The sequence below is a fragment of the Zingiber officinale genome, chromosome 2A (assembly GCF_018446385.1).
Source record: "Zingiber officinale cultivar Zhangliang chromosome 2A, Zo_v1.1, whole genome shotgun sequence".
NCBI lineage: Eukaryota > Viridiplantae > Streptophyta > Magnoliopsida > Zingiberales > Zingiberaceae > Zingiber > Zingiber officinale.
This window is the reverse complement of record NC_055988.1, coordinates 129,611,663-129,682,779: the sequence shown is the minus strand read 5'-3', so window position 1 is coordinate 129,682,779 and position 71,117 is coordinate 129,611,663. Positions and strand designations below refer to the sequence as shown.

The 71,117-nt window shown below is 39.1% G+C and overlaps 3 protein-coding genes across 4 annotated transcripts; 2 read left to right on the top strand and 1 right to left on the bottom strand.

Annotated features, from left to right (window-relative positions):
* Positions 1-15,067: 15,067 nt before the first annotated feature.
* On the bottom strand, positions 15,068-16,002 carry LOC122040016 (acetyltransferase At1g77540-like). Its single transcript, XM_042599403.1, has 2 exons — positions 15,643-16,002; positions 15,068-15,281 (listed from the first exon to the last, which is right to left on the bottom strand). Exons 1-2 carry the CDS (start codon positions 15,937-15,939, stop codon positions 15,210-15,212), a joined length of 369 nt encoding a protein of 122 aa, XP_042455337.1. The 5' UTR covers positions 15,940-16,002; the 3' UTR covers positions 15,068-15,209.
* Positions 16,003-41,228: 25,226 nt separating this feature from the next.
* On the top strand, positions 41,229-42,440 carry LOC122043992 (uncharacterized mitochondrial protein AtMg00810-like). Its single transcript, XM_042604543.1, has one exon. It carries the CDS (start codon positions 41,229-41,231, stop codon positions 42,438-42,440), a length of 1,212 nt encoding a protein of 403 aa, XP_042460477.1.
* Positions 42,441-57,556: 15,116 nt separating this feature from the next.
* On the top strand, positions 57,557-60,369 carry LOC122042314 (serine/threonine-protein kinase SAPK7-like). Of its 2 annotated transcripts, XM_042602352.1 has the most exons (9): positions 57,563-58,024; positions 58,129-58,203; positions 58,304-58,405; positions 58,521-58,574; positions 58,656-58,748; positions 58,859-58,951; positions 59,481-59,585; positions 59,673-59,771; positions 59,843-60,369. In XM_042602352.1, exons 1-9 carry the CDS (start codon positions 57,905-57,907, stop codon positions 60,191-60,193), a joined length of 1,092 nt encoding a protein of 363 aa, XP_042458286.1. In that variant the 5' UTR covers positions 57,563-57,904; the 3' UTR covers positions 60,194-60,369. The 2 variants fall into 2 exon arrangements, with proteins under 2 accessions (XP_042458287.1, XP_042458286.1); XM_042602353.1 differs by lacking the exon at positions 58,859-58,951 and having other exon boundaries at positions 57,557-58,024.
* Positions 60,370-71,117: the final 10,748 nt, after the last annotated feature.

Sequence of the window (71,117 nt, the reverse complement as noted above, 5' to 3'; positions counted from 1 at the left end):
GGTCGGCCAGGCCGAGGCATTGCCTCACACGGCCGACTAGGGCCAGGCACTTCCTTGCACGGTCGGCCTGGGCCAGCCACTCACTCCCACATCTAGCCAGTGCCAGGCGCGGGCTCCCGCGGCCTGCCAGTGCCAACCATGGGCTCGAGCAGCGGCCCAGCGCCACCTGCCACCGGCTGAGTGCCGGTAGACTCATCAGAGTTGGAAGAGAGGGGTGACGGCCTTACTTGGACGGAAATTGCTGCACTAAAATCTCCTCCTCACGCTACCACCGCCAACCAAAATTAGGGCAAAGGATGAAAGCGATCGGATCGGGCGGATTAAATACTTAGGTTTCTTTTGCGACAAAAATAAACTTGTTGCCAAATTCATCGCAGATTCTACAACGAATTTCAAAGTTTGTCGCAGATTATAAATATTTTTTATATATAAATTTAAACATTTTAAGGTCGGTTGAGGTACCTAGATAGCTCGAAATGAAATGAAACCAGTTCATATGGGTTCCTATAAATCCCTTAATTTTATAAATATTCTCAACCAATAATTTTACCCAACCGGTGATTTTTTTACCATAAAGGTGTTCGAAAAACGTTAATCATCTACATAAAATTTATGATTATAATATATTGGATAAAATTGATATTTGAGAACATCTATATGATCAGGGGATTTATATGAACTCATAGAAATTGGTTTTATGTTATTCCAAGTTCTCTGGGTACCTCAATCGGTTTGAGAGAGTTTATTTTTAAAAAAAAAAAATATTTATATTCTACGATAAATTTTGAAATTCGTTGTAGAATGTGCGACGAATTTCAAAATTCGTTGCAGATATGCGATGAATTTTGAAATTCATTGCAGATTCTGTGATGAATTTCAAAATTCATCACAGATTTGAGATTTTTTATATATATAAATTTAAACTTTCTAAGATTGATTGAGGTACCTAGAGAGCTCGAAATGAGATAAAACCAGTTCCTATGAGTTCCTATAAATCTCCTAATTTTACAAATATCCTCAACCACTAATTTTACCCCATTGGTGATTTTTTTTACCTTGAAGGTCTCCGAAAAATGTTAATCACCTTCATAAATCAATAATCTTAATATATTAGGTAAAATTGATATTTGAGGGTATCTATATTATTAGGGGATTTATATGAACTCATAGAAACTAATTTCATGTCATTTCGAGTTCTCTGGGTACACCAACCGATTTTGGAGAGTTTATTTTTAAAAAAATATTTATAATCTGCGATGAATTTTAAAATTCGTCGCAGACTTTGCAACGAATTTCAAAATTTGTCACAGATTTAAGATTATATATATATATTTGAACTTTTCAAGACCGGTTAGGTACCTACAAAGCTCAGAATGAAATGAAACAAGTTCTTATGGGTTTTTATAAATCCCCTGATTTTATAAATGTCCTCAACCACTAATTTTATCCCATCGGTGAACTTTTTACCTCGAAGATGTCCGAAAAATGTTAACCGTCTTCATAAAATCAATAATCTCAATATATTATGTAAAATTAATATTTGAAGACATCTATATTATTAGAGAATTTATAGGAACAAAATGAAACTTGTTTCATGTCATTTCGAACTCTCTGGGTACCTCAACCATCTTATGATATTTTAAAATAAGTGTGACTTGTTAAACTACAACTTCCTATAGAAATTTAGCTAAGTATTGCATGCACATAATTGATTTAGCAAATTAAGAAAAAATATAATGGGTCAAATTATTTTTTATGGGCATTTTTATGATTAGGGGATTTATGAAACCCATAGGAATTAGTTTCATGTCATTCTGAGATTTCTAGGTACCTCAATCGGTTTTAGAAAGTTTTTTAAAAAATAATAATAATATTTATAATCTGCGACGAATTTCAAAATTCGTCGTAGATTTGAGATTTTTTTTTATATATAAATTTGAACTTTCTGAGGCCAGTTGAGGTACCTAGAGAGTTTGAAATGAGATAAAACTAGTTCCTATGAATTCATATAAATCCCCTAATTTTATAAATATCTTCAACCATTAATTTTACTCAACCGATGATTTTTTTTACTATAAAGATGTCTGAAAAATATTAATCCCCTTTGTAAAATCAATAATTTTAATATATTGGATAAAATTGATATTTGAGGGCATCTATATGATCAGGGGATTTATAAGAACTGGTTTCTTTCATTACGAGTTCTTTGGGTACTTCAACCGATTTTGAAAAGTTTATTTTAAAAAAAAAACTACACTATGCGATGAATTTTACAATTCATTACAGCATCTGCAACGAATTTCAAAATTCATCGCAGATTGTAATTTTTTTTATATAAATTTGAACGTTCCGAGCTCGGTTGAGGTACCTAGAGAGCGCGGAATGAGATGAAATTAGTTTCTGTGGGTTCCTATAAATCCTCTGATTATATAAATGTCCTTAACCACTAATTTTACTCAACCAGTGATTGTTTGACCATGAAGGTATCCGAAAAATATTAATCTCCTTTATAAAATCAATTATCTCAATATATTGGGTAAAATTGATATTTGAGGGCATATATATGATCAGGGGATTTATAAGAACCCATAAGAACTAATTTCATATCATTCCGAACTCTCTGGGCACCTCAACTTACTTTGGAAAGTTTATTTTTAAAAAAAATACAATATACAACGAATTTTAGAATTCGGCGCAGAATTTGCAACGAATTTCAAAGTTCATTGTAGAATTTGCTACGAATTTCAAAGTTCATCGCAGATTTAACATTTTTTTTATATAAATTTGAAATTTCCGAGGTTGGTTGAGCTAGAAAAAAATGATTTTTGCAAAGAATACTGATGTGCGTAGATTGTATACTTTTGATTAGCATGTTTTAACGCACATTTACATATTTTACGCATGTTTTATCTATACATTTTCATACTCTTTGACTTACTTTCAGCATAAATACTTTTCTTTATTCGAAGATCTGCTCTTATGTATTTTCTGTCTTCAGGAGTCGAATTTAGAGAAGAAATGATGTTCGTGGCTGATCTAGACAACAAGCAAAGGAAGACAACATTGATCATGTGAGCCACATGGTCGTGTCAAAGGAGCAGGAAGAAAATGACCTTGGCTGTGCGGAGCAGACATGCCGTGTAGCTTCACCAGAGGAGGAGAATGACACGGCCGTGTGGATTGGCACGGCCGTGTCATCCCAGCAAGCACAACCAGAACTTGGTCGTGTAGATCTACACGGCCCAAGCAACTTCTCCACATGGTCGTGCAGCATTCCAAAGAAGAGACGAGCCCAAGCTGTGTGTGCCATACGTCCGTGTGAGGTGTCTAGAGGCAAAGATTGGCACGACCGTGTGTGCCACACGGCCGTGTGAGCCAACCAGAGAAAGAACAGTACATGGCCGTGTGACCTTGGCCGAGGGCAGAGCAGCAAGGGTTGTGTGTGCCACACGGCCGTGGCACGGGTCGTGTGGTGCCCGTGCCCTGCACTATATAAAAGCTTCTTCCTCTTTTCAAAGGGAGGAGACTCTCCCTTTTTGGGGAGATCAAGTTTGGGGTCAAACTCCAGTCGTGATCCGGTGTTCCTAAGTCATTTCCATCTCAGATTCCACTCCAGAAGCGAGGGAAGCATTTCTATTCCCTTCTCTCGATTTGGGTTGAAATGTTTGTGATCTCTTCATCTTCGAATCTCTATCTTTACATTATGGAGTAGATTCATTGTTCTAGGACCAAGGGAGTATTTGTGGTATAATTTGATATAAGAATCTCATGGATGTGCCAATTTCATATATCAATGATGTTGTTATGTTTTGTATCTATTTGATCTTGTGTGGAATGATTGCGTTTGGATTTGATTTCCATGTTGGATTGGATGTTTGTGCCACTTGTGGATCTCGTAGAGGGATTCCCTAGATCGTATGACCGAGGGGCACTAGTGGCAAGCTGCCCTGCTAACAGACATCTAAGGAATCACTTTGAAAGGTGAAGCTGGTCTTACAATGAGGTGGATTGATTGAGTGCATTTATTCCTTATGCCTTTATGTGGATTGAATGGTGATGTGCTTCTATGTTGTATGACCGAGGGGTGTTGGTGACAGGTTGCCCCGCTAACGGACTTCATGGAGATCATAACTATCAAACTACTAGAGGTATAGATAAAAGTTTTTTGCCGGTTGACTTCTGCAGGAGGAAAACAACAACTTCCTATAAATTCATGACAACTGAGGATAGGAATTGGTAGATCACCTTACATTGATAAATATCACAAAGAAACCGGACTCCTAGAACTCTTACAAAACCAAGTTCTTACATTTACTTTTCCATTTTTATTTCTAGTTGCTACTCAGTACGTTCATTACCTTTGTCGATCGTTTAGCTAATTCGTTGTGAGACATCTCTAGTGCTTATAACCAGCCCCTGTGGATTCGATATCTTTTTATTACTTACGACAAAATCGTGCACTTCAAGTTGAGTTAACAAGTTTTTGGCGCTATTGTCGGGGACTGCGTCTATAACATTAGAAATAATCATTTGAGTTAGACTAGATCTTTCTTTTCTTTTCTATTACATAGTTGTAACTAGTCTTAGAAACTCTGTTTTTCCTTTTATTTTTGTTTACTTTTTCTTGCAATTTAACTTACTGCAATTCAAATTCTACATTTTATATTTTCAACATTTTGATGTAGTTTGTTTTTCGAGTAAAAAAAATTCTAAAAACAAACTTGAGATCTTACTCTTGTATGCGTATATCTAACTTTGCAGGAAATCTATTACCTCTTGATCCAGAGATTGATAGAACTTTTCATAGAAGGAAGATTTTGCAAAGAAATCAAGAAGAACAAGAACGCTCTACTATGGTAAACAAACCATTAAAAGATTATGCAACACCTTATGCCAGAGGGCTCTGTTCTAGTATCACAAGACCATCTATTGAAGCCAACAATTTTGAGATCAAGCCTGCAATAATCACTATGGTGCAACAAAATCAGTTTGAAGGCAGACCACATGAAGATCCTAATCAACATCTTGAAATTTTCTACAAAATCTGCAGCACAATGAAGATGAACGGTGTTCCATCTGAAGCAGTGAGATTACTATTATTTGGGGGTTCTTTAAGAGATAGAGCAAAACAATGGTTGAATTCCTTACCCACAAACAGTATAACCACTTGGGAGAAATGTAAGCAACAGTTCCTTGATAAATTCTATCCTCCAAGTAAGACCGCTCACATGAGAAATCTAATTGCAAGCTTCAGACAATCATACTCAAAATCTTTATTTGAAGCATGAGATAGATACAACAATATGCTCAAACAATGCTCACATCATGGATTAGAAAAATAGTTGGGTTTACATACTTTTTACAATGACATCAATTATCATACAAAGGTGTCTATAGATTCTGCAGCTGGAGGGACACTTGTGAATAAAAGTTTAGATGAGACCGAGGATATAATTCAGAGTGTAGCGTAAAACCATCATCAATGGGCAATAGAAAGAAGTGGAGGTTATTTTTATGCACCCCCAGCTAAAGCATCAGGAAAATTTGATGTAGATGCAATTACTTTGATGTCTTCAAAACTGGATGCTCTCACTAAAAAGCTGGAAAACATGGGTACAAGTTCTAACACGATAAACGCCATAGTATGTGTTTGTGAAACTTGCTGAAGCTCAGATCATTCTGAAGACTCATGTCCTTAAGGAGCTATTTCTGCACAAATTAATCAAATAGAGCAGTGTGATACTATTATGAGTTACAATCAAAAACAGAATAACCCATACTCCAACACATACAACCCTGATTGGAAGAATCATCCAAACTTCTCTTATAGAAATAATCAAGAACAAGGACCATCCACGGGGATTAAACCAAGCAATCAGCCTGGACAGCAAGACTATCAACAACAATCTTCTCAAGGGTATCAATTTTCTAAATTGGAGAAAATGATTAAAGAAGTTATTTCCAATCAAAATGAAATGAAGCAAGAGATCAAGCTGCTCACTTAGAGAATAGACAATTCAAAGAAGCACCAGAAAATACAAGATAGCCAATTGCCCAGATAGCTTCCTCATCTTCAAGAGCACCACGATAATGTCTAGGAAAACCTGATGTCAACCCAATAGAACACTGTACTGAATTGAACTGAGGAGCAGACGGATCTTGGGAGATTCTCAAGTGACTACTCCAAAAGGGATGAAAAGTCAAGAAGAGCTCTCTCCTCCAACACTTGAACCCATTCAGATACAAGATGAAGAGGAGAGAACCAAGAAGGTTGAAGAGACTCTTCCACTTTACCATCAAAGTTAAGTAATCCCTTTTCCTTAACGATTAATCATGATGAAGAAAGATGAAGAATTCAGCAGATTTCTAGATAAAGTTAAAGATATTTGTGTCGAGGTACCTTTGATTAATGTGATTCAACAAATGTCGAAGTTTTCCAAATTTTTGAAGGATATTATGTCCAACAAAAGGAAAAAAGGAGACATCGAGACCGTAGCTCTTACTGAAGAATGTAGCGCTTTATTTGAAAAGAACACTTCCCCGAAGCTCCAAGATCCAGGAAGCTTTTATATACCTTGCACTAATAGGAACTGAATTTATAGAAAAGACTTTTTGTGATTTGGGGGTAAGTGTTAGCCTCATTCCATACTCAATTTATAATAAGCTAGAGCTCAAAAACTTTAAACTTACTACAATGACACTACAATTAGCTGATCAATCTTGCAGATACCCTATGGATATTATGGAAGATGTGCCGATAGAAGTTGGTGAGAGCATTATTCCCATAAATTTCGTGGTACTTAATATGGAAGAAGATCCGAAAATTCCAATCATATTAAGATGACCCTTCCTTGCAACAATTGGAGCAATAATTGATGTGAAAAATCATAAACTTTCATTGATAATCGGTTAGGAAAGGCTGGAATATGATTTATCTAATTCTTCTAACCATGTCTCTTCATTTCTGGTGAGTGTTTGCAGCGGTGCAGATGCTTGTAAATTTGAGGATTGGAATTTCCATCCTCATGGGAGGCCGTCGGATGAAGAACCTGATCTGACAAGCATTAAGAGAAGGCCTCCCATTAAAAGTGAAAAATACATTTGCCCTCCGAGGGCAAGAATGAGGGAAGAATGAACCTACTCAACCCTAGGAGAGAAATCTGTATCTCCTTGGGTATAGCCGTGGAAACGGAGACTGGGTCGAGCTAATGACCTAAAACAAGCGCTTCTTGGGAGACAACCTAAGGGTTCTTTTGTTAGATTTAATTTGAGTTATCTTTTTCATTAGTTAGAGTTTTTAATTTGATTTTGTTTCTATTTTCAGGTTGGACATAGCTTTCATGAGCTGACCATGATTAGTTCATGGGCATAGAAACATTGGAGAAGTGACCAAGGAGGAAGTGTAGTGATTTCAACCTTGACAGAGCCTGATCGTGTACCATACACGGTCGTGTGACACTTACAGGGGTGGAGGAGCACAAAGTCGTGTGACTCACACTGCCCGTGTGAGTCCATCTGAGAAGAAGGAGGTCAAGGTCGTGCAACTTTGCACGACCATGTGAGAACTCCAGAAATGAAGATGAAGGGGGGCGTGTGTGCCACACAGATGTGCGAGAACAGCATAAAAGGAAAAGAATATGGTCGTGTGTTAGACACGGCCGTGTGAGCAAAGCCGAGAAGGTGCATGTGGTGCCCGTGCCATTTGGCATGACCGTGTAGATCTGGCCATGGGGAGGATAGTTTAGGCCGTGTAGATCTACACGGCCGTGTGCAGCACTTTTTCTTGACCATGTCTATAAGACACGACCGTGTCAAAGCTGTGTTGGCCACACCACCAAGCAAATTTCCTCTATTCTAACTTCTCTCATCTTCATTTTCTCTTCTTTGCTTCACAAATCTAGATCCCTCACTCATTCTTCTTCATAAACAGAATCTAGATCTAGATCTAGATCTGAATAGAAATCCATCTCCTCCACCTTCAAGATCTGAAATCTCCTTAAATAAGATCTTCATTTTTCGATCTACCTTCTTGAGATCTTACTTCTCCAACCAAACACTCTTCCCTTCTTTAAACTCGACATCATGTCTAACCTATTGAAGAAGCTTCAAAAAGGAAGTGGTACTTCAAGCCAAGAAAAGGAACCATCAAAGGAGAAGGGAAAGGAGAAGGTCGTAAAGGGCAAAGGCAAACGGAGAGCATGCGACGAAGGTAACAATAATGAATTCAATATCCTTTTTAGAAATGAAGATCATAAAGCTAAATTTGATATTATTGCCACAAGGAAAGTTGTGTGTACACGATACCTGGACTCAATTGTTTTAAACGTTTTAGGAATTAGAGATGATGTACATTGAATGATTAGCTCTCTAGATTGGGATGATATCATGTACACACACATTTTCCTACATACCCTCGAATTATATTTGAATTTTTTAGTTCATTAGATGTCCATTATGCTAATGAAGATGATTATATTGGGAAGATTACTTTCAGATTAATGAATCAAGAATTTCAGTGGATATTTAGTGATTTCAATAGTTGTTTTGGTTTGTCTACCGGCGGCTCTCATAGGTTTGACCCTAGATTTAATTGGAATAGTTTTTGGAATCAAATCACCGGATTGGAGCATCCTTATGAGCCTTCTAGAGCTAAATCTTCCCATATGCAAAACCCCATCTTTAGATACTTACATCGAGTTATGAGTAAAACTATTTTTGGTAGAAGGGAAAGCGATGAAGTTGTTAGGAAGGTAGAACTCTATGCTCTATGGGCTATGTTACATAAGGTTGACTTTGATTATGATTTCCATTTTTAACAAAACTTAGTGAGAGCCGGGAAAGCATCCTTAGGATCGATTGTATTTGGAGGATTGATTACCCAAATAGCTATAAATTTGGGTTGTGATTTAGATGAGTTAGAAGTCGTTCATGGCAATGACATGATCGATATCGATGCATGTCCTTCTATGAAAATGATTTGCCGGGATGAGAATGATTTTGCCTTTTCCAAAAAGGATGGGTTTCCGCTACCACTTCCTTATCCCGAGCGGACCTCTGTTCACAACCCTATTAATTGGGTGATCACTGATGTCGATCCCGAGAATGCCCCTTCCTTGTCCGGAGACATCGAGTCCCATCGTGAGCCCTTGACATCTGGACACCTGCAGTCATCCGAACATTTGGAACCTGCTAGGCACTCTTTCGCCTATGGTACGAGTCACTCTAAATTTGATTTTTTTTTATTTTTGTGCCTCTCTAGACTCGTTGCATGAGAAGCAAGAGGCCCAACGAGTAGTGTTGGAGGGCCGCTTCAGATTGTCGGATGACCAATATAGAGGGGTGCAAGATCATTTTTAGTTCATGAGAAACTTTCAGGGTCAAGTGGCTGAATTTGTCCAGGATTATGATACGGATCAAGTTAGAATAAGAGAGTTCATGGAGGTCATGAATGTTACTCATCAACAAGTTGATGCCCTCTATGAGTATCATAGGATTTTGAGCGAGACTCTTGGTTTTCCGAGCTTTCCTGTTGGTCGACTGCGTACGCCTCCATTTCCCCGACCTCCGTTTACCCGTCCTCCCCCACCACCTCCATCATTTTGATTTCATCAAGATGATGAAAAGTTTAAGTCGGGGACTTGAAAATTTCTACATTTTCGATTCAAATTTCTGCATTTTATATTTCTTTTTACATTTTCAGTCTTGCATTTTCCTTTGCTTTGGTTGCTCTATTTGTTTTTCGACTGTCACTTGACTGTCCTTTGAAACCTTTTGGTACATTGAGAACATCATTCTTTTCTACTGCTGACTTGTTTAAGAGCAAAATTGTTAGCACATTTATATCTTAATTCATGATGTTATTGGTATAATGCTAGTATGTCTAGTGCACCTCTTTTCTCTATTTTAAGTAGCAGGATATGAGCTAAGTATTGTATGGGGACAAATTTGAGTCTTGACTTAACCTTAAGGATCTTACTTTCACTTTATTTGAAATTGAATAGTTGATATCATTGAAATAGTTATGATTCCTCTTATTTATTTAGTACTTAGTGCCTATGGTGATTTCTCAAACTACATTTTGGTTACTGGATGATACTCAAATCATGTAAGCTCATTTGAAAAAATCGAAATATCCCAACATTTGTACTTATGTGCATTTGTGTTCAAGTGTTGCACATTGCAATCACTTGAAAAAAAATTGAATAAGGGATATAAAAAACAGTTGTCGTGAGTAAAAACTAGCAAGTTACCCCTTTGAGACCGAGTTAGGTTACTGGGAAAATGATTGATGGGCTTCTCTTGATATCGAGCACGTCTTTGAGACCTTCGGTGGATTGAGAAACATAAACCAAGTGTGTGGCAAGTAAGTGTCTATCACCGGGAATATTAGGAACTCGATTGGATGACGACTTGACTAGGACAAAAATTGAAACTTGAAGATTTGAGTCACTTATTGCACTGTGCACAAGAGACTTATGCTTAGGTCATACTTGAATTATTTCCAAGATCATGCTCATCAATGAAACTTGTAGATAGGGTTACGAAAGTGCACTAGGGATTATGATGCATTATAGAACACATGAGTTTGGATTGCGACATTTTGCTTGAGGACAAGCAAAAGTTTAAGTCTGGGAGTGTGATGTGGGTAGATTGTATACACTTGATTAGCATGTTTTAATGCACATTTACATATTTTATGCATGTTTTGTCTACACATTTTCATACTATTTGACTTACTTTCAGCATAAATACTTTTCTTTATTCGGAGATCTGCTCTTGTGTATTTTCTATCTTCAGGAGTCGAATTTAGAGAAAAAATGGTGTTCGTGGTTGATCTAGGCAACAAGCAAAGGAAGACAACATTGGCCATGTGAGCCACACGACCGTGTCAAAGGAGTGGGAAGGAAAATGACCTTGGTCATGTGTAGCAGACAGGCCGTGTAGCTTCACCAGAGGAGGAGAATGACACGGACGTGTGGATTGGCACGGCCGTGTCATCCCAGCAAACATAACCAAAACCTGGTCGTGTAGATCTACACGACCCAAGCAACTTCTCCACATGGTCGTGCAGCATTCCAGAGAAGAGGCAAGCCTAGGTCAAGTGTGCCACACGGCCGTGTGAGGTGTCTAGAGGCAAAGATTGGGACGGTCGTGTGTGCCACACGGTCGTGTGAGCCAACCAGAGAAAGAACAGTACACGGCCGTGTGAAGGCCACACGGCCGTGTGACTTTGGTCGAGGGCAAAGCAGCAGGGGTCATGTGTGCCACACGACCGTGACACCAACCGTGTGGTGACCGTGCATTGCACTATATAAAGAGCTTCTTCCTCTTTTCAAAGGGAGGAGGCTCTCCCTTTTTGGGGAGATAAAGTTTGGGGTCAATCTCCAGCCGTGATCCGGTGTTCCTAAGCCATTTCCATCTCAGATTCAACTCCAGAAGCGAGGGATGGGTTCCGAAAATCACTCATCGTTACTAGATAAGCATTTCTATTCCCTTCTCTCGATTTGGGTTGAAATGTTTGTGATCTTTTCGTCTTCGGATCTCTATCTTTACATTATAGAGTAAATTCATTGTTTTATGACCAAGGGAGTATTTGTGGTATGATTTGATATAAGAATCTCATGGATGTGCCAATTTCCTATATCAATGATGTTGTTATTGTTGGATTGTAGACGTTCGATAGAGGGGGGGTGAATATAATTTTACTTGGTTCGGAGTCTGTGTCGACTCGTACTCCAAAGCCCGCACTCGTTGAGTGCTTTCGGTGACCAATCACTAGCAGTTCGAAAATTATTACAAACTAAGTGCTGAAATGTTGATAAAAAAAAGCAATACCGACAAAGGAATAAATCGAAAAGGAAAAAGTGCGTTGTCGGAGCTTCGTTAGCGTCGCATGAGCGCAGAGCAGTAGAGCAAGTAGTAGAAGATCTTCTTGTCAGTTGTTGTTGAAGCTCCACCCCTGCCCCTTCCTTTATATGAGGCTCAGGGCGTCCCAGATCCCTTCCGGGTGCCCTGGTGAGACGTGGCAGGTCCAACCAGCGAGCTCCACGTGGCGACGACGCAATCAGGATAGAAATTGCCTCCCGGGTGCCCGGACCACCTTTCTCCAGAGATTCCTTCTCCTGCAAGACAAGGTTAGTCCTAGGCAAATATATAATGTGTTTCCTGCAAAACAAAGTGTTAGCACAGTTTATAAATTCAATATCAAGAGTATGACTTAGATTCCGTCTTTCCGAGACCATAATCTAGTCACGATCTCGACTTAGATATCCGAAATGGATCTAAGCCGGATCGACGCCTAATGTTCCCTTTCCGGGAATGCATCCTCACAGTCACTCCCTTCCAGTGACTTACCTTTACTCACCTGTCAGACGTCCGGTCAGCCCTTCGACCCGTCTGGACTTCTCGCCAGCTATCCGATTAGCCCGTCGACCTAGCTGGACTTCGTGCCAAGCGTCCGGTCAGCCCATCGATCCTCTTGGACTTCGTGCCAAATATCCGGTCAGTCCGTCGACCCATTTGGACTTCGTGCCAAGCGTCCGGTCAGCCTGTCGACCCGCTTGGACTTCGTGCCAGACATCCGGTCAGCCCGTCGACCTGTCTGGACTTAGCCTGTACACTCGATCAGAGTGTTAAATAACGACAAACCTAACTTAACCTGATTTGTCATTCATCAAAACCTGAGTTAGATCGTTAGTGCTAACCGCACCAACAGTTATGTTTTGTATCTATTTGATCTTGTGTGGAATGATTGTGTTTGGATTTGATTTCCATGCTGGATTGGATGTTTGTGCCATGTGTGGATCTCGTAGAGGGATTCCTTAGATCGTATGACCGAGGGGCGCTAGTGACAAGCTGCCCCGCTAACGGGCATCTAGGGAATCACCTTGAAGGGTGAAGTTGGTCTTACAAGAAGGTGGATTGGTTGAGTGTATTTATTCCTTATGCCTTTATGTGGATTGAATGGTGATGTGCTTTTATGTTGTATGACCGAGGGGCGTTGGTGACAGACTGCCCTGCTAACGGACTTCATGGAGACCATAACTATCAAACTACTAGATGTATAGATAAAAATTTCTTGTCGGTTGACTTCTGCAGGAGGAAACCGACAACTTCTTGCAAATCATGACAATTGAGGATAGGACTTGGTAGATCATCTTACATTGATAAATATCACAATGAACCGGACTTCTAGAACTCTCACAAAACCAAATTCTTACATTTGTTTTTCCATTTCTATTTCTAGTTGCTACTCAGTGCGTTCATTACCTTTGTCGATCGTTTTGCTAATTCGTTGTGAGACATCTCTAGTGCTTATAATCAATCCATGTGGATTCGATATCTTTTTATTACGTATGACAAAACCGTGCACTTGCGGTTGATTTAACAAATACTAATTTCGTCGCAAAATTTGCGACGAATCCTAAATTTATCACAAAAGTTGCGATGAATGAATTATTCATCGCAGAATATACAACGAATCCATTATTTGTCGCAAATTCAATGACGAATATGGTACTTCGTCGTTAATTTTCAATGAGTTTTCGTCGTTGCTAATTGGAGATGAAAATATTTTTGTTTCAAAAGTTGTTGCTAAACTACGGCAAGTTAATTTTTTGTTGTAAAAGTTGTCGTAAATTTGCAACAAATATTTTTTATCGTAAATATTTGTTGCTAAATTATTAAAAAAAAAATTGCAATGATGCACTTATGGCGATCGAATTTATAGTGACTCATGAGTGTTGAGATGTCGTGCTTTCGAAATTTACTTGATGAACGAAATATTAGGTCGGATTGTCTATCCAAAATTAATCGGATTATAAAATCTGAATAATAATAATAATAATAATAATAATAATAATAATGCAGCAAGAGCATTATTTTCTGATTGTGAATAGGAAGGAGTTAAGGAAAACATAAGATTTTCAGGAAGAGAAGTCGGAAATGTCAATGATGATTGTCACGAGTAAACACGAGTAAAGCAGATGAAGGACAACGTTATCTTGATAATTTAACAATTGGATGGATATAATGTTAAGGTCATTTATCCAAGTAAGCACCAAGTTAAGCTTAGCTGGTCCCTCCTTTTAAACATAACGGAAACTCCTTTGCAGCTCCATTTCTGAAATATTCTATACTCACTACGACGCTACAATAATTCTCAAGTACCCATAATTTAAATCCTAAATATGACACGATGCAGGATGATTTTTTCCGATGGGATAAAAAATCTGAAACGTTAATTACTAGACGATGAGATACATGCGCTTCCAGATTTATGACCAGTAAAAAAATCTCCGTTAGATCGAAACGATCATCTCCGAAGTTAATCAGACCAGCCTTCTCTTTGGAAGGATTCTGATGATCTTGAGCTTCACCAGGTATTCTAAAACCTTTTCTCGGTATATTCTGCAATTTTGATAAACTTTTTCTGTTCTCATTTGTGCTTTTCTTCTAACAGTATCAGAAATGGATAAAAAAATATTACAACACCAAACCTTATCCCACAGTAGAGCAGAAAATTAATCAAATTAATATTCCATTCAAGTTGACTGAAGAAACCGGCTCCATAATGGCAAATGATCACCAACATATTATCTGAATTCTTTTTTTCTCTCTCCATTAACAGTGTATTTAATTTTAATTAAAAGTAGTTAATTTCATATTTAAGGTTTAGAAGTAGATTTTATATAAGTAGTACCATAAATCAATTTCACTAGGAGCAATGCAATTCTACCCCTGAATCTTCTATACATCAAGCCAAATTGGAGAAAACTAAAGTAACCAGAATTCACATAGTTACTATGTAACATAAAGTTGGCTAACCAATTTATACCAATGATGCATCTTAAACAGAACAATTGAAAAAATTATAAAATAAATCAGATCCGATGATCAGACAAGAACTCTTATTTTAAAAAAAAAAATCAGGAGTCTATGCAACAAATTATTCAAATATACTTCAAAACTCTAAATCTAATTACCCGTGCAAGAACCTAGAACAGAACATATTTAAGATTTAACAAAGCCAGCAACAGAAACAATTTCAGAAAATGGCACAATAAAATTAGAAGAGAGCATGAATATTTCCATTGATAAGAGTTATGGTTCTACAAGAAGTGATCTAGCTTGTGAGGTAATGCAGATAATTCAACTTAGACAAGGAATATATTTATTTTCACTAGCTTACAATTCTTATCGGTGGATCTTCACATCGATGAATGAAGTTCGCCATTGTAGAGCAGCGAATTCCAAGCAGGATTTCGTGGTAGATATGTCTCCTGCCAAGGGAGACAAAACAAATGAGTATCTCATTCTCAAAGCAATGAAGGAATACCACAGCAGCTTTCTCCCTTCAGGTTATCAACCAACAATTTTTCACTACTTTAACAACTTATTTGGAATCATAATATGTTAAAAAAACAAATTTAAAATCAACCAACAATTTTTTTCACTATTTTAACAACTTATTTAAAATCTACCACTTGTGACTGACTATCCGGAAAAACTAGGTTAAAGATTTCTAGCTTGAAGCATTCGTTTACGAACAAAGCAATTGGGGGGAAAACAAAATCCCTTTCGGGATCACCGAACAGGAAGGCAAAAACTGGATCCCGAATCCTAAAGTGATGAGAAAATTACAGAGATGTAGGAGCAAGTGGGGACGACGAGCATGGAGTGGCGCTGGGCGTGGGCGAAGGCGGCGTCGCAGAGGCGGGCTGCGAGGCCCAAACCCCTCTTGCTCCTCGGCACGTACGTGTGCACCATGTCCATCGCCACCGCCGGTAGCTTCTTCGCCTTCTCCTGCTCGCCGTCCTCGCCGGGTGCGGCGAGGAGGATGTCGTTGATCTGGTACTGGAGGAACGCCTCTTTGTCCTCCGTCTCGAACCTCTGCGCCTTCTCGTCCCACACGATTTCCGTCGGCCGATTCGCCTCCATCTTCCCTAATCCCGATCTCGATCTCGATCTCGATCTCGGTCTCTTACAGACTACGTTATAGAGTTGTTCTGTAAAATTTGGAAAGAATCGGAGTAAAGAGAAAATTTCCCTTTTAAAATTAATATATTATTCATTACTTAATTTTTCAGGCATTAGGCTATAAAAGTGAGATTATAAACTAATTTTGGCAACGCCTTCTTAATATCTAGGATAGAATACGATTTTTTTTTAATGGACTGATCCGGTGGTAAGAGCCCGGGACCCCCTAACGAGAGGTCAACGCCACGTGGAGGTCAAAGGGCCCGGTGGTCCGTCGAAGAAGGGTGAGCCGACCGAACTCAGGAGAAAAGGGCAGACCGATAGGCCTGCCCGTAAACGTCTGATTGTGAAAGACGCCCTGACAGGGGTCGGGGTTCCGACGCTCAATGAAATAGTAAATAATGACCGAGCGGAAGGCCTAAGAGAAGGCAGGACATAATGGGCGCTCCCGCCGGCCGGCGCAGGGAATTAAAGCCGTCCGGACGACGCTCTTCGCGTCGGCCGTCCGGACGGACATCCCGGCCGTGCGGTGGGTAAAGGATAGGAACATCTTCTGACAGCCGTCAAGTCCTATGGTTAGACCATACTCTAAGTCTGACAACAAGGTGTTCTGTTGTCCCATCGAAGACGTGATTGAACTGTAGCAGTATGGTGTCAGGTAAGCTCTTTGACAGGTACATACCGAGGTATGGGCTGCGGACACGTATGCGCCTCGGTGGACGTGCATTAATTCTTTCACCGCTCTATATAAAGAGCCCCTTCCTTCGCCGGAGGTACGCATTCTACAAGCTTTGGAGTCACCTTTTCCACCACTTGCTTACCTGACTTGAGCGTCGGAGGGTTCGCCGGAGATTCGTGCGACCAGACGGAGGCCTACACCCTCGACTAGGAGTGCGCCTCGTGCCCAGCGTCCTTTAGTTCGGCGATTCGGACAGGATCAATTTGGCGCCGTCTGTGGGAACGCTCCTGCATCCGAACGGGAACAATGGACGAGGCTGGACGACAACACATGGTGACGCTTTCGAACGAGGAATTCGACGCTCTGATCGAGATAAGGGTCGCCAAGCTCGTGGAGCAAAAACAGAAAGCCACAGCCGAGCGGCCGGAGCAACAAGCAACATCAGCGTCTGGTGGCCGAGCGGAAGCACCACCAGCGACAGTACCATTCCATCGGGCTCTCTTCCGCACTCCTGAAGCAGTAGCAACTAATCGAGAGCGGGGATCATCTTCGGATGAAATACCGAGACGAGACAACAGAAAAGGGAAAGCCCCCCGAGCGGACGCATCTCCCGAGCGGATCAATCGCCAATTTTCGGAGGTCATTCTACAAGACCAGCTGCCCAAGCACTACGTGCCTCCGACGATCGGCGAGTACAATGGGACAACCGACCCGGATGACCATCTGGGTAAGTTCGATAACACAGCCACTCTCCATCAATACACAGATGGAGTAAAGTGCCGAGTTTTTCTCACCACTCTCTCGGGATCGGCTCAACGGTGGTTCCGGAGGCTGCCGGACGGATCCATCACAAGCTTCAAGGACTTCCGAACGGCCTTCCTCCATCATTATGCAAGCAGTCGGCGCTATTAAAAAACGAGCGTGAGCTTGTTCGCCATCAAGCAAGAAGCCCGTGAATCGCTTCGAGCTTACATCCAGCGGTTCAACCAAGTGGCGATGGACATTCCAACGGCAACCTCGGAAACCATGATGAATGCCTTCACACAAGGCCTAGTGGATGGGGATTTCTTCCGATCGCTCATCCGAAAGCCGCCCCGAGACTATGATCACATGCTACACCGGGCGAACGAATACATCAACGTGGAAGAAGCACAAGCGGCAAGGAAAAAGGAAACTCCAGCCGAGCGGGCTCCTCCAGCCGAGCGGAAACAGCAAGCCGCTCATCAGCCGCCTAGAGGACCAAGGGCCGAAGCAATCCGATCTGCAAGAGGTAGCTGCCGCCCGGCCCAAGCCAAAGAAGAAATGGACCCCGATGTTCTGCTCCTTCCACCGGACGGATACGCACAACACAAGGGATTGCCGAAGTCTTCCCTTCGTGGCTCATCCCGTACCCCGGAATGCCGGGCGACGGTCGCCTTCAGTCGATAGGCGACAGAGAACTCATGAAGCCGATCGGACGCGAGCTGGTAGGCCACAGCAACAAACTCCCGATCGGCATCGTTCTCCAAGGCAGGAGGATCGCCGGGCGTCCAGAGAACGGTCCCGACCGTCCGCTCGGGAAGAGGAAAATAGAAGCAATACTTCCCGAGGCGAGATCAACGTTATTGCCGGCGGGCCGACCGGAGGAGACTCCAACCGAGCTAGAAAGGCGAGCGTCCGGCAGCTCCAGATTCATGCGGTCGGCTGTAGCCGAGAACGAGCAGAAGGACCCGAAATTAGTTTCGGGCCCAAGGACTTGGAAGGAGTTGAAGTACCTCACGACGATGCTCTGCTCATCAAAGCGGTAATAGCCAATTACACTATTCACCGCGTATTTGTTGACACAGGGAGCTCAGTCAACATCATATTCAAGAAGGCATTCGATCAGCTGCAAATTGATCGAGCCGAGCTGTTGCCCATGACAACCCCGCTCTACGGGTTTACGGGTAACGAAGTTCAGCCGGTCAGACAGATCCGGCTGGCTACCTCGATGGGAGAAGAGCCGTTCAGGAGGACAAGAACAACAAACTTCGTGGTAGTCGACTCTCCCTCTTCCTACAATGTCATTTTGGGACGACCGGCTCTCAGCGAATTCCGAGCGGTCGCCTCAACCTTCCATCAGAAGATCAAGTTCCCCGTGGAGGACAAAGTGGGAGAAGTGCGGGGAGATCAACTAGCAGCTCGGCGATGCTACATCGAGATGGTCCGAGCAGAGGCCAATTCCGCTCGGAAGGCGCCCCGGATCGAGGTAAACGCCATCACCGAAAAGCCACCCTCTTTCATTTATGAAGAAAAAGAGGAAGTGCAGATTCACCCAACCCGATCGGAGGTCACAACCTTTATAGCGTCCGATCTGGAAGAGAAGCAGAAAGAAGAATTGATCCAATGCCTCCGAAGAAATCATGATGTCTTCGTCTGGTCGACACATGAGCTGCCCGGAATTTTGCCGAGCATAGCGCAGCACGAGTTGCATGTCCGACCGGACGCTCGGCCGGTAAAGCAGAGAAAAAGAGATTTCAGCGCCGAGCAGAATGCCATCATCCGGGCGGAGGTGGAAAAGCTTCTGGAAGCCGGCCATATACGCGAGGTGCAGTTCCCGAGCTGGTTGGCTAACGTAGTATTAGTCTCCAAGCCAGGCAACAAGTGGAGAGTGTGCATAGATTTTCGGGATCTCAACAAAGCTTGCCCGAAAGATTTTTATCCTCTGCCCCGGATAGATCAGCTGGTGGACTCTACGGCCGGCTGCGAATTAATCTGTATGCTCGACGCCTACCAGGGCTATCACCAAGTGCCGCTCGCCCGTGAAGATCAAGAAAAAGTCAGCTTCGTGACGGCCGACGGCACTTATTGCTATAATGTGATGCCGTTCGGATTGAAGAATGCGGGGGCCACATATCAAGTATTCAGAGAGCAGATCGGGCGGAATCTAGAAGTTTATGTGGACGACATTCTCATTAAGTCCGTCCGAGCGGCCGATCTCTTCAAGGATATGGAAGAAACCTTCCGAACGCTGCGCAAATATGGAGTCAAGCTAAATCCCCAGAAGTGCCTGTTCGGAGCAAAAGGAGGGCGCTTTTCTGGGGTACATAGTGACCGAGCGGGGAATCGAAGCAAATCCCAGCAAGGTAAAAGCTCTACAAGATATGCCGCCTCCAAGAAATACAAGGGTAGTGCAGCGTTTAACCAGTCGGATCACCGCTCTGTCCAGGTTCATCTCCAAAACCGCCGACCGGAGCCTCCCGTTTTTCAAGATCTTGCGCAAGGCTACAAAATTTCACTGGGATGAAGAATGCGACCGAGCGTTCGAAGATTTAAAGGCATACCTGAACTCTCTCCCGGTATTGGCCAAGCCGACTGCGGGCGAGCCACTGTACATGTACTTGTCTTCAACCGAGCATGCAATCGGCTCGGCTTTAGTGAGGGCGAGTGGAGAAGAGCCTGTGTATTTCCTCAGTCACATTTAAAAGATGATGAATCTCGCTACACTGGGCTTGAAAAGCTAGCCTTCGCTCTGGTTCTCGCCGCTCGGCGCCTTCGTCCATATTTTCTGGCGCATACCATCGTTGTCAAAACCAATAGTCCGCTCGGGCGCGTATTGCTAAACCCAGAGGCATCCGGACGGCTCATCAAATGGACGACGGAGTTAAGTGAATTTGATATCCAATACCAGCCCCGCTCGGCGATCAAAGCGCAATCCTTGGCCGATTTTGTGACTGAGGTGCAAAGGCCAGAGCCGGAAGCTATGTGGAGAATATATGTGGATGGGTCATCCACTCGGCTCGGAAGCGGGATTGGAATATTGTTACTCTCCCCTCAAGAAGAGAAGATGCACTTATCCGTCCGGCTGGATTATAAAGCTACCAACAATGAAGCAGAGTATGAGGCCCTCATAGCCGGCTTGCAGGCAGCTCGGCATGTGGGAGCCGGTCGGGTAACACTTCACTCGGATTCGCAGTTGGCCGCTCAGCAGCTCTCTGGTACCTTCGAAATCAATAGTGCTCGGCTCAAGCTCTACGCTGAAGCCTTCGAGAAGCTCAAAGCTGATTTTAGAGAAGTTATTGTCCAGAAGATACCCAGAGCAGAAAATCAAGCAGCCGATGAGTTAGCCAAACTCGCGAGCTCAATAACGTCGGTCGCCATTCAGCAATCAATTGAAAAAGTACTGTTGGTGGCGCACATCGACCGGATGGAAGGCCTCACATTTCCAAGCGATTGGAGGACACCCATCATAGAGTTCCTCCGCTCGGGAGCCACACCGTCCGACCGGAACGAAGCCCAGCTGTTAAGAAGGAGGGCCGGTCGGTTCACACTCATCGGCGATCAGCTTTACAAAAAGGCTTTCTCTCGCCCGTTGTTGAAATGCGTGAGCTCAGAGGACTCGGCTTACATCCTCCAAGAAGTACATCAAAAATCCTGCGGAGGGCATCCGGGCGGACGATCGTTGGCCAAGAAGATCCTCCTGGCCGGGTACTTTTGGCCGACTTTACAAGCAGACGCCGCTCGGACCGTGTCGACGTGCCTTTCATGCCAGAAGTACCATAACTTCAACCACCGACTGGCAGAGGAAATGAAGGCATCTACAGTCTCATGTCCGTTCGACCAGTGGGGAATGGATATCGTTGGTCCATTTCCTATGGCGACCGGACAGCGGAAATTTCTACTAGTGGCGGTAGATTATTTTTCCAAGTGGGTGGAGGCCGAGCCGCTAGCCAGGATCACCGAACAAATGGTCAAAAAGTTCATATGGCAACACATCATTTCTCGGTTCGGCATCCCTCGCCGACTGATTTCCGACAACGGACGGCAATTCACAGGGAAGGTGCTGGAGGATTGGTGCAAGAGCTACAGCATCGAGCAACACTTCACGTCCGTGGCTTATCCCCAAACAGGAAATTCTTCGTATTCTGCGCGCTCGGCTCGACCATTTGGGAGGAAGTTGGCCGGATGAAGTGCCGGGCGTCTTGTGGGCCATCCGGACGACTCCGAAGGAAGGGACGGGCGTCACACCATTCCATTTGGTGTATGGTGGCGAGGCAGTTATTCTGGTTGAAGTCGGCGTCGAGTCCGTCCGGATTCAGAGTTATGATGATGGCAACGCCGAACGGAGGAACATGGAGCTGGATTTGGTCGTCGAGGAGCGAGCCAAGGCGTCCGTTCGGCTGATGGCGTACCGGCAGCGGATGAAGCAAAATTACAACCGCCGTGTAATCCCCAGATCATTCCAGGTCGGCGATCTTGTCTGGAAGAAAGTCAAGCCCCGTGGGCGGGCCCCTTCAAGGTTATTGAGAAGCTCCGATCGGGAGCATATTATTTGGAGGATGAAGACGGGCGGCAGCTGGATCGACCGTGGAGTGCGAATCATCTCCAGCCTTATCGAGCGGGGTGAAAGGTGCACGAATGTAAATCATTTTTGTATATGTTAGTCGCCCATGTCCTTGTAATACAGGAAGCAAAATTAATGTAAAGGATGGCCAATGGATTCGCCGATCGGCAGCATCAAAATTAACCTTGAAGACCGTCGAGCTCCGACGTTAAATATCGAGAGACGAGCCGGCGTCTATAAACGTCCGAGCGGAAGACCGTCGAGCTCCGACGTTAAATATCGAGAGACGAGCCGGCGTCTATAAACGTCCGAGCGGAAGACCGTCGAGCTCCGACGTTAAATATCGAGAGATGAGCCGGCGTCTATAAACGTCCGAGCGGAAGGCCGTCGAGCTCCGACGTTAAATATCGAGAGACGAGCCGGCGTCTATAAACGTCCGAGCGGAAGACCGTCGAGCTCCGACGTTAAATATCGAGACGAGCCGGCGTCTATAAACGTCCGAGCGGAAGACCGTCGAGCTCCGACGTTAAATATCGAGAGACGAGCCGGCGTCTATAAACGTCCGAGCGGATAGCCAGTCACATGATACAATCAACGATAGCCTGGTCATACGGCTGAGTGGCTCGCTTATCAAAAATGTACGGAAAACCCCTTTGGGGGTAAGGCACAAAGAAAAAGTTAGTCAGTGGAAGTTAGAGATATTAGCATGTAAATGCTGAGCGGCTACGTTCGAAAGCCTAGCGGCTGCGCGGTCGCATGATAGATGTCATTAAGACGATCGAACTGAGCCGGACAGAAGCGTGGTTCCGACGTTAAATATCGAGACGAGCCGGCCTATAAACGCCCGAGCGGAAGGTCGCCGAGCTCCGGCGATCGAGAGACGAGCCGCGTCTATAAACGCCCGAAGGAAGACCGCCGAGCCCGACGCTAAATATCGAGACGAGCGGCGTCTATAAACGTCCGAACGGAAGGCCGTCGAGCTCCGACGTTAAAGAGACGAGCCGGCGTCTATAAACGTCCGAGCGGAAGGCCGTCGAGCTCCGACGTTAAATATCGAGAGAGGAGCCGGCGTCTATAAACGTTCGAGCGGAAGGTCGTCGAGCTCCGACGTTAAATATCGAGAGACGAGCCGGCGTCTATAAACGTCCGAACGAAAGACCGTCGAGCTCCGACGTTAAATATCGAGAGACGAGCCGGCGTCTATAAACATCCGAGCGGATAGTCATTCACATGATACGATCAACGATAGCCTGGTCGTTAAGACCAACATACGGCTGAGCGGCTCGCTTATCCAATGTGTACGGAAAACCCCTTTGGGGGTAAGGCACAGAGCAAAAGTTGGTCAGTTAGAACGCCGAGCGGCTGCTCAGTCGCATGATAAAAGACATTAAAAAACAATCGACTTGTCTGGTAGAGCGTGGTGCCGAGCGGAAGAGTTTTAAAGAACACTTCAAGAGTGATGAAAGAAAAATTTCTTGCCAAAACAGAAGTTGAATGAACAGAAAAGATTATCTATTATACACTGGGTGAACCGAAAAAGTTGGGTCGAACGGCTGGAATACAAAAAAGTTCATACACAGAAAAAACGCTTATCACGCTTCAAAGTCAAAAAGAGTGTCGGGGATGGCGTCCATCACGGTCGCGAGGTCCTCGGGGGGGATGGCCAGCTCGGCGGGCAGGTGGCCCTTGGTCTTCAGGTAATCCACCGCCGCCTTGATCGCTTCTTCGAAAGTGAGTGATATTTTGTCGGTAAACTTCTCTCCGAAATCTTCCGAGCGGAGATACGCCTTCCTCACTTCGTCAGAACGGGCCGACTCCCCCTCTTGATATTCTTTGAGCGCGGCGTGGGCAGCGTCGCTGGCGGATTGGAGATCCTTCAAGTCTCCATCAAATCTTTGGAGATCGGCCGAGCGGCTCTCCTTCTCGGTAGCCAGCAGAGCATCCAGATCCTTGATGCATTGCTCCAGCCCTCGGATCTCCACCTTCATCCGGTCCATATCCTCGATGGCCTGGAGCTTCCGGGTGGTCGCCGTCTTGATCTCCTTATCTCGTTGCTTGATCATCGCCTCAAGCTGAACGACCTTGCTCGCCAGATCGGAAGCCCTTTTCCGTTCGGCTTCCAGTGATTTTTTGGCCTTCTCCAGAGCGGCCGTCGATTGTCGGTTGTCCCCGGCGGCTTTAAGTTTTCTCAGTTCGTCCTCCAGCTCGACCAACCGATTGCTAATGGCAATCTGCTCCACCCAGTTCTACGAGCAAAGGGGAATAGGTTTAAAACTTGATTCAACTACACGAATAAAGAAGAAGAGCATACCCCGGTGGCCTGTTGGAGGTTGCTGTCGCCGAGCTGCCCAGGAGTCATCGCATTTATGCGACGCCGATCATCCTCCCAAGCTTTTGCAAGGGGGCCCGTCAAGGTGATCTGCTGCTCGGGGACTACTGGCCGATCAGTAGCAGCCATGTATTTCTCTGAGGGGAGGCGCAGAATGGTCTTGATTAAATTCGAGCCGCTCAGCTCGCTCTGAGAGGCATCGCCCTTACCGGTGGACGAGGAGGGAAGGTCGCCCAAACGCCTGATACGGCGCAGAGTTCTAGAAGGGCTGGATGGCGGCACCTCAGAGCTGGCCCTCGGAGAGCCATGTGGGGTCGGAGTACTCTCGAGGGAAACCGTCCCGGACAGCACCGGGCAGTGGCTCATCAAGTGGAGTGGAGGCAGACGCAGATTCCGGTCGGCGGCGCTTCCGAGTGACTAGCGGAACATCGTCGGCCGAACGGCCCTCCACCTCGGCTTGGGTAGGAGGTTCGGTGTCACCCGCTGCCTCCTCGAGGGAGGCAGTAGCTGCTACGGCTTCAGGGGCATTCTGAGTCCCCTCACTTGCTTCGCCGGTCGGATCAGCTAGACCAAGGCCCCGCTCGGCGACCTCTTTGTTCGTCACCGCCTCAATCTGAGCGGCTTTCAACTTGAGCTTCTCAGTCGCCTTGGCGCGCCACATGACTTCAGCTGCAGAAGCAAAAAATAAATCAGTTAGAACAAAACAAACGGGAAGATAAGGGAACTTACTCATACTGCAGGGCAGATCGGCTGTGGTAGAGGACAAGCCAAATATGTGCATTACTCCCGGAAGGAGCAGCTTGTCAATATGATAACGCTGACCAACCAGCCGTTCGGCTGCATGAAGGTAGGCCGCGTCGCCTCTAAATTTGCCGAGCTCCGGCTGCGCTGGCATCGCCGTCTGCCACTTGGTACGAAAAGTTGGCCGCTCGGGAAAACGTATATAGAAAAAGTGCTCCTTCCAATGTTTGTTGGAGCTCGGCATGCCATCGAAGAGGACGAAACCTATCCTAGATTGAAAAACAAAAGTTCCCCACTCGGCCTGCTTGGGATAGTAAAAGTAGTGGAAGATTTTTGGGTCTAAGGGGATGCCGTTCAGTTTGAACAAAACTATTACTCCGCTCAGCAGCCTAATAGAGTTGGGAACTACCTGGCCGAGCGGAATGCGGAAGTAATTGCAGACTTGCAAGAAAAATTCATGGGGTGGGAAGCGTAGTCCGGCCAGAAATTGGTCTCGGAAAAAAAGAACTGTGTCGATCGGCGGTTCATGAGGCCGATCGGCTGGTGTGGCTAATACTATTTGGTGGTCGGAAGGAATGTCGTAAGTCCGAGCGAGACGTAACGCGTCCTCCTCGTCAAAACGACTTTCCATGGTCGAATACCAAAGACCCGGAGCACCGCCGGTTGACTGCGAAGTACTAGTCATGATCGAAAGACAGGAATGCGGGACAAAAGGGGAAGGTTCAAGCAAGGAATGGAGGAAAACCGACTGAAGGAAACGATTAACAGTAAGAAGAAAACGTTGGGAACAAGAAAGAGGGTCTTACGAGCAAGAAAGATGATCGACAGGGGCCTGGGGTTGCCGAAGAATTGAGGGGCAAGGTCGCCGGAGAAAAAAAACGGGCAGAGGAGCGCCGGAGGAGGAGGAAGCAACAATGCGGCGGAAACGGAGTCGTGGGCTTTATATCGCCGCCCGGGAGCAACCTCCACCGTCCGATCCAGGTCGTTGATAACGAGGTCATCATCCAGCCGTTCATTTCAAACGGCGGCTGTCCCATCGGAAGTGATGCCACCGCCATACGCTGACAAACGCACGATCGCCACGTGTCAGCAGGATATTGGCCGCATTTAATGAGCTCCCCATACCGTGCGCAGCGCACGTGATGGGTAGTAGGGAGAGCATCGGACATGGATTCCAAGAAAACACAAGGCATGGGCAAGATACCGCCGAACGGATGAGCATCCTTATGCCTGGCCGAGCGGCCCAATGCAACAATCATTGCTCAGTCAGATCGGTAGTCCAGTCAGTCGGACTTCGCCTCCTTCGACTAGACTCGAGGGGGAGGCAAGTGATCCGGTGGTAAGAGCCCGGGACCCCCTAACGAGGGGTCAACGCCACGTGGATGTCAAAGGGCCCGGTGGTCCGTCGAAGAAGGGTGAGCCGACCGAACTCAGGAGAAAAGGGCAGACCGATCGGCCTGCCCGTAAACGTCTGATTGTGAAAGACGCCCTGACAGGGGTCGGGGTTCCGACGCTCAATGAAATAGTAAATAATGACCGAGCGGAAGGCCTGAGAGAAGGCAGGACATAATGGGCGCTCCCGCCGGCCGGCGCAGGGAATTAAAGCCGTCCGGACGACGCTCTTCGCGTCGGCCGTCCGGACGGACATCCCGGCCGTGCGGTGGGTAAAGGATAGGAACATCTTCTGACAGCCGTCAAGTCCTATGGCTAGGCCATACTCTAAGTCTGACAACAAGGTATTCTGTTGTCCCATCGAAGACGTGATTGAACTGTAGCAGTATGGTGTCAGGTAAGCTCTCTGACAGGTACATACCGAGATATGGGCTGCGGACACGTATGCGCCTCGGTGGACGTGCATTAATTCTTTCACCGCTCTATATAAAGAGCTCATTCCTTCGCCGGAGGTACGCATTCTACAAGCTTTGGAGCCACCTTTTGCTGTCCGCTTACCTGACTTGAGCGTCGGAGGGTCGCCGCCGGGAACCCCTTCCCGGCCCGACTTCTGTGCAGGTTCGCCGGAGATTCGTGCGACCAGACGGAGGCCTACACCCTCGACTAGGAGTGCGCCACGTGCCCAGCGTCCTTTGGTTCGGCGATTCGGACAGGATCATGGACGATTGAGCTTCTCAATTTATTTCAAAATTAATTGATGTACTGATTATTTGGTGTTAATTATAAAAAAATGACTTAATCATATTCTTAATTAAGAATAAAATTAGAAAGAAATTTCTTACATTTCTTCTTAATCATGAATTATCGACGGTTTTTTAATATTTAATTTTAAAAATTATTTTTGAATTACAAAATTAATTGATAAAAGACTTTTAAAAGAAAATATATACCACTAAAATAGATATTTAATAACAAAAAAAATTAAGGAATTAGAATAATATTATTAAAATCATTATTTTTTATTAATATTGTTAAAATATTTAATATTTAAACTATTTTTTTTAATATAAAAATACTTAGTAGTGGGGTATATACTAGGCCAAGTATGGCACATCTTGCTAGCTAGTCAAAGGCAAAGGATGTTCAATTCTTAAATTCTTCTCTACACTTTAGAGTAGGGGCGTAGTCACATGGATGAGAGGAGGTGCAATCATCCCCTCTCACATTTTGTTAAAATATTAATATTATATATTTGAAATTCTTCATTATCACTTTGATGGGTTGATTCATCATCGTTCATTTTCAGAAATTAAAATTGATCACATATTTAAAAAGACAACGACCTAAGTTATCCATCGGTACCGCTTTTATTAGGAAATATCACAACTTGAAATATTAAGTATTGAATTTTAAAAATAAAATATATAATAATAAATGGATGAACTAAATCATAGGACACGAAGTGAGAGCGCTAAATTAAAATTGAATCAGGTTTGAACTAACTCTAACATGTAGGTGTGAGATAAGCATTATGTTAGTTCGAAAAAGAATTGATTTGGAGTTGATTTAGTTAAGTTATAGCCGAACCAAGTTTAAGATTTAAACGAGTTTAATCGATTTAAAACAAATTAGGGTAGTTTTTAGTAATTTTTTTATTTCATTTTTTTTGTCACCCTTTTCTCTATAAGCATATTGCAACCCGACCCATTATACCTTATGTCACTCTTTCGTCCATCTCTCTCTTTTATTTTTCTCTTCCTCTTCTTCCTCATTTGCTTCTTCCCTAATAGTAGTAAACTTACCACTTTTTCCTCTCCTCTTCTCGAGCACAAGAGTTCTCTTTTATTCTCCTTTCTCTTTTTCAATAAGCAAGAAATGTAGCATCAGCTGCTACCCTCTTTCAGCAACAAGAGCATCCCTCAACCCTCGCATCTTCTTCCTATTCTCATGTTTTTTAGGATTTTATTGGCATCACAAAAATAGTCATATTTTGTCTTGCCTTGTTCTCTTTCTGTCATTGCCAAATTCACCGAAACTAGTCAAGGTTGTTAATAAATAAGGTATAGTTCTCCTCTTTTGCTTACTCCTTCCTATTTTCTCTTCACTATTTTTCTCAAAAACAATGATATTCCAGGAGGAGTAAATTATTTCGTTCTTCTTTTAATATTTCATTAATTGAAGGAGAGCGGTAAAATATAAATTTTATTTTATTAGATTGTTAATTAGGATGGTTATTTAGATAGCAATGAAAATTTCATATGCAGGAATGTTAAATATTATAAGAAAGCGAGATTTTTCAACTTTAAATCATAAATAAGCTTTGGAGATCGATAGATTATTGTTTCAACTAGAACCAAAGGCCATGGTCGAAATTTTCAAATTTAAGTTCATTTTATCTCCTTAAATTTGAAATTTAGGCTTTTAGACGGTGAAAATTGTTCCTCCTGATTGAAAATTCTGGCTATGCCACTGTTAAAGAGAGGCAAAAAAAAAATTTTAATCTAGATATTTCATTTTAACAACAAATTAATTTTGAAGATGATGAGTGCAAATGATCAATCGAATTGAATTAATTTTAAATTTTAATTTTTTTTAAAATTGACTATTTAATTTATTCTATTTGATGTCAATTTTAAATTTGATTAAATTAATTAAATCATACTGATTTAACATATTAATTGATTGATACATTAGAATCAATTAATTGCTTGTCCAAATTTATTATAAAAAAATAATTTAAATTTTTTTGAATATAATCAAGTCACGATTAGTTAAAATAATTCTACTATTAAACTAATAAATTTAGTAATTGAATGACATAATTGATTGATGTTCATAAATGAACACAATAAATTAAAAATCTATTAGTACAACTGACTATTGATGAAAAAATAATCAATTGTGAATAATTTGATTAATTCAACTCAGTTTATATTGATTCACTTTTAATGATAAACTTTAATCAATTCAATTTGTTTCAAAAAAAATTATTAATTCAATTTAGATTAATTCAAGGTAGTCAATTTAATTTTGACTAAATGATCAACATTTAATCGTCAGTGACTGGGCATTCGATGACGTAGAGTCGACAGTCAAATTATTGGCACTCACATTCGACAATCAAAGTCAACACTTGGCGACACATTCAGAAGAAAACAATCAGTCATACAAGATAGTACAATTTTGATCAACAAACTCAATCAAAACAAAATTGAAACCGCTTAGTTTGTAATTCCAAAACAAAACCAATTTTTGATGGTTATTTTGAATTGAAATTTAATTATGCAAACTATGCGTTTGCTCTTTTGAAAGAATTTGTGACTTTCAATTACGTGCCACTAATTCTACAAAAAGTGTATCTTCAATCATGATCTGCATCACTTATTCATCTTAAGAAAGGAAGTGATGGCAACTCAAAATAGGGAATAACTATTGATTTTTTCTTTAACAAAAAAAAAAAAAAAAAAAAGGATTCATATTTGATGTAGACCGGGGAACATAGTTGGGTCATCGCCCTAGGGCTTATATGGTGGTCTACATGGACCTTTCACCTCTAAGACTATATAAGATCCCTCGAGGGCAACTCTTTTCGTCTTCCTCAAACTCTTTTGCTCTCTCACACATGCACACAAGCTTCACATTTCAGTCCATCACTGACTACAGTTGAAGGAGTCGCGCTGGTAATTTCAGCCCCGATTAACAAGCTTTGATTCACAAGACACCAAAAGCGGACGCGCCAAAGAACCCACCCCATCACAATTCCAGAGCAAGAAGAAAAAGAGCAGCCCGAGCAGAGAAAGAAGGACACCATCAGTATCCATGTAAATAAAATTTGGATCGAAATACACCAAAAAAGCACAAAAATTTCAAGCTAATCCATGTTCTTCAGAACGCACCCATCAATTGCAAAGGAAATGATACTAAATCAGGTGCGGAAGAAACAGATCCCACCAAGAGAGCAGGAAACGGAGCATCGATTGTACAAGAAAGGGGAACCCTATTTCAAATCCTAAACTTTTAACAAGCTGACTAAGCGCAAGCCTCTCGCCTCGTTGCCATGGCGAAGAGGGCCTCGAGATCCGGCGGGTGGAAGTAGCTGTTCCTCGGCGGAGCCCTACGCGTTCCGACGAGCGGAGTGGCGTGGCGCTTCTTCCTTGGAGGCGGAGGGCATCGGAGGGCCGCCGGGATGCGACACTCCCATCGCTTGGGCGTCTCCCAGCCGCCGCCGCTCGGCTCCTTCTCCGCCACCTCCCGGCTCTCCATGCGAGTTTTCAAATCTGGGGCAGGAGGGAAGGGGAAAAGATGGGAGGGACAGGGAACGGGCGGCGGGTGATGGAGTTTTAAAACCCCCATTTTGCGTGGTCGTCCCAGATGGCGGGAACCGCGGCGAAGAGCGGGAAAAGTTAAAATGGCAATTTTTACTGCGTGTTACTGTAGACAAAGTTTTTTTCACTAATGGTCTATTTTAGTCAACTTTGCTGATGTAAGAATGAGGTAATTATGTAGTCAGCCACTAACTTGTAGGGCTAATTGAGTTTTCAAAAAAAAATATATTTAAATTATTTTAAATTTTTATATAACTTCCATTTGCATTATCTACTTATATATTATGTCATTATCAAATTTTATCCGTATTGATTATATTTCACATCACATTATATTATTAAATAATATCATTAATTATTTACAATTTAATAAAGCATGCACCTAAATTTCAAATATCAATCCATTAATAAAGGAACAGTACAATTTTTGACATAGCTAAAACTTGTTTAATCTTATTCTTAACTCTCTAGGATATTTATAAACATTAATATAAGCTAAGAAAAGAAGCGTTGAAGAAGTAAAGACCTTAGATTTAGTAGAGCTAAAAAGTTCAAAGTTAAATCCTAGACCTTATAAACGCCAAATTGAATCATATTTCTAATGATTAAAATTTTTATGAGAAATATTAGAGAAATTATTAACAAAGAAAATTATTAGTTTAATAAATAAAAAGTATTCCCTTATTTTAAGGGAAGTATACTTTAAGAGGAATCTTAAATGCACTCGGCTTTACTTCTTTTCATATCTATAACATGACTCATAGGGTGTGTTTGGTTCAAGTCATCATGTATAACCTTGGTTATGTAATTACCAGGTAATCACATAACCAAGGTTATAGGGAATAAAACATAACCAAATGTTGTTTGGTTCAACTTAGGTAATGCAACAAAAACTAGTTTGTTTGAAGGTTTTAATGAATACCCTAGTTTAATATTTTACCGTATTACCCTCAGTTACAAAACCAAATTATTATTATTTATTTTTTAATATTTTTTTATTTTTCTTTTTCCTGTATATTTTTTTACTTTTTATGTGTTTTTTTATTTTTTTATTTTTTATATTATTTATATTTATTTTTTTTATTTTTTTACATTTTTTAAATTTTAAATTTTATTTATTTATTTATTTTAAATTTTTTAAAATTTTTTATTTTTTTTTTAATTTTTTAAAATTTTTAAAAAAATTTAAATTTTTATTTTTTATTTTTAAAATTTTTATTTTTAAAATTTTTTAAAATTATTTATTTTTTTAAAAAAAAATAAATTTTTAAATTTTTTAAAACATTTTTTATTTTTTTTACATTTTTTAATATGTTTTTACATTTTTTTCCTTTTTTTCATATTTTTTCTTATCGGAGGATATTTTTGGTAAAAAAAATTCGTTGACCCCGAAATCAATAAAAAATCTTAGTTTTCTGAGGTTTTCCGATTCCGGGCTGCATGACCCTTTTGCTGACGTATCGAGCATGAAACATTACTTGGGAATCATCGAATACCTAAATCAAACAAGGTTTTTGTTGATAACCTTGGATGGATAACCAAGGTTATCAAGAATAACCCCGAATCAAAATGCACCCTAGGGGTTCACGATTTTATATTTTTTAAATATACTCGGTTGATCTATGATCTAGATAGATGTTTTTTTTTTAACACTACTCGCTTGCACTTCAACAAATGAAGAATTCAGATAACTCCTAAACTTAAGAGTACATGGTCAATCAAGTTATCCTACTAATAATATGAAAATTATTATGCATTCATGATTTATTACAAAGAATATATAAATTGTAAATGTAGGAAGAAATCACTTTATTAATACAAGTACAGGATCGCCCTCCCTGGCAGCTAGGTCACGCCGACCTCATGGCCTCATGGTGATGTCATGACAGACTCATGACGTCGCTGCGAGGGAGGGTGGACTCGCGAGGGAGTACTTGCGACGTCACTGTGAGAGCGGACTCGCGAAGGAGGACTCGCAATGTCGCTATGAGGGCGGACTCGAGACATCGCTGCTCGCGGCCATGGTGAGGTTGGCGGGAGAGATTGCGTAGGGGAGATAATAACCTCGTGACGTCGCTTGAGGAGTGAGGAACGTGAAAAGGGAAAAAAGTTAATTACTAGAGTTCAGAATTAAAATATTTTACAAAGTATTCTAAATCTAACCCCACTGTCAACTCTTCTAATATCCAGGCCCAGCCCTGGAGGAGGGCCATCCTGGGCGATGGCCCTGGGCCTAGATTTTTGAAGGGCCCAAATTTTTTTTAAAATATTATGTTTAAGTTTAATAGGTGTAGTGCAGGAAATCAGTAATTAAAATCAGATTTAGGGCTTTCCGTTTTGCTTCTGCCGTCGCCTGAGCGAAGAAAAGCTTGCTGCGGTCGTGCGGCGCCGCCTGCTGCCTGAGAAAGCCAAGGTCTTCCGCCTCTTCGGCAGGGAGAAGTCCGTTCACCACGTCCTCGGCGGTGGCCAAGGCACCTTACTACCTTTCGATCCAACTCATTTTGGTATCCTCAAGAAGATCTTAGCCGGAATACTCCTTGGTGCCACTGCTATTTGGATTCTGTTCGAGTTCGTCTGCTACCATCTACTTCCTTTAATTTCCCATGGCCTCATCATCTCTTTGCTCACGCTCTTCCTATGGTCGAAGGCCTTGACGTTTATTAACAAGTAGAAGAACTCTTTTGCTGCACTTGGAGCTCTCCTCTGGTCTCAGTTCACCAGCGAACTGATTGCTTATTTTCTTTTTTTTTTTTATTTTCAGATCTCCACCGCACATTCCAGAGGTGGGAACTCTCTAAAATATTACAGAATTTTCTTAGCGACCTGTTTTTTTTTTTATTTTCAGATCTTAGCGAACTGTATTTTTTTTGTTTTCTTTAATTTTTTTTTCAAGGTGTAGATTGTTATTCAAATATAGTAATTGTTTATAGAATTTTGTTAATTATACCCGTTACAGTAGCATCGGTTGAAAGAAATTTCGCCCAGGGCCTCCTGAGTCGAAGGACCGGGGCTGCTAATATCTATACTGAAATCTCTCATGTGAGATATGCGTGACCATCTTAGCCCAACTTAAAATCCCGCTACTCAACTCTATCAACCATAATTCTCAAATCGTCCAATTCGTTGAATTGTTATTCCTTAAATTCTCTCCAAACCATCAATTTTCACACTCTCTAATTGTGGTGTTCCCGTGAACAAGCACCGGTAAGTGGTTATTGATGCCCTTTGATGTTTTTTTCATTTGATTCGTTTAATACATCACACTTTCGCCTAATTCATTCCTATTGAATTTCTCTCGTAGCCGTCGACACTTTGCAGCCAACACCGACAGTGACGACGATGGCACCATGAACATGCACCGGTAAGTCATCAGTGAATGTGTTTTAATATTTTTCTCATTTGATTCATTCAAATGAGTAAGAACCGATATGTTTTGTTGGTACACATGATTCATTCACAGTGGTCGATCTCTCTTCTGCTCCATTTTGCTCACCACAAACTGACCTTCTCACCTGTGTAAAGCATAATAACAAGTGAAATAAAATTGATCTTGATTGATACACATTTTCTTTTCGGAAGGCATTCTCATGATCATCATAGCATAACAACAACTAAAATAACATTAAAGATTGAAACCAAGAATGAAATTCGGATATCAAAACTCTTGCAATTTATCATATAAAAGTTACAACTAATATACATGAAATTTATATAGATTATGTCGCCTACATATACTTGGACTATAAAGATATATTGGTTGATTGATTTTACAAATAAAGTTGGATTAATTTGTTCTTGGTTGAATCCTTTGGAAATTAGGTAGGAAGTCAACCTTTCATAGTAGTACCTAGGTGCTTATTTAAGACCATACAAGACTTTCTTAACTTTACAAAAATAGGTACATATGTATAAAAACTAATTTGAGAGATAAAGACTCTCAAACTGAATGTCAAAACATACATCATAGCTAGTAGTTTATCCTCCACAGTCGAGGTAAACCCCTTGATTATCACACAATTCACTTACATGCTCATGCACTTAATGCAACTCACACCATCACAAACATAAACAAAGTCAAATCAACCACCAATCATACACTCACACAATATCACACAACACCATGACATGGATTACATATAATGAACACGTGGTGTGGCAATCAAACAATGACAACAAGCAGAACCAAAATGTGGAGCAAGTGATATTCGGTCATGGAAAAGCACAAACAGAAGCAATTACACGAACAATGGCTTCAAAACACGGGCAGCAGCACATCCATCCACAGATTCAAGCAAAGGCCACCTTGCACACCTTGCATTGGAAGAAACGATGAACTCCAAACAAAAAGCATTCCTCTATAGATCATTGTCCCACTTTAACAAGTGGTCAGCTATCAACGGATATGTCATGTTTTTACCGCGAGCTATTTGCTGCGAACTAGATAGATCCTTATGGTGGATCTATGAACCCTCTTGGGCTTTTTGGCAAAGCTCCAGCTATCAACGGATTTAGCATTGTCCCTATCGCGAGTCATTTGTTGTGGACTAGATAGATCATTATGGTGAATCTATTCACCCTCATGGGCTTTTTGGCAAAGCCCCAACCATCAACATATTTGACACTGTCTTTACCGCGGATCATTTACTGCGGACTAGATAGATCAATTATGATGGATCTATTCATCATCATCCTCTCCCATGCCTCACATGCAAAATCAAAAGTTAAATACAAATACATGCAACAAAAATATAGCAAACCAATCTTCATGTGCCACCTATGTAAAATCTGGTCAATTCTCCCTTGTGCTACTGATTTAAACTTTGCTCCATCTATATCATAACTTGCATGTACACACAAGCCATGAAGCTTCAAAACCACGTACAGTAGATGAGGCTCCTTCAAAAACATGGACATCAAAAATAGTGAGCTCCAAATTTCGGACAGCAAGCACAGTGAGCTCCAAAAAATAGCAACATCAGCATTGTGGTCTCCATTTCCTTCCAAGAGTAGTCAAGCAGAGGGCTTCAATCCACAAGTGTTGATAACTATAAAGATTTCATGTCCACAAATCGATGGACATATATTTGGACCTTCCGGAATAGTCAATCCACATCTGGCACAATATCTTGATACCGGCATCTATTCCTAGCTTCCCACACATAATAGATTGAGCTAGAGATGTCTAGATGTTGAGCCTTAATCTTCCTAGTACCACCCTTATAATGCCTACCAAAATATGATGAAACTCCTCAAAGGATTTGAAATTGTACTTGATTTCCAACCATCGCTTCACCTTGCACTAAAGTTCACAATCCACCAGGCATTTGAAGAAGACATGTTGATTGGATTCCTCTTGTTGCCGACACTTTACACAATCCTTATTTGGTTCATACTCCATTCGATCCTTGGTCCTCAACCTCCCATGAGCTAGCATCCATAGTGTGAAGTGATGCTTCGACATGATTTCCGCCATCCACACCATAGATTTCCATGCAACATCCGATCCTTTTGGCATGAAGAAATTATATGCATATATAACCCCCTTTCCATTTCCAATAAACCAATCCATCATCCTCATATTTTCCTCCCACGCGCCACCTGAAACAACTAGTATCTTGCTTCGGATCCCTAATAGTCTCTTGATTAAAGGTGAGTCTGAGTTCTTCTTTTGCCATGCCCAAAAATTTGCACCTTTGATATAATGTTGGCACACCCACTTAACCCAAAGTGAATCTGTATTTGCTTGAATATTCCATAATACTTTGCACAACAATGCTTCATTCCATGCTAGTAGATCCCTAAGGCCATAACCCCCATCATGTTTAGGCAAACAAATATTCGACCAAGAAATGGATGGATACTCTGAGGACCACACAAACGTTCGACATAAGCATTTATTTTGTCAATCACACCACTAGAAGTAGGGAGCATGGAAAGCCAAAAATATTTCATACCTTGAAGAACCGTCCCCACTAGTTCCAAGCGCCCATAGGATAAAGTGTACTTAGACCATGAGTTGATCTTCCTTGCAATAGCTTCAAGAAGTGGTCCATAATTCGCAATCCTTAGCTTTTCCGCCGCCAAAGGGATGCCCAAATATCTAAAAGGAAATTGTCCTTCTTGAAAATCCAAAAGTTGCAATAACCAGTTCTTCAAACTTGTGTCCACACCCGCCATGTAAACTTGTGTCTTTTGTCAATTTGCTCTAAGGCTCGAGATCCCTCCAAATTGATTCAAGCAATCCACTAGGTGTTGGGTAGATGTCTCATCCGCTCTACAAAATAGCATTAAGGCATCGACATATACAAGATGTGTAATACCAACCTCCTTACACATTCGATGAAAATGAAATGGAGACATTATGGAGGTTTCCTTTAACTTTCTTGAGAGAACCTCAATGCATAAGACAAATAGAAGGCGAGAGAGTGGATCTCCTTGCCTTAGCCCTCTTTTCCCACTGAAAAATTCATATACTCCGCCATTTAATGATATAGAAAATGATACTGTGGAGATGCATAACTTGACCCAATCTCAAAATCATTGAGGAAACTCAAAACCAACGAGATCGGCCATGAGAAAGTCCCAATCAAGCATATCAAAGGCCTTCTTCAAATCAACCTTGACCATGCATCTAGGGGAGATCCTTTTGCGAGCATACTTCTGAAGCAATTCTTGAGTTAAGTATATATTGTCCCCTATAGAATGCCCCTTAATAAACGCCACTTGAGCCGGGTCTAATAAGAAGTCCAATATCTTTGATAATCGGGTAGTAAGTATCTTCGATATTACCTTATAGAAGACATTACAACAAAATATTGACCTATAGTCCGAAACCCCAATAGCATGATCTCCTTTTGCCACTAGTGATATCAAAGAGTGGTTTCATTGTTTGAGGATCTTGCTATGTTGAAAGAATTCCTACACTACTGCCACAAAATTCTTACCAGCAATATCCTATAAAGAAGTGAAAAATTTTGAGATATACCCATCCGGGCACGGGGCCTTTCCACATCCAATATCATGTAGGGCAACTTTAATCTCTTCTTCCTCAACCAACTTACACAAATTCTCATATTGACCCCTTGTGAGTTTTCGCCCCATGAGTGAGTTGTTGTCCCATTCGGCACACACCTCCTTTTGGCCAAGTAACCCATGAAAATAATCAATAAACTCCTCTGCAACTTCACTTAAGCTTGTAGTTTGTTCCCCATCCCTTTTCTTGAGCATAATGATAGCATTTCTCTTGTTGTTTCTCTTTACTATCAATGGCAGATATTATGGCCTATCAAATATGGAATTTACTTTGTCATAATTGTGCTAATTAGCTGTGTATATATTATTACCTAGAGTAGATTATTTGTAATTAGTACATACTTAAATTAGATTATCAGTAATTAATATGGTAGCTATATTTACTTTGTTACTAAAGATAAATTGTAAAACAATTCTATTTAATGAGAAAGCTCCGGAGAAGAAAGGGACACTTTTTTCTGGAATTTCAAAGCTGTTTTGTCATGGTATCAGAGCCAAAGGAAGGCTGAAATTTCTTCTGCCCTTAAAGCTCTCTGGTTTGTTTCTTTTGGGTTGATTTCAAATCAACAATTTTTTTTTCTCTCGGTTGATTGACTTGTGATTGAGAGTTTGGATTAAGATTTCTGTTTTTCTGGATTGACTTGTTTTTCGGATGGCTAAGGAGAATTTTTCCGGAAGAATGCCTACGGAGACTTTGGCAATCAAATTTACCGGAAAGAATTATGCAACATGGGAATTTCAGTTCTGGATGTTTCTGAAAGGGAAAGAGCTTTGGGGTCACATTGATGGGTCTTTAATGGCTCCTGAAAACGCTAAGGACCTTGGTCAATGGGAGACAAAGGATGCCCGAATTATCTCTTGGCTTCTCGGATCCATCGAAGCTCATATGGTGAACAATTTAGGTCCTTTTAATACGGCTAAGGAGATATGGGATTACCTGAAACGAATATATCATCAAGATAATACTGCAAGGCGATTCCAACTAGAGCTTGAGATTGGTAATTTCAGTCAAGGCGATCTTTCTATTGAGCAATATTATTCTAGATTTCTTAATCTTTGGGATGAATATTCTAATATTATATATTCAAAAGTACCAAAGGAGGCCTTAGCTAGTATTCAGGCAATTCATGAAGTTAGTAAACGCGATCAATTTATAATGAAATTGAGATCAGACTTTGATGTTGCTCGGGCTGGATTGCTAAATAGAAATCCAGTTCCTTCTTTGGATATATGTCTTGGAGAATTGTTGCGTGAAGAACAAAGATTGGCTACCCAAGCTGTTCTAGGTGCATCACTAGAAAAATCTACAGTTATCAATGTTGCTTATGCTGCTCAAGGGAGGAACCGTGGTAAGGATCAACTGCAGTGCTATAGTTGTAAGGAGTTTGGGCATATTGCTCGCAACTGCAGTAAGAAATTCTGCAACTATTGTAAGCAACATGGGCACATTATTAAGGAGTGTCCTACACGTCCGGAAAATCGACGAACCCAAGCTTTTCAAGCTACTATTCCAAATCTGAATGTTATTGGTCATACATCTACAGTCACTGGCACCAATCAATCTGTTCTTACGCCAGAGATGGTCCAACAGATGATTCTCACAGCCTTTTCTACTCTTACTCTTCAAGGCCAAGGTATGAATATTTCTTCTTCATGGATTGTTGATTCTGGGGCGTCCAATCATATGACTGGGTCACCTGATCTGTCGTATAATGTACGACAGTATAATGGCTCACAAAATATTCAGATTGCTAATGGCAGTAATCTTCCAATTACAGCCATTGGTGATATAGGGTCTTCTTTTAGTCATGTATTTATCTCTCCTGGGTTGTCTACAAATCTAATTTTTATTGGTCAGATGGTTGATAATCACTGTGATGTACATTTCTCTCGTGATGGTTGTATTGTGCAGGATCAAGTGTCGGGTCAGGTGATCGCGAAGGGGCATAAAGTGGGAAGATTATTTCCGTTGCAGTTTTCTGTTCCTAGAAATTTGTCCTTCTCTTCTATTGTTACTGCAAATAAGGCTGATATTTGGCATAAACGATTGGGCCATCCGAATAATGTGATTTTATCTAATTTAATGAAGAATGGCTTTCTTGGTGACAACATTCAGTCTTTTAAACATCTATTACCTCTTGCCTGCACTACTTGTAAACTTGGGAAAAGTAAAGTTCTACCTTTTTCTACTCATGGTGGTCGTGCTAAAACATGCTTTGAGATAATACATAGTGATGTTTGGGGCATTACTCCAGTTACTTCCCATGCACAATATAGATATTTTGTGACGTTTATTGATGACTATAGTCGATTCACGTGGATATATTTTCTATGTAGTAAAGCTGATGTGTTCACTGTTTTTCAAAAATTTTTGGCTTTTATTGAGACACAATTCTCTACGTGCATTAAGATTTTACGGTCTGATAATGGTGGTGAATATCTATCACATGAATTTCAAACTCTTTTGCAAAACAAAGGTATTTTATCACAACGGTCATGTCCTTATACTCCCCAGCAAAATGAGGTGGCTGAACGAAAACATCGTCACTTATTGGATATGGTACGCACACTCCTCCTAGAGTCCTCAGTTCCGCCTACATTTTGGGTGGAAGCCTTGTCTACTGCTGTGTATTTGATTAATCGGTTGTCCTCTCAACAACTGAATTTTGATTCTCCTTACTATCGTCTTTTTGGTATGCATCCTGATTATCGCATGTTGCACACATTTGGGTGTGTTTGTTTTGTCCACTTGCCGTCTCATGAGCGTCACAAGTTTACAGCTCACTCTGTACGGTGTGCTTTTATGGGTTACAACAATGTTCAAAAAGATTTTCTATGTTATGATGTGATTGCTAATCGTTTGCGTATTTCCCGAAATGTGATTTTCTTTGAGCATGAGTATTATTTTCCGCAACATGTTTCTCCTTCTGGAAGTATTCTTCTTCCTCATTTTGAAGATACCTCTCCATCAACTGATCGTTTTATACCTGGTGTTATATATCAACGACGAAAAACCTCACCATCACAAACTCTTCCCGATCCTAATCCAATGGTTCTTCGAAAATCCTCTCGCACTCGTCATCCTCCTGATAAATATGGTTTTTCTGCCACTTTAGCTGATACTACAGTTCCTACCTCTTATTCGCATGCGACTAAGCAGACATGCTGGGTTAAAGCTATGCAGGATGAACTTCAGGCTCTTCAGGAGAACCACACTTGGGATATTGTTCCTTGCCCAAGTGGTGTTAAGCCCATTGGTTGTAAATGGGTATATTCTATTAAGCTACGATCTGATGGCTCAATTGATAGATATAAAGGAAGACTGGTGGCACTTGGTAATCGCTAGGAGTATGGAGTGGATTATGAGGAGACATTTGCTCCTGTAGCTAAGATGACGACAGTGCGACTTATCCTTGCTTTGCTGCTTCCAAGGGATGATCATTACGACAAATGGATGTGAAAAATGCCTTTTTGCATGGAGATTTTAAGGAAGAAATTTATATGACTCCACCATCAGGATTATTTTCTACACCCTCTTCTGACGTTTGCAAACTAAAACGTTCACTCTATGGTTTAAAGCAGGCTCCACGTGCTTGGTTTAACAAGTTCCGCTCTACGCTTATTAACTTCTCTTTTGTCCAAAGTCAGTATGATTCTTCTTTATTCCTGTGCAAAACTGCAAAAGGAATCGTCTTGCTCCTGGTATATGTTGATGATATTGTTATTACAGGGTCCGACTTTGTCTTAATTTCTCAGCTTCAAGAGCATCTTCAGGGGTCTTTCCATATGAAAGACTTGGGATCTTTACACTATTTTTTGGGGCTTGAAGTACACTCTACTCCAGCTGGAATTTTCTTACACCAACATAAATATCTTCAGGGGATAGTGACTTTGGCTGGTCTACAGGATGGTCGTTCTGTTGATCATCCTTTAGAGGTGAACGTTAAATATTGTCGTGATGAGGGTGATTTTCTCCCAGATCCATCTTTATATAGACAACTAGTGGGGAGCTTGAACTATCTGACTATTACTCGGCCTGATATTGCCTTTTCTGTTCAACAAGTTAGTCAATTTCTACAAACACCTATACATTTTCATTTGGCTGCAGTTCGACGCATTATTCGCTATTTGCATGACACTTCTTCCCGGGGACTTTTCTTCTCTACGGGCTCTCCTATTCGTTTGGTTGCATATAGTGATGTTGATTGGGTTGGTTGTTCTGATACTCGACGCTCAGTTATAGGTTGGTGCATGTTTTTGGGTACCTCTCTTATTGCGTGGAAAAGTAAGAAGCAAGATCGGGTGTCTAAGTCTTCCACAGAATCAGAGTATCGCGCTATGTCCTCTGCTTGTTCTGAAATAGTTTGGCTTCGGGGACTGTTGGGTGAACTTGGGTTTTCCCAACTTGAACCTACTCCACTTCATGCAGATAATACTAGTGCTATTCAAATTGCTGCTAATCCAGTATTTCACGAACGCACCAAACACATCGAAGTAGATTGTCATTCTATTCGTGAGGCATATGATGCTTGTGTCATCACTCTTCCACATATAACCACTGAATTCCAAATTACTAATGTGTTTACTAAAGCTCTCTCCCGACATCGTCATCACTTTCTTATTGACAAATTGATGCTTGTTGATCATCCAGCATCAATTTGAGGGGGGATATCAATGGCAGATATTATGGCCTATTAAATATGGAATTTACTTTGCCATAATTGTGCTAATTAGCTGTGTATATATTATTACCTAGAGTAGATTATTTGTAATTAGTACATACTTAAATTAGATTATCAGTAATTAATATGGTAGCTATATTTACTTTGTTACTAAAGATAAATTGTAAAGCAATTCTATTTAATGAGAAAGCTCCGGAGAAGAAAGGGATACTTTTTTCTGGAATTTCAAAGTTGTTTTGTCATTTACCACATCATGAAAGAACTTTGTGCACTTGTTCGAACTCCTCAAGTAAATGTTCTTTGCCCTTTGTTGATAAAATTATCTTTCCGCCTCCATAAGTAGGGTAGTTTTCTTCCTCACATGGTTGTACTCTAAGGGAATTAGACCACCATCAAGAATGCCCTTTTGTATCTCCGCAAGCTCATCTTTTGCTCTTCTAGCTTTCTCCGAAATGTGACCAAAATGATTTTTGTTTAACTCCTTCAAACACTTCTTCAATCGAAACAACTTTGTCTTTAGGATGAATTACGCATTGCCCATCACCGGGGCTACCCATGAATCCCCCACAACCTTCAAAAAATCCTTGTGCAATGTCCACATGTTGAGAAATTTAAATGGTGTATTTGGGGTACGATCCTTGGCTAACGTATGAACAATAGTGCAAGAATTATCCGAAATACATCCAGGGCCCGTAAATTCCGCATACGCATCAAAATCTGTTATTAGCCAAAAAGAGTTTACAAGATCTCAATCCAACTTACAAGAAACATTACCATTTGACCATGTAAGGCGACATCCAACAGACCGAAGATCCACCAAACCACAAGCTTGAGCAAAAATCTGCATGTCTCTCATTTCATGATTTGTAACCAGAGAACCACCTTATTTTTCATGAATAGATAGGAATGAGTTGAAATCACCCATGATCATCCAAGCTTCAGAAATGGTATCCCCAATATCAGTAAGAGCTTCCCACAGAGGTCTTCTTGTGACAATAGAGTGAAGTTCATAAACAAAGATCACCAAGAATCTCCTGCTAGAGATACGACAACGAACATGACAATGTATATATTATTCGGTGGTCAAGATAATATCCACATCTACCTTGTGCATTTCCCAAAGAAGAAGTATCCTACCATGGTTAGAGAAATCAAAATTATGCGCATAACACATACCTATAAACTTTCTTTGTAATATGGGACTTAAAGAATCTTCATTGAGTTTTGTCTCCATTAAAGCCATAATTTGGATATCTTTTTGTTGGAGGAGGTGTTGCACTCCCCCATGTTTTAGGGGTTTGTGAAAACCCTTAATATTCCACGCAGCAACCTTCATTGACCACCATGGCGGGTTGTTCGCGCCTGAAGTTGTCTCCCACAACTTGGTGTCGGCATCACCTCCTTTGTAGTTCCTTTTGTGTCTTCATTTGCAGTTGAGGTAGTAGCTGTAGGAATGGAGGAGAAAGAAGACTCATTAGATGTAGATGATAATATTTCACTTAATGTCGTGGAGGAAGAAACGGAGCTCCCCCTGCTGGATGTTGCCGCCTGCTGTCATAGTTCTTCAACAGCACTTGTGTTGACTAATGGTGGAAGTTTTGCAATGTGAGCCTCTCTGTGGATGCCAACCTGATAAAAATGGACTCCATCTTGGCTTTAAAGACATTGGACTTCCACGGATTGATCAACAACTACAGTAGCTTCAAAATTTTTGACTTCCATGATTTTAGCAATTTTTCCTTGGACACCAATGTCTTCAAAATTGTGGACAACATCTTGGTCAACAACCTTGGCTCCAACGTCTTCAATATTTTGGACAACAACTTCATCAACAATTTAGTCTCTAACGTCTTCAACATTTTGGACAACAACATTACGGTCAATATCACCTTGTAGTCCAACTTGATCAACAACACCTTGGACTCCAACGACTTGGGTTTCAACAACAATTTCCACATTTTGTCTTTGTTGAGCCGGCCTCCATTGCTGTCTCGTTCTTGTTCTCCCCCGTTCTCTTACTGATTGCGAACTTGGCCTCCATTGTCGCTGTCCATTTGCAACATGTTGCATTAGGACCTAACCGATTTACATGTTATCCCGTTGGGGCGTCATTTCGACGACAAGTGCCCAAACAATGACCCAATCTTTTACACACTTCACAGAATTCCGATAAGCTTTCATAAATGATACGGAGGTCAATTTGAACTTTACTAGGCAAAGTGATGGGGACCTCATACACCCTCTCTCCAATCGTCGAAATTTTCACCAAAAGTCTAGCATACGCCAAGCAGTCTCTTGTAGGCGTTAAGTTATCTATGTAAAGCGGTTTACCCACCTCCGATCCAATCATACTTAGCACCTTTTATGTCCAACAATCCGATAGTAGCCCATGGATTTGAATCCAAGTAGGGACAAAGCGATAGTTTTCATTGAAGAGAAAACACCTTGGCATGATTTTCAAAAAAATAGGTATTCCAAAGATAAAGTATGGTCCTCCCTTTATAAACTTTTCACGATCTTCCTCTGTGTCAAAGCGGTAGACCACCGACTCATTCTTGTGTAAGAAATATGTGTGCTTAATCTTCCATCGAGCACCAATAATTCTGATGTCATCTATCCCAGGGTGTCGGCCCATGAAGCAACCGACCAAACAGAACCCCATTGCATCTTCGACACTATCAATGTCATCATAGTCAAAACTAAGTCTTTCCCCCTTAGCTTCATATTGATTCAGTGACATGGCGAGTTTCGTCTTTCGATTATCTTTGAAAAGATTAGCCCAAGACTTCTTTTGTTGAGGTTGCTTGCCCCCTCCATTTCTCGTAGTCTTGTTGCATTCTTCCGTTTAACTGTTTGCTACCAGAGGTTGCTGTTCCGATGGGGTCTCCACCACATTCGGTGATGGTGAACTTGGCACTCCTTGAGTCTGTCCTAGGGGAGGAAACTCCGATGTCCCATGTGGCAAGGTAGTCACACCAGCTACATGATCCTCATCAATTTGATTCTTCAAATGAGATCTTTGCATGAATTTCACACAATGGAGAATATTTGAAACCTTTCTTCTTTTTATCCATTGCCAAGGGTCCACTTGAAGTCTCAATCACAAATCAAAACATGCCACCAAGTCTTCCAAATGTCAACAAATCACAAAACCTTCAAAGATTACCATGCAAAATTGCCACCAAGCCTTCCAAGTGTCAACTAGTCATAAAACCTTCAAACATCACCATGTAAAAATTGCCACCTAGCCTTCCATATGTCAACAAGTCCCAACATCTTCAAAGATCACCGTGTAAGACCAAGAAATCTAATGAATTTTCCACCCAATATTTCCAATTATGCACCGCTCCAATTAAATCCAAAATCCCTTAGAATTAATGACACATTAATGCTGAGTAATTGTATAGAACTTTCCTTCTTTGAAAAAACTTGGTCGGAGAATCCACTGGCTATTCAGTTCCCCGGAAAACCCAAGGGAAGTCCTTCGTTGATGTGTGGAAATGGAGAACCAGCAAGTAACAATCCTTTGCACGTGAACCAAAATAGAGGAGGAGGGCAAAAACATGGGAAAACCAAGGAAGAAACCTAGAAAAACACAATAAAGGACGGGGAGAGGAGAGGAGCAGGGTTACCAGATAATGAAAGAGTAATTTTCCAATAGATCGGTGAGAAGACACCCCTATATCAGAGAATAAAACTCTAATATAGCCAGTAGGATATCCTCTTTGCACCCTCCAAATCTACCCGAGAACCACCGGCTAGAGGACATCCACCATGAGTGGACGGTCGCCGGAGAAGAGCCTTCCAAAGTCATCGGAAAAAGCCTAAGAATCACTCACTTCACCATGTGGAAGATGACCGAAAATCTAAGAAAGAAGTTAGAGTTTCTCTTTCTAGAAAGCGGACATAAACTTCTTTTATTAGCCCATTTAAAAAGGTGGATTTCACATCCATTTGATAAAGTTTAAATCCTTTGTAGGGTGCATAGTAAAGTAGCATTCTAATAGACTCAAGTCTAGCGACTGGGTACATGTTTCATCATAGTCAAGTCCTTCTATTTGACTAAACTCTTTAGCCACTAGTCTAGCCTTATTTCTAATAATTTCTCTATTTTTACTTAGTTTATTTTTGAATACCCATTTTATTTCTATTACCTTTTTATTATTGAGTGGTGGTACTATGTCCCAGACTTTGTTTCTTTCAAATTGAGCTAGTTCTTTCAGCATTGCTATGGTCCAGTCTGGGTCAAGTAAGGATTCTTCTATTGTTTTGGATTCAATTTTTGAGATCAAAGATATTTGACTTAAATTTCTAAAGGATGATCTAGCCTAAACTCTTAGGTCTGAGTTACCAATTATTTGATCAATTGGATGGTTTGGGTTAACTCTTACAGTTCTAGTAGGTTCATTTACTTGAGGTTGATCTTCTTCTTCATATTCATGACTTAGGTTTTCACTAGCTTCCCCTTTACTACTGTTACCTCGAACAAAATCAATTGTTTGAGTTTGGGTTTATTCTAAGTTTTGGTTGGTCTCTTCAAATTTTACATTAGAGATTTCTTCAATTCTTAGTGTAACTTTGTTATTTACTCTGTAACATCTACTATTTAATGAGTAGCCTACAAAGATTCTATTTTCTACTTTTGAAGTGAATTTTTTTAAGCATTCTCTTGTGTTTAGTATGCACGCTGGGCATCTAAATACTTTAAAGTATTTAATATTAGGTTGTTTATTGTAATAGAGTTCAAATGAGGTTTATTATATATTTTATTTATTGTGGTTCTGTTTTGTACATAGTAGGCTATGCTAACAGCTTTTATCCAAAAATATTTTAATAGTTTATACTCATTTAGCATTGTCCTAGAGGCTTCAAATAGAGTTCTGTTCTTTCTTTCTACTATTCCATTTTGTTGGGAAATTTTAGGGCATGAAAATTCGTGATGATAACCATTTTCAAGGCAAAATTGATTAAAGTTGCGATTTCTAAATTTACGTCCGTTATCACTTCTGATTTTTTTTATTTTTAGATCATTTTAATTTTCAGTTTGTTTGCAAAATTTGCTGAATACTTCAAACGTTTTATCTTTATTCTTAATAAATTTTACCCAGGTAAATCCTGAATAATAATCTATTATTACAAGGCAATAGAGATTCCTATTTATGGATTTGATTCTATGAGAGTCAAAAAGGTCCAAGTGTAGTAATTCTAATATTGAGTTAGTTTGAGTTTGATTAATTAATTTGTGAGTTGATTTGGTTTGCTTTCCTTGTTGACAAGCATTATAGATTGTTGCATCTAAGTTGGGTAATTTTGGTAAGCCTCTAACTAAACTATTTAATTTTGTTAGGTTCCTAAAGTTTGTGTGGGGCATTCTTCTATGTCATTGCCAAGTTTCTTCTTTATGTGTCAGGTGACATTTAAGTAAAGAGACAGTTAGATTAATTGTATAGATGTTGTCCTTCCTAAACTCTTTTAAATTTATATTAGGGTTATCTAAGTGCTTGATTAAGCATTCAAAAATAAGAATCTAACCTTATATCCAGAATCATACAGTTGACTAATGCTAAGTAGATTATATTTGAAGTCATCAACTAATAGCACTTTTTTAACAATAAAGTTAGTTTTGAGTTCGATATTACCTATCTCAATTATCTTGAGTTTGTCGTTGTTCCCAAAGGCAACTGTAAGTTAATTGGATGAACTTGGTGTGATCTTCAGTCATATGTATGGAACATCCACTGTCTAATATCCACTTTATTTCCTACAAAAAAATAGGATTTTATTTATCAATTGGATAGATTATCTTGAATTTAGATTTTAAGTTTTAGATTTAGTTTCAAGTCTAAACTTAGTTTAATTTTATTTATAAATTTAATTTGAAAGTACCCGTGGAGTTATTTTTGAAATAAATTTTTAAAATAATTTTAAAAATAATTCTAAAGAAATTTTTAAAATAATTTTTAAAGTAAAATAATTTTTAAAGTAATTATAAAATAATTTTTAAGTAATTTTTAAAATAATTTTTAAAGTAAAATGATTTTTAAAGTAATTTAAAAATAATTTTTAAGTAATTTTTAAAGTAAAATGATTTTTAAAGTTATTTTTAAAATAATTTTAAATAATTTTTAAAATAATTTTAAAGAATTTTTAAAATAATTTTTAAAGTAAAATATTTTTTAAAGTAATTTTAAAATAATTTTTAAGTAATTTTAAAAATAAAATAAGTTTTAAAGTAATTTCAATTTTGATTTAGATTGATATTGGTATTTATTTTGATGTAATAAAATTTAATTTTGATCTTTATTCATCTCACCCGATCTATATTTTCAATTAGGGAATCCTATAATTTTGTGAGATGAGTTAAGTTAAATTTCAGAATTTGGTTTAACTTTGTGTTAGATTTAAGTTTAGCTTTGGATTCACCAAATAGATATTCTTTGAATTAACTTCTGGACTATGGTGAGTCACCTGGACATTAGAGTAACTATGCTTTCGAGGTTTTTCAAATAGTTCCAGCCACTGAACTTAGTATAAAACCTTGGTCTAACTAGTTAAGATCCGTAAGGGGTAGCTTCAGTTAGTTCCACTAAACCAAATGCACCAGGTAGAAATCATATTTTCCTAGACATGCATAGACTAAATTTCTCTAACTACTATCATCCAAAACTTAACCAGTACGGTTGGTTAAGTTAAACTTATGTCTCTATTTAGACTAGTCCTAATTACCCATCTGGGTAAGTTATTGATTTTTTGAGGTGCCAACTAATTTGGAGTCTCCCCTTGAATTATTAAATATTTGGGTTTAAGTTTTGGATTTATGTCGATTTGTTTTATAGTTGTAGTATAGCTTGTGTTTATGTTGTATTCATTTAAGTTAGGTTTAATTAACTTAAGGTTTTTTCTTTTGATTTGTATTTATTTTTGAAGTTTTAATTTTAGAATTTAAGGGAAAGTCATTTGATTTATTTTGATTTATATAATGAATTTTATCTTTATGTATGTAATATTGATTGAGTCTTACTTGCGTGGTTAGACACATTTTTGGAACCCAGGCCTTAATTTGATTTTTATTTTGGTTAACTAAATAAATAAAGGTTTTGTTGGTTGAGTTAGACTTGTATCCAAGTTCAGACTTATTGTGCACAACTCTTTGTGATCCAAGTATTATGTCAAGGTACTTGGATCTAGATGTAAATTTCTCAAGTAATTCTTTTAGTTCAGTTATTTTATTTTTCAGTCTGAAATTATTCTCCTCAAATTTTGCAACTTAAGTTGGGATTTTAGCTTGAATTGGTTCAGTTGTTGAACTTAATTTTATTTGTTCTTTAAGTATTTTATTTTCTTGGGTTAGTTCAATTATTTTAGTTTCAAAAGTAGTTAATTTCTTATTTAAATATGAAATGATTTTAAAAAACTTTTTACTTAAATCAAAATATATCTCATCGGAATCTTCGGAAACAAGTGCAGACTCGTAGCTTGACTCGGGCTTAGACCCGTCTTCCGATTCACTCTTTGATTCTGGTTCGTATGCCATCAGTGCGAGGTAGTTGTTGTGTCTTAGCTCGTCGTTGTCCAATTCCTCTGAGGACGATTCATCCCAAGTTTCCTTTAGAGCTTTCTTCTTCTTAAGACTTGGGCAGTCGGTCTTGTAATGTCCCTTCTTGTTACATCTAAAGCATGTCACATTCTTGCTGTTCGAGTTGGAGGCGGAGTTCATCTTCTGCAGATCCTTTTTGGTGAAGTTCTTCTTTCTTCTGGTGAATGTTTTTCTTACCAAGTTCACCAGGCATTCTTCATCGTCTGACTCTGGGTTAGACTCAATTTTAGGTTTCGTCTTGGTCATGGATTTTTCTTTCGACGTTCCTGTAACAAGAGCAATATTTTTCTCGATTTTGGCATTAGTTTGTTCGTGTAGCTCTAATTCACAAAAGAGTTCGTCTAATTTTAATTTTGGCAAATTCCTCAAAATCTTATAGGCATCCACGATAGATGCCCACAATGTATTTCGAGGAAACACGTTTAGAGCATACCTGATTAGATCCCAGTTCTCCATCTGATGGCGGATGGTGTGAAGCCCGTTGAGAATATCCTTTATCCTTGTGTGCAGCTGACTGACAGTCTCACCTTCCTGTATTTTTATATTAAACAATTTATTTAGATATTAGTCTCTTTTCGTTACCTTTGCGTCGTTGGTCCCCTCGTGTAGTTCTATGAGTTTGTCTCATAGCTCTTTGGCGTTTTCGTGAGGGCCGACGCGGTTCAACTCTTTTTTTTTGTTAGCCCGCACTGGATTGTGTTGAGGGCCTTGAAGTCAATTTATGTTTTTTTCTTCATTTCCGGATTCCAATTTTCCGGGTCCATTGGAATTCTGACGTTGTCCATTGGTGCCTTGTACCCTTTGGTGGCGCTGAACCACTGATCGAAGTCTGTTTTCAGGTACACATTCATCCGCTTCTTCCAGTACAAGAAGTCGTCACCTTGAAGAGGGGAGGATGGGCGGTGTGTATCCTTTGTTTTGGGTCATTTCACAGCTGTAGATAGAAAACTAAAAAGAGATGCCAAGACTTGATCTTGGATTAGCAGAGTTTGAGATATAAAAAATATAAAAGAACTTGAGAGGAATTGCACCAACTTAAGGAAAATTATTTGAATAGGTAAAGTTTTACCAATTCAAATAGAATGCGAAAAATAAAAACATCTAAAAATGATTCCCCCGGCTTAATTAGTGGAGATATCACTTGTTGTACCTAAAGGATGTCCACATATCTCCACAATGACATGATATTATCCAATTTGGGTCTAGGCCCTCATGGCTTTACTCTTGGGCTCTCCCCAAAAGGTCTCATGCCAATGGAGATATCCTACATCCTTTTAAATCCATGATCTTTACCAAATCTTTCCAATGTGGGACTTTAATTGAACCCCCAACAATCCTCCCCTCAAACGAATGACCACAATACTCTCATGATCCGGGTCTCCCCGCGAGCATCCGGTCACCCTGACCTGCTCTGGGCCTTCCCGTAAACATCCGCTTCCGGTCACCATAATTTGCTCCAGGCCTCTCCACGAGTAATCAGTCACTTTGACCTACTTCGGGCCTCCCTGTGAGCATCCGATCAGTCCATCGTTCTATCTGGACTTCTCCTGTACACTTAATCAAGTGGTTAGATCACGACAAAATCTAACTTAATTTACTTGTCATTTATCAAAACCTTAGTTAGACTGTTAATGTAAAATGCACCAATATAAATTTCTCTAACGTACTATCAGTTGGCACATCCTGATATTATGTTGTCAAGATCAAATGCCCGCAGTCATTCTAGTCTTATCTACCTATTTTAAATTAAAAATTTAATGAAAGAAATCAAGTCAAGTATAACAAGCATAGTAAAGCTTTTTTGTAAAGTAATTTAAAAAAAAAAAAGTAAGTAAATGCTCCCCTAGATTAATGCCTTATTTAATGATATGGCATACATTTTTTTTTTGTCTACCCTAGATTGCGACTTTGATATTTTTTATCTAAGTAATGAATTTGATCCTTGGGAATCTAATATGTGATATGTCTTATTTTATTAATCAAGCTTGATTTATGAACTCCAAGCTTTAATTGTTTTATTTTTGCTCGGATGCCTATTTACTAAGGATATGTATGATTTATAACAAGCTCTAGATATGTATCTAAGTCCGAATTTATTGTATGCAACTAAGTGAGACTTAAGCATCGTATTTAAATATTTTGAGCCCAATGTGAACCTTTCCAGTGTATATTTAAGTTCTTCAACTTGATCTTTCAAGAGAGAATTTTTTTCTCAAGTTTTTAAGCTTAAGTTGAGATTCCTTCATGAACTTTTTTAGCTGATGAACTAAGGTTGATCCTCCCCTTAAGATCTCTCACCTCCTTAAGAAGTGATCTAATCCATTCTTTAGACTTAGCTAATTTTCTAGTCATGCAGGTAATTATTGCATATAGTTTTTCAACTAAAGGAGAGGTTACCTCGTAGTCTTATTGGTTTGGATTTGACTCTGATTCAGAGCCACGGTCTGACTTGAACTCAAGCTCAAGTACATCTTCTATTGCCATTAGATTCTGAGGATGACTCAGGTGGCCTTAACTGCCCTTCTTCTTCCTTTGTTTCTTGATATCTTTAGAGTTGGGGCATTCGAACTTGTAATATCTCTTTTGATTGCATTTGTAGCAAATCACATCTGCTTTGGCTTTATTAGTTTTGCACAAACCCATTTGCTTGCCTTTGGCTTGAATTTTCATTTTAATATCCCTCTTAGTGAAGCCCTTCTTCTTTTTGATCATCTTTCAAACCATGTTAACGATCTCCAATGTCAACTCCTCGTCATCTTCATCTGAATCCAATTCGTCTTCGGATTTTGGTTCCAGTCGAGATCTCCTTGGCCTCCTTGTACTTGGTTTGACCTACAATGAAAGTAATATCTTTCCTGATTTCACTCAAGTTAGCTTGCTCATGTAATTCAAATTCACAAAATAATTCATCCAATAATATTATAGAAAGATCCTTAGATACTTTATATGTATATACCATAAATGCCCACAAAGTATTTTGGAGAAAACCTTTAGTACATATCTTATTATGTCCCGGTTGTTAGTGGGTTGTCCGATTAAGTAAAGCTCATTCAAGATGTCTTTGATTATTACGTGCAGTTCACTCACAGACTCACCCTCCTGCATTTAACAGTTGAATATCTTATTTAAATATAAATCATGCTTAGTTACCTTTGAATCATTGGTTCCCTAGTGGAGCAGGGCATTGTTGAAGGTCCCACTCAATTGAGCTCTTCGTTCATCAGTTTGCATTGGAGGGTGTTCGTGGTCAGGCATCGACTTGAGCCTTCTTCTTGATATCAGGGTCCAATTCTCCCATTCTAGTGGTTCTCTGGACTCATTAACTGGTAATGTGAACCTCTTCTTTATGATGATCCTCACTATTTTTATATAATACTTCATTCATCTTTTCTAGTAGTCGAAGTCATCACCATTGAATATGAGAGGACGAATATTAGTGTATCCTTCTTGATGGGCATCAAGGAAAAAGCCTAACATCGCATATGCTAGTTCGAGGAAAGGGCAAAGATAGCTTGAAAACAAATTTTTTTTAAAAAAAAGCGAAGGTGGCAATGTCATAGTGGACAGTCGTGCACAAAGCGTCACTCATAATATTTGCTTTGTACACAGGGTGAATTGCATAAGGTTCCTAGCATATCAAACTTATATATATAGAGAGAGTTTTGATATATTGCTCACCTTATACCGCACACTCCGTGCACCTAAATTTGTTTTTCGATTTGAATTTTTTTTATGTTTAATACTATAACATAACCCCTAAACCCTAAAGATAAATTCATGTGCATTCATCTATAGACAACACGTGAGCACCTATATTATTTTTTTTTATCTTATTCATCCTCTATTCTTTAAATTAAATTTTAAGCCCCCAAGGTAGTCCAGACGGTGGGTGCATGACATCTTTGACGTAATGACCCAAGGTCGATTCTCAGAAACTAATGACATGATGTTTATCCCACCATGCACCTAACATATATGTACCTATATTTATCTCACTCTATCTATATCCATAGGATCAACACTAGAAAAGACGTTAATATAACGGATCTATATTTTTTTAATTATTTTTTAAAAAAATAAAACTTCTCTAATGCCCTCATCCAACTTTTTTTCTCAATTTTTAAAATTATCATTTATAATTTTATTTTTTTATGAGAGGACTATAATTTTACTTTATGAAATGTTCCAATATCATCCTAACTACACGTACCTAAATTTCTGAAATACTCACGCTCTATTTTTTTATTATTAAATTATTTTCTGAAATACCTTTTGTTGCGTTGAGATGAAAAATTCAATTATAAAAATTAATTTTTTTTAAATTTGAATGCCACTATAAAATCTTGATTATTTACGTATTTGGAAGCATATTTTCAATGCCGAATCTACTCTCCAATATTTTTTTTTCTTTGGTATTTTCTGGTACTCAATTTGATAATGTTATATATATATATATATATATATATATATATATATATATATATATATATAATGAGATTAAAATTCATTTGAGCATATTTTTACTTATGTCTTGGTCAATTATACAAATGATTAGTAGTCATCCATGATTTATCTATTTTATAATAATTTAAGGATGAATTGACGAGACAATAAAGATGAGCAAATATCATTTTCTTGCCACATTACACGTTAATTTACAGCCCAAGGTATAGCCGAATTCATTATCACATGAGTGATTTATAAAATTAAGATAAAATTGAGAAAAATATTCATTTATAATAGTCAATTATAATTTTCTGAATCTCATGAACCGGATCAATCTCATGGAACCGGTGAAATAACGAATTTCACCTTTTTTACAACCACTGCACGTTAATTTACTCTAATATATTTTTTTTCCAACTACAATTTTGATAAATTCTTAAATAATTTATTGAATCCTCACTGAGCAACCGACTTGATCGAACCTACTTGATAAGCTCTAATAAATTAAGTTAACTTTTAACTAGTTAAAATAATTTATTAATCTAATTATATTCCCGTAAAAAGAAATAAGATTGTACTATTAATTTTATTAAAATTACTGAAACTGAATAATCAATAAACCCATTTCACCATACATATTGTCTGCCACCTTCCTCCGCCCTCTGTCCAACCTATTTGACTGCTCGACCGATGTCGTGGGCTGCGAAGGTGGCCCCTTGAACGGTCATGATCTCGCGAGTAGGTGCTTAAAGAGTTGGTCACAATTAAAAATCATGATTGGATGGTTGAGCGACTGCTTGGCGCCTGGTCGTGATTTTACGATGGAATGTTCCTTCGAAAAAAGTCTAATAATTAGTCCATAAAATATTATTATCATGAGCTTTAGAGTTAAAATTTTTATATAATCAAACTAAATGTTTTTTTTATATATTAATTATTATTTTAAAGATTAATAATCATTCGTAATTTATCTTCTCTATGTTGATCTTAGAATGACTTGATGAGAATACTAGAAGTGAACATGATCATTTTTTATCATCATAATTTGATAAGAGTATTGGAAGTGAACATGATCAATTTTTTGTCATCATAATTTCTTGACTATCTTGACCGCCGCTTGCTCAAGTAACTGTGCCATCTTCACCAATCAATTTGATATTCAATACATACAATATAATATAAATTAAATAAATATATTTAAATATATTTATGCCCAGTTTATTAACGTTTATTAATATATATTATAAACTCTTAGTGAACTATATTTATAAATAATATTTATGAATAATTTTATTATAAATAAAATTATTAAAATGAATAAATAAATTTTGTTATCAATTTTAACTATTAATCAGTTTAAAAATATAAAAATTTTAAATAATAAATAAATTTAATTGATTGAGAATTTAATAATATAAATAAAATTAAGCTGGTAAAAAAGAAATTATTTGATTAATTCATTTTTAGATTGAATTTGACTTGAATAAATTTGAAAATGATAAAGCTTGACTCAGCTTCGTTTACCGTCCTAGATATTTAGAGGAATTTGTGAGGTTAAACTAAATTATAGAATTATTTGCACCGTCGAAATGGAGTAATGAGAATTTTTATTTATTTGCGGATTGTGATGACACGTCAATTCCATACCAATCGGGCACGTGCATGAATTGTCGACAAGGATCCGATCATGATCAACTTTGACTCGAGGAACCTGTGACAACTATACACAATGCAAATAAAATAAAATAGAACAATAAATAAATAAATAAAATACTCCTTGTCTTCATTGTTATTAAACAAACTGTACTATTTAAAAAATATATGAAAAAATATTTCATTCTATTTTTTATCTCAAAAATATACATAATCAATCTATTAAATAATTTTGATTAAAATTATTTTAATTGTAAGAGTTTTTTTTTTAAATTAATCGAGATTTTGATCTATGTCAGTTATAATCAGATTAAAATAATTTTTATTAATATTTCAACAATTTTAATTAAAAATTATTATAATTTTAGTAATATTTATTCAAATTATTCTTATAATATTTAATCAATTTTAATTAAATTGAATAAATTTTAATTAAATTAGATTTGTTTTATCATGTTTAATTTTAATTAATATTAAAATATTTTTTTAATAAACTTACTATTTCCTTGTTAATTGCCGTTTTAAATAAGAGTATTTGAAAAATAAGGAATATATATATACACAAATTAGAGGGTGTGGCGCTTTTTTAAATAAATAAAAAAAATAAAAAAACATCTCATTCCATCCTTAATAGAGGTTTTTAATTACTATAACAAGAATATTATGAACAGAATAATTATACCAACTATGATTTTATAGTTACTATAATATGAATGTTAGATGAATATATATTATAGTAATTACAATTTTATAGTGGTAACGCACACAATTAATTTTATAGTCATTTTATAAGAAAAAGATGGGATAAAAAAAATTCTACCAATTATTTAGATCTTACAATTAAATTAAAATAGACGATATAATCAAATGCTAATCCCAGATATTAACATCCTAAGAATTAAATTTTAAATCTCTCGATTATAAAATCATGTGTTTCTAACGTTGCTATGTCACAAGGACAGAATGATCAACATTATTAAAATCCGTTTTCTATGAGAGAGGAAAATTTCCTACAAAATATGATTCAAAGAATGGATCATTTTATTTATCGGTAAAAATCCTATGAACCTCAACTATTATACATATATCTATTATACAGATAGAATTCATAAGATTTCATTTATTAGCAACTCCTAGTCCAAAGGTAAATAAGAGATTGTGGTCCAAGGATACGGCTGCGAATTCAGATGAGGTTCATATTTTAATTATTTATTAGAAGGTTTAATTATTACATAGTTGTTTGAGGGCGGGATGGAACGTCTTTGTAGCCTGGTATGGACAAAAGTTGTGGTAACGCGTCGCGTCGTCATCCAAAAATTAGCGTTTCATTAAGGCGTCGCTTCAGCTGCACGACTTTCCTTTACGGCTTTACCCTTCGAAACTCGAATCCTCCAAAGAAAAGAATAACGCGGCCAAAATATCTCCTTTGTTTCTTTTTTTGGCCTTTTCCGCCAAGCAAACGCACTTTTCCCACTCTTGCGAACGGAAGCCTCCGCCGTCGTCCGCCACCTGACTCTCGTATCCTGTGAGCTCAGCCGCCGCTCGCGCCTTCTTCCTCCTCTCACGTGCCGTCGCCATCGTCAGTCTGCATCTTTCTCTGTTTCCAGTCATCTTCTGGATATATATATATTTATTTATATGTGCAAAGACTTGCGTTTTCCTCGCGTTCCATTTGCTTTCTCCGCACGCTCCGTGTTGTCTCCTCTTCCTTCCTCCCCCTTCGTCGCGATCTCGAGGCGTGAACGAAGATGGAGAAGTACGAGGTTGTGAAGGATCTCGGCGCCGGTAACTTTGGCGTCGCTCGGTTGATGAGGAACAAGGATACCAACGAGTTCGTCGCAATGAAGTACATCCCCAGAGGCCAAAAGGTGGGATTTTTTTTTTGTTTTGTTTCCGCTTCGTTTTAGTTTGGCCCCCCTTTTTATCGATTTCTCGTCGTCATCCTCGAGATTGTCGTTTCTGGGTCGCGCAGATCAATGAGAACGTTGCTAGGGAGATCATCAATCACCGGTCTCTGTGTCATCCCAACATCATTCGGTTCAAAGAGGTGCGGATTGGGCGCGCGGCGCAAGCCAAAATCCCTAATTTATTTTGGAACCCTAGCTAGAAGACGCCGTGTGTTTGAGAGCGTTTGTTTGGCATTGCAGGTGCTGCTGACGCCGACGCACCTGGCGATCGTGATGGAGTACGCCGCCGGTGGAGAGCTCTTCGAGCGCATCTGCCTCGCGGGAAGGTTCAGCGAAGACGAGGTGGGTTACCTTTCCCTGTCATTCCCTCCTTCCTATCCCTGTTTTGGCAAAATCTGCTGCTTTCTTCCACAACGTCAGCGTCACTCGCTGTCTGATTGACTTGTGGCATCGGCAGGCGAGATTTTTCTTTCAGCAGCTCATCTGCGGCGTGAGCTACTGCCATGTCATGGTAAAACTATTGCATCTTCATCGGAAAAACGTAATCTTTCTGAAAAAAAAAAATCGCTAACGAAATGGATGCCGACCTCAGCAAATTTGCCACCGGGATCTCAAACTGGAGAACACCTTGCTCGACGGCAATCCTGCGCCGCGATTGAAGATCTGCGACTTCGGCTACTCCAAGGTGACTCTTTCCATCCATCTCTCTCTCTTTTCCACCAATCAAGTCAAAGTCAAAACTATTCCGTGATAGAATTCCCTTCCTTTCACCTGCCATTTGCTTCGCGACGACAGTCGTCGGTGCTCCACTCCCGCCCCAAGTCGACGGTGGGCACGCCAGCATACATCGCCCCTGAAGTCCTCTCTCGGCGCGAGTACGACGGCAAGGTTATTTCAGTAACTCATTCAATGCGTTCCATTCTTTCTCCTCTTGCATTGATGTTAACTCAGACAGTCAGACGTAGACTAGCACAGTGCTCCGAATTGGTCGATAAGGTCTGGACCACCAATTCAGTGGTTGGTGTGATCGAATTAATATCTATGATTTTGACTTGCATTTATGCATAAATCTAGATGCCATTGTGAATCCATGAGTAATCCCTCCCTATCGTAATCCCTCCCTACGCTATCAGTTCTTAGTTGTTATACACACGTTTTACCTCATGCCTTTTCAGACTTTCCTTTCTTTTTTGTGAATTTAACAAAACAAAAAATATGCTTTTGGTGATCTTTCTAAGATTTGTTTCGAGTTCATGTCTCTATCGTCAAAGATTTGTGATTAAATTGAAAGATTATGCACTGTAAACTTCTCTATATGCTCATTGATTAATTGCTAGAGGTGAAAGAGTTCATACTACTATCACTTGTGCCATTTCACCATTGTCAGAATCATTCAAGTTTAGATTCAATTTCTCAGATGGCTGATGTATGGTCGTGCGGAGTAACACTCTATGTGATGCTGGTGGGAGCATATCCATTCGAAGACCTTGAAGATCCGAAGAACTTCAAGAAGACAATGGCGGTAATCTCTACGTGTTTCACAATGGCTAGATGCTCAAACAACAATGGATAAATTTGATGCTGAGTTTCTGTTTTTGTTTGACCGCAGAGGATAGTTTCTGTGCAATACAAAATACCAGAATATGTGCACATTTCGAGAGATTGTAGGCAACTACTCTCCAGGATACTTGTTGCTGATCCATCAAAGGTAATATACTGATTGATTCTCCAAGTCGATATACAAAGTCTCTAGTCACGAGAGAGTTTGTCTTTGTTCAGAGGATAACGATAAGTGAAATAAGGAAGCTCCCTTGGTTCTTGAAGAACTTGCCTAGGGAGCTAACAGAAGTAGCTCAATCAATGTACTACAAGAGGGATACCACCAACCTTTCCTACTCGCCCCAAAGTGGGGAGGAGATAATGAGCATTGTCGAGGAGGCAAGAAGCATCGTTCCATCGTTGTCTACGGCTTTGTCAGACTTGGGTTTTGCAAAGGAAGATGAGTTGGAGGGTGGCTTACAAATGAAACCGGAGACTAAAGAGGAAGATGAAGAAGATGATGATGATGAGTATGAGAAGAGGGTGAAGGAGGTTCATGCTAGTGGAGAATATATGCAATTGGTAAATTAAAGGGACAAAAAGAGAATGTGGAAGGGGAGAAAAAGAAGACTAATGGTATAATTCTCTTACATTACTTTTTGCTCAATCTGATCTTGTTTGTTGTTGTATTGTATGTTTGTTGCATAACTAAGTGAGAACACTCTGTAATTATTAATGTCAATAAAAAAGCCTTTTGTTTCATGCAAGTTTGGTTGTTGCAAGGGATTTCTATTATTTTTTTTTTATAATAGGTAGATAGTCTTTTTCATGATTTATCTAGTTGGTAAATTCGGAGTATAAAGTTTTATGCATTTTTAAAATGCTATGAGACAAGCACAGTAGTGGTAGTCTACTAGTATTTGTCTCTTTGATCCCTCAAAATGATTTTTATAGCTAAATATGATTTTGTTTGTTTTTTAATAAAAGTATGTTTAGTTTTTTAAGATAAGTTTATTTTAAAAAACATTTTAAAGGTTTTTATTAAAAAAATATTAATTTATGAAGAATAAATTAAGTTATTAATTATAAAAAGATATTGGGATCTCATATATTCATTACAAATATTTTTACCATTCTTATCAATTATAAACTTAGTTTTTTTTTCCAATCAATATCCTAAATTAGCTAATAGTTGGATTCTTATGGGTCTACATCATTGAATTTATTATTATTATTATTATTATTATTAGTCTTCGTAAATGCATTCCTTTTACTATTATAACTAGAAACTTTCTTGTCTACTTAACATTTATTATCCATAAATTAATGTATTTTAAAAAAAAATCAAATTTCCTTTTCTTTTAATAAATTTTAATCATATGAAAATGAATTAATATTAATATTTAACTTTTCAGTAATCTTGTGGTGAAGAATTGTTTTCTTTCTTTTAGTCTACAAAATTCAATATTCCTTACCATTCTTATGAATAAATTTGGACAGAATTATTCATAAATTTCAAAAGCTAATTTGAATCAAGAAAGCAAAGTTATTATTATTTCATATTAATTAATTAATTAAACACATGAATTTTATAATTAGATTTCACTCTCATTATTTTAATAATATTTCCCTATCAAAATGTAAATTTTAAATATTAAAAAATTAAATAATGATATTCATAAAAGACACCTTTTTATTTATTTATTTTTATCAAAAAGAATGCTCATTTGTCCAAATTACCCTTATCACTTCCCTTATTGTTGGCATAGTGCCTGTTCAAATCCCTCATTCATCCATCCTCTCTTTCGCCTTAACTTGATTGATGCAAAAAGTAATAATGTTCACACCAAGCATTATTTATCATCAGCCGCATGATACAATGAAGAGAGATAAATCATATACTAAATGATCTTCTAAGTGGAAGGATTATTTATCACACTCACGACTCAAATACTTATTTATTGATGTAAGTCTATCACTTAATACCAACTCCTCAGATAGTGGACACAATGGATACTATAATAAATGGGTGGTCATGTATTTGTGTGTGGAGGACTTCGGCGACGGAGAGAATAATCATGTGACAAAAGATGAAATCGCTCGTCCCCAGTGCCTCCACCACATCCGACCCAAGATCATCACGAGAGAGGTAAATTACAGCATCTTGAGTGAGCATGTGGCAGATGGGGTGAGTTGCACAGGGACCGAGAATTTATGCCCCGACTACCCTGAGTTTCGACCCCGCGACCTTATGTAGCAAGCATCCCACCACATACCAACTCGAATGACCTGTGGGGTCAACGGAGAGAACAATCATGAGGCAAGGTTACAAAGAGAGAGAAATAAAATAATGTTTACTTTGTAGCGAAGGAGGTGTAATCGAGCCGAGTCGAGTCGAACTCTTAAATGTTTGAGTTTAGCTCGTTTGTAATCGAACTGATCTCAAACTTTATTTAATGAATATATTCATAGTTTACGAGTTTATTCGAACTTTTATCGAGACTAAACGAACTTAATAAATATAAATTATAAATTTAAATATTCATTAAAAACTAAATTATATATTTAGAAAAAATTATAATATTTTTATTAAAATTTATAATTTTATCATAATAAATAAATTTAATATATTTATCTATATTTTTCATAAGTAGAGTGTACGATCTATAAATTCAATATCAAAGCTATTATTTTTTCATTTAAAAATTGATTCATGAGTTTAATGAATAGGTTCACAAGCTAACGAACTGAATATCATGAAGTTTGAACTTGATTTGTTAATCTTAATAAGCCTTATTAAACGAGCTCAAACGAATTTTTATCGAATCGAGCTTCGAATAGCTCATGAGTGACTTGGTTCATTTACACCTCCTAGAAGATAATTGTAGGCAATGAGAAAAATGAGATCACAATCATTATGCAAAACTCATATTCATCATGCTAGGTTGTGTAGGATCACTTTGATGCTACTAGGTGATAACGTAATCGTCTTTTTCACGTTTTTTTTTTATTTTCTAATAGAATCATTGGTAGCATAGTCGAACCAAGGGCGGAGCCACCCTTGGGCTAGGGTGGGCTCTAGCCCCACCTCCTATCTAAAAAACATCATGAATAATTTTGATTTTTTATGCATCAGCCCCATATAAATCCATTAATTGGTCATTCTCCTGCGCTGACAAATTTTAAAATATCAAATTCAAAAATAATATTTTAAAATATCAAATTAGAATGATAAATTTTATAAAAGTCATTACAAATATATTTATGTTAATAAACATATTAATTCTAACTTTTTTTTTTTATGTGTTTTACCCTAAACTTACTCGCAGCACGGTCTCTTTTACTCTCCGTAGCAAACAAGGAATCCACTATTCAAAGTTAACCTAAATTTTTTATTTCTTATTCAATAAAATAAAATTTCATCACTGAGCAAGAGCCAACGAGCATCAGCCACTCGAGTGGTGGTCGATGAGGTAACGAGCGATGATCGCTCATGAGTCGGACGCTACCTCGCCAAGTGACCAACAACCAATTCATGTGCGACCACCCGCGTAGCAACCGCACACGAGACAGACACTGCCTCACCAGGTGATGTGCAACCGCTTCACTAGCGGTCGCACGTGAGGAGGTTGCTATCTTGTCAGGCAATGAGTGATATAAGTCTAGGTCTGTAAATAAAGGTTATATCTTGTCGATAGTTAGCTCCACCTAAATTTGAATTCTAACTATACCCCTGAGTCGAACAAAGAAAACTAAAAATAATATAAAGAAATATAAGGACATCAAATTGTTTTTACTTAGTTTTCAACATGAGGTTTAGTACATTCAAGATCTACGTACTCATGACTCCTCTATATATATCTCTTTTTTTAAACTTTTATAGAGATAGATAAATCTTTTACAGATTTATAAAGTTCGATCACAAATATGCAAAAAAGAATATGTGATATAATAACAACTTCTTTTGAGTATATTTTTCTTTATGTCTTGATCAATTGTACTAATGATTAATAGTCATTCGTGATTTATCTCTTCTATATTAATCTAAGGACAAATTGACGGAACAATGGGGATGAGCAAATATCCTTTTCTTGCCACACTACACGTTAATTTACGGCCCAAAGCATAACCGAAATCATTATCACATGAGCGATTTATAAAATTGAGTCAGAGTTGAATCCCAGTAAAGACCAATAAATTATCCTTCCGTGTGATGGTTAACTTCAATTTCCTGATTTACTCCCTCTCAATGGCGTGAGATAATTGTAAAGAGTTGCCAGAGTGATAGATTTTACTTTTGGTAAAAATACACCTTAATTTACACCCTCAAGGCATAGTTGAATTGACTATTACGGGATAAATATTAACAATGAATAAGTAGTCGAAACTCGATAAAATTAAGAAAAATACCCTCCCTACCAATCTCATGGAACCGGTGAAATAATGAATTCCACCTTTTTTTACAAACCACTGCACGTTAATTTACTCTAATATATATTTTTTTCAACTATAATTTTGATAAATTTTTAAATAATTTATTGAATCCTCACTCTGAGCAACCGACTTCGTCGAACCTACTTAAATAAGCTCTAATAAATTAAGTTAACTTTTAACTAGTTAAAATAATTTATTAATCTAATTATATTCCCGTAAAAAGAAATAAGATTGCACTATTAATTTTATTAAAATTACTGAAACTGAATAATCAATAAGCCCATTTCATCATACATCTATTGTCTACCACCTTCCTCCGCCCTCTGTCCAACCTATTTGACTGCTCGACCGATGTCGTGGCTAAGCAACTAAGTGGGCTGCGAAGGTGGCCCCTTGAACGGTCGTGATCTCCTGAGTAGGTGCTTTAAAGAGTTGGTCACAATTAAAAATCATGATTGGGTGGTTAAGCGACTGCTTGGCGCCTGGTCGTGATTTTACGATGGAATGTTCCTTCGAAAAAGTCTGGTAATTAGCCTATAAAATATTATTATTATGAGATTTAAAGTTAAAATTTTTATATAATCAAGATAAATATTTTTCTTATATATTAATTATTATTCCAAAGATTAATAATTATTTATAATTTATCTTCTCTATGTTGTCCTTAGAATAACTTGATGACAGTACTGGAAGTGAATATGATCATCTTTTATCATCATAATTTCATGACTATCTTGACCGCTTGCTCAAGTAGCTGTGCCATCTTCACCAATCAATTTGATATTCAATACATACAATATAATATAAATTAAATAAATATATTTATACCCAGTTTATTAACGTTTATAAATATATATTATAAACTCTTAGTGAACTATATTTATAAATAATATTCACGAATAATTTTATTATAAATAAAATAAATAAATAAAATTATTAAAATGAATAAATAAATTTTGTTATCGATTTTAACTATTAATCAAATTAAGTTTAAAAATCTAAAAATTTTAAATAATAAATAAACTTAATTGAATTGAAAATTTAATAATATAAACAAAATTAAGCTGGTAAAAAAGAAATTAACCGATTAATTCATTTTAGATTGAATTTGACTTACTCAATTATGTTATTGAATATGTGATATAATAACAAACAAATAAATAAAATAAAACTTGTAGGATTGGATATGAAACCCTAAGGGTTACAACACTCCACCTGGCCCTTCTTGGACCACACGAGCGAAGTTTGGTGCACTTTCTGAGGACAAGAATGAAGATGGATGATTTCAAGAGTCGATGGAAGATGTTGTCTCAACTCACCTTTTATACAACTTAACTGGCACTTCTTTAATCGACTGGACCTCCACCGACTTAGCCGCAAACTTGATTATCTTCGAGATAAGTTTTGAGCTCACGGTCGATCGAAACATCCTTCAGTCATCTCGATCTCAGCCAAAACTTATCTGAGATCCAACTCGTTCAGACTCCTTCACGTGGACTTCTGATCGATCAATTCCTTCTAGTTGACCGCACTTTTTATCAACCGGACTACCTTCCAGTCGATCATACTATGAGTTTGGTGGCCTAGATTAGTTCTTAACTGGTCTCATCCAAGCTTTCATCTAGAAGTTGTTTTTTGCAAAATAAACAAGCAAACAACGAGCAAAATATGTTGGATATTGGGGCCTTAAATGAACAAAAAACGATTTTGAGGAAGGAAGCCATCAATTGTTGAAAATCGTAATTGACTTCAAATTTGAAATCTACGATTCGCGTAAATAGATTTAGACTATTAATTTGCTCAAAACCGATTAAGGGTGAATGAGAAATTAATGTTTAAAGTCGACCCAAAATAACATTTATTATTCATTAATAAAGTGCATGGGAGAATAGTCCCACATCGGAAATTCTCGATTTGTATTCTCTACTTATTAATGAAGATGTGTTAATGGAGTTAACACAAAAATAAAAGGACAGGTGCTCCCTTAGCCCAGGGCAAGCAGGTGCTCGCACCTGTGAGCCCGCCACCCACCACGTGCGCAATGGACGCTTTGTAGGCGCGCTTTGCACTTCGCATCGTCGCGAGGAGCTTAAATCTATAGCACTAGACATTGCAGTGCCTACGTGGCACTCGGGTGACGTGTCATGCTCGTACCTGACGTGGCAGCACCTATGCAGCATCCTCGTGGGCAAAGGGAGATGACTGAACAGTTGACTTAGGGAATGGATGACTACCGTTGATCAACGTTGATCAAATAGGTATGATGGATCGCTTGTGATGCGATCTAGAGCGTTGGATCGCAAAGAGTAACGATCTGACGGCTTGGGATGAGACTTGATCTGAAGCATCGAATCAATGGATCCAGATCCGATGGCCGATGACAATAGGCGGGATCTGAGGGTCACAACTCCTCAGATCTGATGGATGAGATTGAAGTGGACTTGGTGAAGGGTTACAATATGGATGATCTAGATCGATCCAGCCCAAGGAACACATCCACACACCCAAAGGACAGTCAGTCAACCTCTTCTTTCAGTATAAATAGAACCCTCCAGATGATGGAATATTTCACTCAATCCTCTCTTCTCTTCCTCAAGCATTCATCTCATCTTGTGCATTCAAGAGTCCAAGAAGTCTACTAGAAGGTTCGCTGGTCTCGGAAGTCGGAGTGCTACGATTCCGAGACGTTCGTCGTCGTTGTATCTTATGAACGAATTGCAACAATCCGTTAAGCACCGTAGCGGAGCAATATCGTTTACGGAGATAGTGTCGAACACTAGCCTCGACGATCAGTTTGCATACTCCAGAAGCCACCCGGGAATAGGGGTGTCAAAAATGAACCCGACCCGACGACCCAACCCGAGTCGACCCAAAAAAAATCAGGTTCGGGTTGGGCATTTTCGGGTTCGGGTTGGAGAGTTGGAGAGTAAAAAATTTTCGGGTTGGGTCGGGTTCGGGTTGACTTAAATATAGGGGTTTGTGGGTTTTTTTGGGGTTAAATCAAATTTTATTTTAAAAATTTAGATGTTTTAATGTATATTTGTATGATAATGATGGAGTATTGAGATAAAAGTGAAGAATTATAGGAAAAATAGCCCAAAAAAGTCGTTTTGAATCGGATTTTCGGATTATATGGGTTGGGTTCGGGTTGATCGGGTTGGTCGGGTTCGGGTTCGGGTTTAGGTGTTTTGGGTTGAACTCGGGTTCGGGTCGGGTTCGGGTTGGGTTAAAAAAAAAAACTCAACCCGACCCGACCCACCCGAATTGACACCCCTACCCGGGAATAACAAAATAAATATAATCTAGTACTTGATTTACTTAACTTACTAAGTTCATTTGCTTGGAGTTTACTTTTCTAAGACTTCTCTCTTTGTCAAGTGTTCGACTTCCAATTGACTCACATTGGACTTAGCCTAACTCCCAACTAAATTTGCTTAGTTCCCAATAAAATCTTCCATCACCTAGCCCCGTTAAAAATTCCATCGTCTTTGTTGTTTCCATCTTCCCATTTTTGATGGAAAGTCAATTGCTTCCCTCTCCTTCCTTCCTATTTCATTCAAAGTAAACACGAGAAAATATTTTGAAATTTGTGAATTTCTAAGAAAAAGCGCAACAAGCGTGCTCAAAAACAGATGAGTAAACTCAAGGATTGTAAAAACATAATCATTAAAGATTTGTTTTCCTCTTTTATGATTAAAAAAAATGATGTAAAAGAAAGGCACCAGCAAGATTCAAGAGTAACTAAGTTCCAAAATTTCAAAAACACAGCATTTTCTCATTATACCTTTCCCTTCTTTCCGCATTTAAATTTTTCTCAATCCGTTCCAAAATCCATTACCTTTAATTTACACGTTTGAATTCAGATACTAGAGCATAAATATATTATAAAGAGACTTCTAAGAATATATTGATTTTGATTTTAAATAATTAATAGTTTGTTTATAAGTTAGTTTTGAATAAAATTAGCTGATGCATCTTACCATTCCAAAATTTAAAAGTTTAAAATTTTTTGAATCAAGGAATCCTAAGAAAACTTTGATAGTATTAGTCAGTGAATATCATTTATACTAAACTTCATAATGAACTTATGATAAATTTTATCAAACTTTTGCAAGTCTATATATTCACCTCTCTCAATTTACGTTGTCAATATTTAGATATGAGGGCATGGATACATTAAAAAGATTTTCAAGAATATCTAAAATTGATTGATGGACTTAGAAAACTCCGAATTACTTCTAATCACAATTAATATACTTCTGCAAGCCTCATTAATGAATTATGCCCTCATATTTAATACGACAATGTAAATTGAAAGCTGATCCTTTCCGAAAGTCAATGAGATGGAAAGTTAGGGATATAACACTCCCGCTGACCGCCTGTAGACTTTGCTCCGACCTGCAACATAGATTATGTCAGTGCTGAGCCAGAGAAGGGGTCCTCGGCGTTAGCCCTCCGACATTCAAGTAGTCACCGGCGGTGAAGCAGAAGGTGGGGCAACAAGAATGAGCAGTAGCAAGAATAGTGTCTATCGCGTATTGCATACTTCAGCCGATGCTTGGATCTCCCTTTATATAGAGCACCTATAACATGTGTACACGCTCCCTAAGGAGGGCACGCTTCCCCAAGTTTCTCCTGAAAAGATTTGTCAGTAAAGTATCCTTGACACAGTACCTTAACAGGTCGGACATATTTCTGAAGTGACAGTGAAAGCTTCCGTCGTACGATCTTCTGGTTGTCCATGCCCGATATCAGCGACACTAACTCCCAAAAAGATGTCGATGGATTTAGAGGGAGTATACTGCTAGGCCGAGCGGGTTGACCGCTTGGCCGGAATTTCACTACTCTTGTGTCCCGTCCGCTCGGTCGTAACTCCACTGTTCCTATGTCTCATCCGCTCGATCGTAACTCCCCTGTGCTTGTGTCACGCCCGCTTGATAGAAGTTCCACTCTGCCAATGTCGAGTTCTGCTGCCTGGCCAAGTTGGGTAGTCGCTCGACCCAGCTTTTGTACATCATCTCCTCCTCCGTCCGGCGTCCAATACTCTATTAAGCGTCGGTCATTTGACACCTCCCCGTGTCGAAGGCAGGATCGGACCGGAATCTTCTCCCCCTGGTCGGGGCATGCTCGCCTGACCAGAACCTTCTCCCCCCGGTGGAGCCCCTCCTTATCACTGCATCAAGAGCAATGAATTTTTGAATAGATCATACAGCACAATTTTAAACATGAAAAGAAGTGAGTGGTATAATGGGAAAGCAATGTGTGTTTTTTAATTTTAAAATTTGGATACTAAAAGGAATTGATAATCGATAACTAATATTTTGATATATTGTTGTGGCTTTTATACTTGATGTTTATATTCTCTGATATAGTTAAATGTTGGTTCATATCATGTTTTACGAGTTTAGATCTATTTGAAGTTTCGATGCAATTCTTCCAACATTTAGGGCATTATATCTAAAATATGAATCTTGTCTTGTAGAGAATTAAAGATAGGCTTGGAACTGGACTTAAATTGAACCAATTGAATCCAAGACTAGAATTTAGGAGAAGCTAGTTCATCTTGACGCAGTTCAATTTGGAGTTGGTTCACTTGAAGTCAGCCATCGGTTCACTTCCTAATGGATTCAGTTCATTCTCCATCAAGAAGGGGCAGCCCCAATCCAGATCCGGAATTGCAACTCACTTCTCTTTTTGCAGAAGGTCATACGCTGACCCGGGAGCCCTACACAGTCGGCCCCATAGCTATTTGTAAAGAGGTAAATTAGAAAATCGAACAAGCCATCATTGTTAGGACACGTATGAGCTAGAGGGGGAGTGAATAACTCGCTTCATTTCTTCGAACTTGATTTGCAATGAAAACTTGAAGCGAAAATTCCACAATGCTAACTCCTTCAATTTTAAATGGTATCCATCTCCTTGAGATGACTAATCCAAAAGTTCACTCTTCAGTCACATATTCACTAGAAAACCTCATTCCTAGAGGTGGAGAAGCCTCGTACAATCTCGAACATGAGAAATACAATAAGAAATAAAAGCAAATACAATGAATACAAACAACTTTACATGAATCTCGCATTGAGCGCTTTCTTGTTGCTTCGAAATATCTATTGATCAGTTAAAATGTAGCAGCACTTGGCTTCTAACTTCACAAGAATTGGCTTCTTGAAAATATCAATTATCCTATTTGAAAGCTGGACATGGCACGCTGGGTAGGTGGCTATGGTGTTGACCGGATGAAGACCTTTGGATATAATCAAAGACTCTTGACTGGTGTGCTAAGCTTCCTACATACACTCAAACAAGCCAACAAAACGTTAGCGCCAAAAACACGGAAGGGCTCCCTGGCGAAGGCCCTCCAATGCTCAAATTAGTGTATTGCCCAAGCGGGAAGTAGATTAGTAGTGACGAACAGCAGGATGCGTGCTTAGTGTAATGAAGTGTGCATACCTTGCCATCGGAGAGGACCCCCTGTTTATATATTACCTCCATAACCTCCACAATTATGAGATGACAGAGAATGTCAGGTGTCAGAAGTTGTTGAGTAACGGAGTATATGCATCATGGAGGGCGTATAGCCCGTCCGAGGAATCTTCCGCTACCCGTGTGTATACTTTTCGTTACTAACGCTATTAAGGAGGTGGTTGAAAAAATATGTTGTCATAGTATGTCGACTAAGGAGAAGCATAACCGCCTCCGTGGAAGGTTCATTGAACCTGCATCATCTTAGAAGAATATTTTCTACTAGACGGTTGTTATTCTCTAATAAGTTGTTAAGATTCTTTGACAATGTTGTTTCCTGAGTATATCTTGGTGAGGCGTTGACGCCTGGGCGAATAATAAATGGAACCTTGAGTTTTATAAGGTTGGCCTACACTATGCACTACTCTGATATACATATATGGTAAGCTGGAGATCTGAGTGAGATACCGCTCAGTTCTTAGAGTCGCTCAAATATGTGCTGGGAGACTAGGGCTCTAAGTAAAATACCGTTCGGTTCTTAGAGTCGCTCGAATATATGTTGGGAGTCTAAAGCTTTGAGTGAAATACCATCCGATTATTAGAGCCACTCGAATATATG

Bases quoted from the DNA above. Each gene is read 5' to 3' on its own strand.
- LOC122043992 (XM_042604543.1), top strand. From the start codon at position 41,229: ATGGATGTGAAAAATGCCTTTTTGCATGGAGATTTTAAGGAAGAAATT.
- LOC122042314 (XM_042602352.1), top strand. From the start codon at position 57,905: ATGGAGAAGTACGAGGTTGTGAAGGATCTCGGCGCCGGTAACTTTGGC. The intron at 58,575-58,655 runs GTAAAACTATTG...TGCCGACCTCAG, and splicing joins TGAGCTACTGCCATGTCATG to CAAATTTGCCACCGGGATCT. The intron at 59,586-59,672 runs GTAATCTCTACG...GTTTGACCGCAG, and splicing joins ACTTCAAGAAGACAATGGCG to AGGATAGTTTCTGTGCAATA.
- LOC122040016 (XM_042599403.1), bottom strand. From the start codon at position 15,939: ATGGAGGCGAATCGGCCGACGGAAATCGTGTGGGACGAGAAGGCGCAG. The intron at 15,282-15,642 runs GTAATTTTCTCA...CTCCCTTGGCAG, and splicing joins CCACTTGCTCCTACATCTCT to GAGACATATCTACCACGAAA.